The sequence below is a fragment of the Aegilops tauschii genome, chromosome 2, assembly GCF_002575655.3.
Source record: "Aegilops tauschii subsp. strangulata cultivar AL8/78 chromosome 2, Aet v6.0, whole genome shotgun sequence".
Classification (NCBI taxonomy): Eukaryota; Viridiplantae; Streptophyta; class Magnoliopsida; order Poales; family Poaceae; genus Aegilops; species Aegilops tauschii.
The window spans coordinates 166,614,474-166,686,562 of NC_053036.3; the positions used below are offsets into that span (position 1 = coordinate 166,614,474).

The 72,089-nt window shown below is 44.0% G+C and overlaps 2 protein-coding genes across 2 annotated transcripts; one reads left to right on the forward strand and one right to left on the reverse strand.

The window, feature by feature from the left end:
- Positions 1-18,492: 18,492 nt before the first annotated feature.
- Positions 18,493-21,646, forward strand: LOC109771569 (zinc finger CCCH domain-containing protein 50). Its single transcript, XM_020330266.4, has 2 exons — positions 18,493-18,711; positions 18,990-21,646. Exon 2 carries the CDS (start codon positions 19,034-19,036, stop codon positions 21,041-21,043), a length of 2,010 nt encoding a protein of 669 aa, XP_020185855.1. The 5' UTR covers positions 18,493-18,711; positions 18,990-19,033; the 3' UTR covers positions 21,044-21,646.
- Positions 21,647-22,814: 1,168 nt separating this feature from the next.
- On the reverse strand, positions 22,815-28,617 carry LOC109771570 (HVA22-like protein k). The gene is made up of 8 exons (XM_020330268.4): positions 28,364-28,617; positions 27,433-27,491; positions 26,834-26,931; positions 26,401-26,452; positions 25,051-25,114; positions 23,815-23,910; positions 23,659-23,731; positions 22,815-23,172 (listed from the first exon to the last, which is right to left on the reverse strand). Exons 1-8 carry the CDS (start codon positions 28,397-28,399, stop codon positions 23,063-23,065), a joined length of 588 nt encoding a protein of 195 aa, XP_020185857.1. The 5' UTR covers positions 28,400-28,617; the 3' UTR covers positions 22,815-23,062.
- Positions 28,618-72,089: the final 43,472 nt, after the last annotated feature.

The window sequence follows — 72,089 nt, forward strand, 5'->3', positions numbered from 1 at the left end:
ACGGGTCTGAACCTTTCAGATCCGTGTGTGCTTTACGAATATCTATGTCATCTTGTGGATGCTACCACGCGCTATTTGGAGCCATTTCAAATAACTGCTCTACTATACGAATCCGGTTTACTACTCAGAGTCATCCGGATTAGTGTCAAAGTTCGCATCGACGTAACCCTTTACGACGAACTCCTTTTCACCTCCATAATTGAGAAAATTCCTTAGTCCACTAGATACTAAGGATTAGTTCGACCGCTGTCATGTGATCCATTCCCGGATCACTATTGTACCCCTTGACCAACTCATGGCAAGGCACACTTCATGTGCGGTACACAGCATAGCATACTGTAGAGCCTACGTCTAAAGCATAGGGGACGACCTTCGTCCTTTCTCTCTCTTCTGCTATGGTCAGGTCTTGAGTCTTACTCAATACTCACACCTTGCAACACAGCCAAGAACTCCTTCTTTGCTGATCTATTTTGAACTCTTTCAAAATCATGTCAAGGTGTGCGTTCTTTGAAAGTATCATCAGGCGTCTTGATCTATCTCTATAGATCTTGATGCCCAATATGTAAGCAGCTTTATCCAGGTCTTCCTTTGAAAAACTCCTTTCAAACAACCCTTTATGCTTTCCAGAAATTTTACATCATTTCGGATCAACAATATGTCATTCACATATACTTATCAGAAATGTTGTAGCGCTCCCACTCACTTTATTGTAAATACAAGTTTCTAACAAACTTTGTATAAACCCAAAAACTTTGATCACTCCATCAAAGCATATATTCTGACTCCGAGATGCTTGCTCTAATCCATGGAAGGATCGCTGGAGCTAGCATACCTTTTAGCATCCTTAGGATCGACAAAACCTTTCTGATTGTATCACATACAACCTGTCCTTACGAAAACTGGTAAGGAAACTTGTTTTGACATCCATCTGCCAGATTTCATAAATGCAGCTAATGCTAACATGATTCCGACGGACTTAAGCATCGCTACGGATGAGAAACTCTCATCGTAGTCAACTCCTTGAACTTGTGGAAATACTCTTTGCCAAAAGTCGAGCTTCATAGACGGTAACCTTACCGTCCACGTTCGTCTTCTTCTTAAAGATCCATTTATCTCGGATTTCATGGCTTCTAACCATTTGTCGGAATATGGGCCCACCATCGCTTCTCCATAGCTCATAGGTTCATCGTTGTCCAACAACATGACTTCCAAGACAGGATCACATACCACTCTGAAGTAGTACGCATCCTCGTCGTCCTACGAGGTTTGGTAGTGACTTGATCCGAAGTTTCATGATCACTATCATGAGCTTCCACTTCAATTGGTGTAGGTGCCACAGGAACAACTTCCTGTGCCCTGCTACACACTAGTTGAAGTGACGGTTCAATAACCTTATCAAGTCTCCACCATCCTCCCACTCAATTCTTTTGAGAGAAACTTTTCCTCGAGAAAGGACTCGTTTCTAGAAGCAATTACTTTTGCTTCCAGATCTGAAATAGGAGGTATACCCAACTGTTTTGGGTTTTCTATGAAGATGCATTTATCCGCTTTGGGTTCGAGCTTATCAGCCTGAAACTTTTTCACATAAGCATCGCAGCCCCAAACTTTTAAGAAACGACAACTTAGGTTTCTCTAAACGGTATCGTCTCAACGGAATTGCGTGGTGCCCTATTTAAAGTGAATGTGGTTGCCTCTAATGCCTAACCCATAAACGATAGTGGTAATTCGATAAGAAACATCATGGTATGCACCATATCCAATAGGGTGCAGCTATGATGTCCGGACACACCATCACACTATGGTGTTCCAGGCGGTATTAATTGTGAAACACTTTCCACAATGTCTTAATTGTGTGCCAAACTCGTAACTCAGATACTCATCTCTATGATTATATCACAGACATTTTATCCTCTTGTCATGACGATCTTCAACTTCACTCTGAAATTACTTGAACCTTTCAACAATTCAGACTTGTGTTTCATCAAGTAAATACACTCAGCATCTACTCAAATCATCTGTGAAGTAAGAACATAACGATACCACTGCATGCCTCAGCACTCATTGGACTGCATACATCAAAATGTATTACTTCCAATAAGTTGCTCTCTTGTTCCATCTTACTGAAAACGAGGCCTTTCAGTCATCTTGCCCATGTGGTAAGATTTGCATGTCTCAAGTGATTCAAAATCAAGTGAGTCCAAACGATCCATCTGCATGGAGTTTCTTCATGCATATATACCAATAGACATGGTTCGCATGTCTCAATCTTTTCAAAAACGAGTGAGTCCAAAGATCCATCTACATGGAGCTTCTTCATGCGTTCTATACCAATATGACTCAAATGGCAGTGCCACAAGTATGTGGAACTATCATTACTATTTTATATCTTTTGGCACGAACATGTGTATCACTGCGATCGAGATTCATTTTAGGTGCAAGACCATTGAAGGTATTATTCAAATAAAAGAGTAACCATTATTCTCCTTAAATGAATAACCGTATTGCGATAAACATAATCCAATCATGCTCAACGCAAACACCAAATCTCGATGGTAGAGGGAGCATGCGATGCTTGATCACATCAACCTTGGAAACACTTCCAACACATATCGTCATCTCGCCTTTAGCTAGTCTCCGTTTATTCCACAGCTTTTATTTCGAGTTACTAACACTTAGCAACCGAACCGGTATCTAATACCCTGGTGCTGCTAGGAGTACTAGTAAAGTACACATTCATATAATGTATATCCAATATACTTCTGTCGACCTTGCATGCCTTCTCATCTACCAAGTATCTAGGGTAGTTCCGCTTCAGTGACCGTTCCCCTCATTACAGAAGCACTTAGTCTCGGGTTTGGGTTCAACCTTGGGATTCTTCACTAGAGCAGCAAATGACTTGCTGTTTCATGAAGTATCCCTGCCCTTGCCCTTCTAGAAACTAGTGGTTTTACTAACCATCAACAATTGATGCTCCTTCTTGATTTCTACTTTCGCGGTGTCAAACATCGCGAATAGCTCAAGGATCATCATATCTATCCCTGATATGTTATAGTTCATCACGAAGCTCTAATAGCTTGGTGGTAGTGACTATGGAGAACCATCACTATCTCATCTGGAAGATTAACTCCCACTCGATTCAAGCGATTGTGGCACTCAGACAATCTGAGCACATGCTCAACGATTGAGCTTTTCTCCCTTAGTCTGCAGGCTTAAGAAACTTGTCAGAGGTCTCATACCCCTTGACGTGGGCACTAGTCTGAAATCCTAATTTCAGTCTTCGGAACATCTCATATGTTCTGCGACGTTTCAAAACCGTCTTTGGTGCCACAATTCTAAACCGTTAGCATTACTTACTGAACTATCACGTAGTCATCAAAACGTGTATGTCAGATGTTTCGCAACATCTACAAACGACGCTGAGGTTCAGCACACCGAACGGTGCATTAAGGACATAAGCCTTCTGTGCAGCAATGAGGACAATCCTCAGTTTACGGACCCAGTCCGCATAATTGCTACTACCAACTTTCAACTAAATTTTCTCTAGGAACATATCTTAAACAGTAGAACTAAAGCGTATGACATAATTTGCAAAGACCTTTTTGACTATGTTCATGATAATGAAGTTCATCTGATTATGAACTCCCACTCAGATAGACATCCCTCTAGTCATCTAAGTGATACATGATCCGAGTCAAACTAGGCCGTGTCCGATCATCACGTGAGACAAACTAGTCATCATCGGTGAACATCTCCATGTTGATCGTATCTGCTATACGACTCATGTTCGACCTTTCGGTCTCTTGTGTTCCGAGGCCATGTCTGTACATGCTAGGCTCATCAAGTCAACCTAAGTGTTTTGCATGTGTTCCGAGGCCATGTCTGTACATGCTAGGCTCGTCAACACCCGTTGTATTCGAACGTTAGAATCTATCACACCCGATCATCACATGGTGCTTCGAAACAACGAACCTTCGCAACGGTGCACAGTTAGGGGGAACACGTCTCTTGAAATTTTGGTGAGGGATCATCTTACTTACTACCGTCGTTCTAAGCAAATAAGATGCATAACATGATAAACATCACATGCAATCAAATAGTGACATGATATGGCCAATATCATTTTGCTCCTTTGATCTGCATCTTCGGGGCACCATGATCATCTTTGTCACCGGCATGACACCATGATCTCCATCATCATGATCTCCATCATTGTGTCTTCATGAAGTTGTCACGCCAACGATTACTTCTACTTCTATGGCTAACGCGCTTAGCAATAAAGTAAAGTAATTTACATGGCGTTATTTAATGACACGCAGGTCATACAATAAATTAAGACAACTCCTATGGCTCCTGCCGGTTGTCATACTCATCGACATGCAAGTCGTGATTCCTATTACAAGAACATGATCAATCTCATACATCACATATATCATTCATCACATCCTTTTGGCCATATCACATCACATAGCATACCCTGCAAAAACAAGTTAGACGTCCTCTAATTGTTGTTGCAAGTTTTTACGTGGCTTGTATAGGTTTCTAGCAAGAACGTTTCTTACCTACGTAAAACCACAACGTGATATGCCAATTTCTATTTACCCTTCATAAGGACCCTTTTCATCGAATCCGTTCTGACTAAAGTGGGAGAGACAGACACCCGCTAGCCACCTTATGCAACTAGTGCATGTCAGTCGGTGGAACCTGTCTCACGTAAGCGTACGTGCAAGGTCGGTCCGGGCCGCTTCATCCCACAATGCCGCCGAAACAAGATAAGACTAGTAGCGGCAAGAAGAATTGGCAACATCTACGCCCACAACTACTTTGTGTTCTACTCGTGCATAGAAACTACGCATAGACCTAGCTCTGATACCACTGTTGGGGAACGTAGCAGAAATTCAAAATTTTCTACGCATCACCAAGATCAATCTATGGAGTAATCTAGCAACGAGGGGAAGGGGAGTGCATCTACATACCCTTGTAGATCGCGATGCGGAAGCGTTGCAAGAACGCGGATGAGGGAGTCGTACTCGTAGCGATTCAGATCGCGGTTGATTCCGATCTAAGCGCCGAACCACGGCGCCTCCGCGTTCAACACACGTGCAGCCCGGTGACGTCTCCCACGCCTTGATCCAGCAAGGTGAGAGGGAGAGGTTGGGGAAGACTCCATCCAGCAGTAGCACGACGGCGTGGTGGTGATGGAGGAGCGTGGCAATCCCGCAGGGCTTCGCCAAGCACCGCGGGAGAGGAGGAGGAGGGAGAGGGGTAGGGCTGCGCCGAAAGAGAGACGTTCTCATGTGTCTTGGGCAGCCCAAACCTCAACTATATATAGGGGGGAGGGGGCTGCGCCCCCCTCTAGGGTTTCCACCCCAAGGGCTGGCGGCCAGCCCTAGATCTCATCAAGAGGGGCGGCCAAGGGGAGGAGAGGGGGGCGCCCCACTAGATGGGCCCTAAGGCCCATCTGGACCTAGGGTTTGCCCCCTCCCACTCTCCCATGCGCCTTGGGCCTTGGTGGGGGGGCGCACCAGCCCACCTGGGGCTGGTCCCCTCCCACACTTGGCCCACGCAGCCTTCTGGGGCTGGTGGCCCCACTTGGTGGACCCCCGGGACCCTCCCGGTGGTCCCGGTACATTACCGATAACACCCGAAACTTTTCCGGTGACCAAAACAGGACTTCCCATATATAAATCTTTACCTCCGGACCATTCCGGAACTCCTCGTGACGTCTGGGATCTCATCCGGGACTCCGAACAACATTCGGTAACCACGTACATACTTTCCCTATAACCCTAGCGTCATCGAACCTTAAGTGTGTAGACCCTACGGGTTCGGGAACCATGCAGACATGACCGAGACGTTCTCCGGTCAATAACCAACAGCAGGATCTGGATACCCATGTTGGATCCCACATGTTCCACGATGATCTCATCGGATGAACCACGATGTCAGGGATTCAATCAATCCCATATACAATTCCCTTTGTCTATCGGTATGTTACTTGCCCGAGATTCGATCGTCGGTATCCCTATACCTTGTTCAATCTCGTTACCGGCAAGTCTCTTTACTCGTTCTGTAACTCACATCATCCCGTGATCAACTCCTTGGTCACATTGTGCACATTATGATGATTTCCTACCGAGTGGGCCCAGAGATACCTCTCCGTTTACACGGAGTGACAAATCCCAGTCTCGATTCGTGCCAACCCAACAGACACTTTCGGAGATACCCGTAGTGCACCTTTATAGTCACCCAGTTACGTTGTGACGTTTGGCACACCCAAAGCATTCCTACGGTATCCGGGAGTTGCACAATCTCATGGTCTAAGGAAATGATACTTGACATTAGAAAAGCTCTTAGCAAACGAACTACACGATCTTGTGCTAGGCTTAGGATTGGGTCTTGTCCATCACATCATTCTCCTAATGATGTGATCCCGTTATCAACGACATCCAATGTCCATGGTCAGGAAACCGTAACCATCTATTGATCAACGAGCTAGTCAACTAGAGGCTTACTAGGGACATGGTGTTGTCTATGTATCCACACATGTATCTGAGTTTCCTATCAATACAATTCTAGCATGGATAATAAACATTTATCATGAACAAGGAAATATAATAATAACCAATTTATTAGTGCCTCTAGGGCATATTTCCAACATCCGGCTCGGTGACAGAACATATACTTTCCTTAATGTACAAGTTAACATATGGCGGTTTACGCCCGTGGGTCTCAAGTCGCCTTTGGGTCTTGGGCCTTTAATAAGCCTGCTTCGTGAATCATCATCTATAACATCTTCATAGGCCTTGTCATTATGAACCGCCAATGGTATGACCCGGCCCCTCCTGGGCGGGTCACATCCAATAGTCATATCCCCAACAGTCGGGATTAGTATTAGACCTGAATAATTGTTATTTGGTGCCAGCGTTAAGCATGAACATTATATCTGGATCTTGTTTGATGCGAGACGGTTATTCATTTAAATCATAGAATAATGGTTGTTCTATTTATATGAGTAATATCTTTTATGGTCATGCACCCTTGATGAGTGGTCTATTTTTATTAAATCTCGATTGTAGTGATACACATATTCATAATATTGAAGCCAAAAGATGCAAGGTTAATAATGATAGTGCAACTTATTTGTGGCACTGCCGTTTAGGTCATATTGGTGTAAAGAGCATGAAGAAACTCCATGCTGATGGGCTTTTGGAATCACTTGATGCTTGCGAACCATGCCTCACGGGCAAGATGACTAAGACTCCGTTCTTCGAAACGATGGAGCGAGCAACTGACTTGTTGGAAATAATACATATTGATGTATGCGGTCCGATGAGTGTTGAGGCTGGCGGCGGGTATCGTTATTTTCTGACCTTCACAGATGATTTGGGCAGATATGGGTATATCTACTTGATGAAACATAAGTCTGAAACATTTGAAAAGTTCTAACAAGAAAATAAAATTTCTACGATCTGATCATGGAGGTGAATTTTTGAGTTATGAGTTTGGTCTTCATTTGAAACAATGTGGAATAGTTTCGCAACTCACGCCACCTGGAACACCACAGCCTAATGGTGTGTCCAAACATCCTAACCGTACTTTATTAGATATGGTGCGATCTATGATGTCTCTTACCGATTTACCACTATCGTTTTGGGGTTATGCTTTAGAGACGGCTGTATTCACGTTAAATAAGGCACCATCTAAATCCGTTGAGACGACACCATATGAACTGTGGTTTGGCAAGAAACCTAAGTTGTCGTTTCTTAAAGTTTGGGGCTGCGATGCTTATGTGAAAAAACTTCAACCTGATAAGCTCGAACCCAAATCAGATAAATGTGTCTTCATAGGATACCCAAAGGAGACTGTTGGGTACACCTTCTATCACAGATTCGGAGGCAAAATATTCGTTGCTAAGAATGGATCCTTTTTAGAGAAGGAGTTTCTCTTGAAAGAAGTGAGTGGGAGGAAAGTAGAACTTGATGAGGTAATTGTACCTACTCTTGAATTGGAAAGCAGTTCTTCACAGAAATCAGTTCCAGTGATTCCTACACCAATTAGTGAGGAAGCTAATGATGATGATCATGAAACTCCAGATCAAGTTACTACCGAACCTCGTAGGTCAACCAGAGTAAGGTCCGCACCAGAGTGGCACGGAAATCCTGTTCTGGAGGTCATGTTACTTGACCATGACGAACCTACGAACTATGAGGAAGCGATGATGAGCCCAGATTCCGCAAAATGTCTAGAGGCCATGAAATCTGAGATGGGATCCATGTATGAGAACAAAGTATGGACTTTGGTTTACTTTCCCGATGATCGGCAAGCCATGGAGAATAAATGGATCTTCAAGAAGAAGACTGACACTGACGGTAATGTTACTGTCTACAAAGCTCGACTTGTTGCGAAAGATTTTCGACAAGTTCAAGGAGTTGACTACGATGAGACCTTCTCACCCGTAGCGATGCTTAAGTCTGTCCGAATCATGTTAGCAATTGCCGGATTTTATGATTATGAAATTTGACAAATGGATGTCAAAACTGCATTCCTTGATGGATATCTTAAAGAAGAGTTGTATATGATGCAATAATAAGGTTTTGTCGATCATAAAGGTGCTAACAAAGTGTGCAAGCTCCAGTGATCCATTTATGGACTGGTGCAAGCCTCTCGGAGTTGGAATATACGCTTTGATAGTGTGATCAAAGCATATGGTTTTATACAGACTTTTGGAGAAGCATGTATTTACAAGAAAGTGAGTGGGAGCTCTGTAACATTTCTGATATTATATGTGGATGACATATTGTTGATCGAAAATGATACGGAATTCCTGAATAGCACAAAAGGATACTTGAATAAGAATTTTTCAATGAAAGACCTCGGTGAAGCTGCTTATATATTGGCATCAAGATCTATAGAGATAGATCAAGACGCTTAATTGGACTTTCACACAGCACATACCTTGATAAAGTTTTGAAGAAGTTCAAAATGGATCAAGCAAAGAAAGGGTTCTTGCCTGTGTTACAAGGTGTTAAGTTGAGTAAGACTCAATGCCCGACCACTGCAGAAGATAGAGAGCAAACGAAAGTCATTCCCTATGCTTCAGCCATAGGTTCTATCATGTATGCAATGCTGTGTACCAGACCTGATGTGTGCCTTGCTATTAGTTTAGCAGGGAGGTACCAAAGTAATCCAGGAGTGGATCATTGGACAGCGGTCAAGAACATCCTGAAATACCTTAAAAGGACTAAGGATATGTTTCTCGTTTATGGAGGTGACAAAGAGCTCGTCGTAAATGGTTACGTCGATGCAAGCTTTGACACTGATCCAGATGACTCTAAGTCACAAACCGGATATGTATTTATATTGAATGGTGGAGCTGTCAGTTGGTGCAGTTCCAAGCAAAGAGTCGTGGCGGTATCTACGTGTGAAGCGGAGTACATAGCTGCTTCGGAAGCAGCAAATGAAGGAGTCTGGATGAAGGAGTTCATATCCGATCTAGGTGTCATACCTAGTGCATCAGGTCTAATGAAAATCTTTTGTGACAATACTGGAGCAATAGCCTTGGCGAAGGAATCCAGATTTCACAAGAGAACCAAACACATCAAAAGACGCTTCAATTCCATCCGCGATCAAGTCAAGGAGGGAGACATAGAGATTTGCAAAATACATACGGATCTGAATGTTGCAGACCCGTTGACTAAGCCTCTCTCACGAGCAAAACATGATCAGCACCAAGACTCCATGGGTGTTAGAATCATTACTATGTAATCTAGATTATTGACTCTAGTGCAAGTGGGAGACTGAAGGAAATATGCCCTACAGACAATAATAAAGTTGTTATTTATATTTCCTTATATCATGATAAATGTTTATTATTCATGCTAGAATTTTATTAACCGTAAACTTGATACATGTGTGAATACATAGACAAAATTGTGTCCCTAGTATGCCTCTACTTGACTAGCTCGTTAATCAAAGATGGTTAAGTTTCCTAACCATAGACATGTGTTATCATTTGATGAACGGGATCACATCATTAGGAGAATGATGTGATGGACAAGACCCATTTGTTAGCTTAAGCATAATGATCGTTAAGTTTTATTGTTGTTGCTTTCTTCATGACTTATACATATTCCTTTGACTATGAGATTATGCAACTCCCGAATATCGGAGGAACACCTTGTGTGCTATCAAATGTCACAACGTAACTGGGTGATTATAAAGATGCTCTACAGGTGTATCCGAAGGTGTTTGTTAGGTTGGCATAGATCGAGATTAGGATTTGTCACTCCGAGTATCGGAGAGGTATCCCTGGGCCCTCACGGTAATGCACATCACTATAAGCCTTGCAAGCAATGTGACTAATGAGTTAGTTGCGGGATGATGCATTACGGAACGAGTAAAGAGACTTGCTGGTAACGAGATTGAACTAGGTATGATGATACCGAATCTCAGGCAAGTAACATACCGATGACAAAGGGAATGACGTATGTTGTTATGCGGTTTGACCGATAAAGATCTTCATAGAATATTTAGGAACCAATATGAGCATCCAGGTTCTGCTATTGGTTATTGACCGGAGATGTGTCTCGGTCATGTCTACATAGTTCTCGAACCCGTAGGGCCCGCACGCTTAACGTTCGATGACGATTTGTGTTATGAGTTATGTGATTTGATGACTGAAGTTTTGTTCGGAGTTCCGGATGAGATCGCAGACATGATGAGGAGTCTCAAAATGGTCGAGAGGTAAAGATTCATATATTGGAAGGTTATATTCGGACACCGGAATGGTTTCGGGAAGTATCGGATAAGTTTCGGAGTATCGGGAGGTTACCGGAACCCCCCGGGGAAGTATTGGGCCTTAATGGGCTTTAGTGGAAAGGAGAGAAGGGCCACAAGGGGAGGCAGTGCCCCCCCCATGGCAAGTATGAATTGGACTAGGGAGGGGGCGGCGCCCCCCTCTTTCCTTCTCCCTCTCTTCCTCCTTCCCTCTCTCCCTCTCTTGGAAAGGAAGGGGACTCCAACTAGGATTGGGAATCCTAGTTGGACTCCCCTGTGGCGCGCGCCCCCTTGGGCCGGCCACCTCTCCTCCCCCCTTTATATACGTGGGAGGGGGCACCCCAAAGACACATCAAGTCTTCTCTTAGCCGTGTGCGGTGCCCCCCTCCACAGTTACACACCTCAGTCATATCGTCGTAGTGCTTAGGCGAAGCCCTGCGCCGGTAAATTCATCATCACCGTCGCCACGCCATTGTGCTGACGGAACTCTCCCTCGTCCTCAACTGGATCAAGACTTCGACGGACGTCATTGAGCTGAACGTGTGCTGAACACGGAGGTGCCGTACGTTCGGTACTTGGATCGGTTGGATCGTGAAGACGTTCGACTACATCAACCGCGTTACTAAACGCTTCCGCTTTCGGTCTACGAGGGTACATGGACACACTCTCCCCGCTCGTTGCTATGCTTCTCCTAGATAGATCTTGTGTGATCGTAGGAATTTTTTTGAAATACTATGTTCCCCAACAGGGAGCATGAGGGGAGCTGCTATGGGAGCACTGAGGGGAGCTGCAGCCCAGCGCCAGCCACATCTCCAGCGTCGGCCAATGGACATCTCCAATGACGGCCACATTGCTGCCGGGGAATTCTCCTCGCACGGTGAGCCAATGACCCCACAACCCTTTTTGATGTAGTTTTTGCTGCATACTAATCATGCGCAAGCATTTTCATCCCAAATCTTACTGTTCTAGCATTTTTCATTATCATGGCAAATTTGGTATGTGATTGAACATGATGTGACAGTGGTGACATGGTATTTTTGTTGGAATACAAATTCTTAAACCATGGCATAATTATGAACCATGGCAATCTAGGCGCCCTTGGTAAATGGTTTTTGCCATGACAATTTATGTTTTCATGCCATAACAACTTTATGACCTTCTCTATTTTTTGTATGTCACCTTGCGGTTGAAATTGTCTAGTTGCATGCCAATATAATTTGTCTTAGCAGCCACATCACGAGGCACATCACGTTGAAACTGCCACATCTAGAAAAAAAATTCCTTCTTACTGTCTCCTAGTAATGTCTTTTTTATCTACCAACTCACTTTTTTTGCACAACAATATCTCTTCATGAGATTTGTGGAGCAACATGCTAACTACTCCAGTGCATTGTGTTTGCAAATTCTTGATCAAGTAGCTTCTTAGCTAGCAAATTGTGTGTTGCACTTAGTTCAGTCAATGTGATTTGCGAATACAAATCGAGGTGGCAATTATGTTGATCATGTTTGAATGGCGGTTTTTAGGTGTACATGGATGGCAAATTCCAGTACCTACTTTTTACATTGTGCTTTGTTCACCACTCATCGCAATTGTATTTTTAGTTTAGACCAATTCTATTTTATGTGTCCCCATTGCAATTTAACATGTGTGCCCATGGAAAATTATATTGTAGAAACCATGATAATTGTACTGTATATACCATGGCAAATCCTGGTTGTTACATATCATGGGAATTTCTGGGGTAGGGGGAGGTGGAGGATGAAATGCATGGCAACTTTTTTATATATAGCATCCCAAATTAGCACATAGGCTGCCAAGTGTTCTTTACAACCCATTGACTAATTCCTAATTTTTTTCATCTTTCTCAAAGAACAAAATCCCTTTTTTTCTAAATCTTCCATGTCATATGGCATTTTTGCTACATTTTTTGCCTTGTTTGTATGTTAAAGAACAAATCTAACAAATTTTCCATGACCACATTTTTCATAAAACTTGCCATGTTTCGTAGTTATAGTCCATGGCAAAAATAAGAGAAAGTGCCCTGAAAACCATTGCAGTTTTTGTTTTTGCATGGCATTTTTTCATAAAAATTTTGTGTACTCAAAACATGGCAAAAGTTTGATATTGTTTTTCGCCATGTTTTATATACAATCTTTTTTGCTAATTTATTGACGTGTGTATCCCTCAATTTCATACAAGTTTTGCCATGTCATTTTCCTTGCTTTTTAGCTATAAACTATAGATGGTAAACATTCTGATGCTTTTGCCATGGCATTTTTATTATAAGAGCATGACATTTTTTATTATTATAAGAGAATGGCAATTTTTCATTTATAGAATGGGAAATCTATTTTCTTATTGGCGTGTCATTTTTTATTTTCAAAATAGAGAGCATGTCAATTTTAGTAGTTACATCATGACATTTTTATTTTTAATGTCATGGCATTTTTATTATCGATCATGGCAATTTGTTTTTCTGTATAAATTTTCATGTATGATTTTATATGATGGCATTTTAGTTAAACTTAAAATGCCGTTTTGTTCACTACGGCAACTAGCAATTTTTGTTGATATACATAATTTCTTTTATAGATGTGGCAGTTCATATAAACTTTCTAGATACTGCAATTTATATTTATTTTTTCTTGATGTGGCTCTACATATATTTTTCTAGACGTGGCAATTTCTTTTTGTGTGATTTTTGTTTTATAGAAAGAAAATATAGAGCATGGCAATTTTAATACTTGTACCATTGCATCTTTATTTTTATTGTTTGGCATCTTTATTATCTCGATCATTGCATTTTTCCTTTTTTGTGCACTTTTAAATTTTATCATGTACTCCCACCGTCTACTAATATAAGATGTTAGTAACTTTTTTCAGAATTGGATGTATATAGACATGTTTTAGTGTGTTTATTCACTCATTTCAGTCGGTGTATCTCTGTATTGACATATCTGAACATATTATAATAGTCAACGGAGGGTGTATGATTTTATACAATGTTTACTAGTTAAAATATTGTTTCTTGTTCAATTGTCAACTAACAGTTTTTGCTATACATATTTTTTTTGTAGATGTGGTAGTTTATATATTGTTTTTCTAAAAAATGTAGATTATTCAAATTTAATTTTTATCTTTTTCTATAATTTGTGTTTTCTGGTATATAAGGCCTGGTACTTTTTTATAGGCGCCCTAACTTGCAAAATTTGCCAATGGTGCACATTCACCTTGGTGCTGTTTAAAAAAACATTTTCTGCAAAGCAAATTATTTTTTAAAACACACACACACTACGTACAACAAAAACCTACATGAAATTTTAATTTAGTAGTGGCTTACAAAAAAGACAAATATGTATTTTCAAATGGGTCGCTTTTGGTTTGTTTTTGCCAGAATTTCCTTTTTTGTACAGTTTACAAATTACATTTTTCCAAAACAAAAATTCATGGATCCATAGTGAACACATAAAGTTTTCACATAAATTGCTTCTTATTTTTTTACGCTTCTAAATATGGTATTTGAATATATTTTTTCCAAAGAGAAACAAGCACCATAACTTTGCTCTCCTCTTACCTGGGTCTTTTAGGCCCATTTGTTTGCTCCTACATGTGACGTTGATTAGCGATAGCTAATTGCGAATGCTATATCTCGCTTCTAGAATCCGTGCGCGCATTATCGTAGCTCGCTCGTGTCGCTGTAGTTCGCTTTGCTCTGGTTTTATTCCGAAATCACTAATTAAAGAGTACTTGTTGTAAAGAATACTTCACTTTCTCAGCTCGTGACAAATGGCGCATATGCAACGCGTCACTTGTCGCAACCTGGGAGTTTTTTCTTTTTTCGTAGATTCGTTTATTCAAAACGTTTTATCTCTTAAACCGTGCGTCCAAATCTCGAACTGTTTTCACTATTGGATTCCTCGCGTCGAGATCTTCAAAACTAGATCCCATGTTGATAGGTTTTGACGAAATTTTTTTTCACGAAAAAACCGGGCGAAAAAACCGAACCGGGAGCACGGTTTTTTCCCTTTCTGAAAGAGGCACGTCCGTGCCTCTCGCGAAATCACAACCGTGCCTCTCGTGGAAGCAAAACCATGACTCTCGTGGAAGGGAAAAAACCGAAAACGCGTTTTTTTTTCGTTTCCGAGAGGCACGGCCGTGACTCTCGTCGAAAGCACAACCGTGCCTCTCGCGGAAACAAAACCGTGACTCTCGCGAAAGAAAAAAAAAACAGAAAACGCGTATTTTTTTTCCTTTTCAAGAGGCACGGCCGTGACTTTCGCGAAAGCACAACCGTGCCTCTCGCGGAAGCAAAACCGTGACTCTCATGAAAGAAAAAAACAGAAAACGCGTTTTGTTTTTCCCTTTCCGAGAGACACGGCCGTGACTCTCGCGAAAACACAACCGTGCCTCTCGCGGAAGCAAAACCGTGACTCTCGCGAAAGAAAAAAACAGAAAACGCGTTTTTTTTCTTTTCCGAAAGGCACGGCCGTGACTCTCGCTAAAGCACAATCGTGCCTCTCGCGGAAGAAAAACCATGACTTCCGTGAAAGGAAAAAAAAGAAAACGCGTTTTTTTCACGCAAAAAAAAATTGATTTTTTATCGAAAAGCTAAGAAAGACCGGGCGAAAACCAAAACGTCGAAAAAACCCAGAAAAAAACCGTTTAAAAAGCCGAAAACGCGTGCGGAAAAATAAAAAACAAAATCCGAAGGGAGCGTCCAGAGCGCGACACGTGGCGAATGGCTGAAAGCGCGCCAAATGACGCTGATCGTTGCGAGGCTCCCGAAGGAGCGCTCGTTAACTAGTTGCTCCCGTTTTATTCGTTCTTTTTCTTTTTCTTTTGTTTTTTACTTTGGGGCTTTATCACAGGTTTTCTTTGTTTTTCTTTTTTCTTCGTTATACATTGTTTCCTCGCTGTTTTTATTTTTATTTCTTTGTTACATTTTCCCTGTTTATTTCTTCATTTCTTTGATTTTGTTCTTTTTTTTTCCTTTATCGGGTTTTATTGGCTTTCTGTTTTTAATTTTTACTTTTTTGTCAGTACAATGTACATTTTTAGTGCACATGTGAAACATTGTTTCATACACAGTAAACATTTTCAAAATACATGATGTATATTTTAAAAAATATTTTTTTTGAATACATGTTAACACTTTGCAAATACACGTTGTACATTTTTATAGTAGATAATAAAGAAAATTCTAACACTACCCTAATATCTTATAACATTGTATAAAAAATTGTTGTTTGATCCTTTTTTTAGACACGTTGAATATATTTTTAATGGTAATAAAAAAATTCGGTTTGTATAGACATTGTTTTGTAAATGTCACAAACAGTTTTTTTTTGAAACACGGAACATTTCTCAGAAATGTTACGTACATCTTTTTAAGAGTATGAAACATTTTTTATTTGTGTACACTTTTTAAAAAAAAGTTTCACATACATTCTTTTGAAATGCAAGAACATCTTCTCATTGTCATGATTTTTTTTCTTTGAAAGCTATATTTTTTGTTAATTGCAAACTTTTTTTGTTAATCTCTTCTATTCTAAAATTACTTTTGGTCATCAAAATTTACATCATCTGTCGGAGATGCTCCCTCCGTTTTTGTTAGTCTGCATATAGATTTTTTCCCAAGTTAAATTTCATAATAGTTTGACCAACTTTATTATACTAGGAAAATATCAACATTAATAATATAAAAACAATATTATTAGATGCATTATGAAGTTATCCATACTATATAACTTCGAAAAGTGTAACGCCCACACGTGTGGGCGTTAGCCAACTCACCCACACGTCTCCATCACCGTCTAATAACTTCTGAACGAATTTTGGTACAAATTAGCTGATTTTGTATGCCATGTAGGACAACTCGCGTGTGTGGTGCGTGAGAGAGGTCGCCCACACATCCGTTTTACCACACGGAGGGGCCGGTGTGTGGGCGTTTAGCAGTTCGCCCACACACCAGTTTTCAGTCACGCACAAAGGCTGGTGTGTGGGCGTTTGCCATCTCGACCACACGCCCGCCTCCTCTCCCACACCCAAGCTGCCAGTTGCCATGCGTTTGCAGTGTACATGGCAACTGCCCTAGTGTGATTGCAAGCAGATGGCAACTCTTTTTTTTTACCCGAACATGTCAGTTGCCATATGTTTTGCATGGTACATGGCAAACTGCCCTAGCGTGCACGTAAGCAGATGACAACTCTTTCTTTTTAAATGGCAACTGCCCTAGCGTGCTTGTGAGCACATGACAACTCTTTTTTTTACCGGAACATGTTTTTTGCCATGCCTTTTTTTGTGGCGCTACATGGCAACTGCCTAGTGTTAGTAGGTGGCAACTCCTAAAGTTTTAAAATCATGGCAACTGCAGTAGACCAGACCACACATGGCAACAGCTGTAGTTGTCCAAAAAATGGCAATCTGGAACTGTGACCTGAGATGGCAACTGCAGTTGAGCAAACATGGCAACTATAGTTGTCCGACATGGCAACCGTAGTTCATCGACATGGTAACTGCACTTAAACGAACATGGACGAGGGTCCGGCCCATGGCAACTGCGGGGCGCGCGGTAAAGTGTCACGTGGGGCATACGGGACCACGAGGTACGAGGCCTGACATACCGGGTGTGTGGGCGTTACCTATTTCGCCCACACGCACGCGTGTAAGAGGGACCGGGAGGGAAAAAAAGAAGCGTGTGGGCGCTAGTTGTTTTGCCCACACACAGACGTGTGGGTTGGTCCTCTTAGGCACCACACAGAACGTGTGGGCAGATTCCTTAACGCCCACACGTGTGACAGTTATCGGTGTCCTATAACTTTAGCATTATAGATGTTGATAAGTACATAATTTTTAATATAAATTTGATCAAACTTAGCATAGCTTAACTTCAAAGAAATATTATATGTATAGTTTGACTCGACCCGATAAACACGCACGGACCGGAAAAAGTGCAACGAACTGAAGCGGACGGACAGAGAAACGTACGCCGCCATGCCGCGCGTACGTGACGACGGTTCCTTCCGCCGACGGGCGTGGCCCGCGTCCGGGCACACGAACTTTGACAGCCGCCCGCTCCCCGCGGACTTCACCGGCCCATCCCCCCAACTCCAATCCACCTCCGCGGTCCCCTCGGCGCGTCCGCCCGCCGCGCGCACCATCCCTCCCCACTGGACCGAGCCCACCGCCCAGGCCGCCAGCCCCACGTTTGCCACGCTCGGACGGGGCGCCGGTGAGGGCGGTCCACCATGCACCGGGAGCACGTGGGAGTGGGCCACCGACGACCTTTCTTTCACCCCGAGCGAAACCGACCTTCGGTACGGCCCGACGGAGATACAACCGAGGCTTTCGGCGCCGAATCTCACGTCCGCCACCTGCCCCGCGCGATCCGGGCCCCCGCCGACCGACGGCCGGATGCTTGCCCGCGTGTCCGGGCGCGGAGCGGGCAGCGGCCGCCCCGACCCCACCGCGACGCGAGCGGTCAGCACCACCCGCCTGTTTGAAATCCCGCGCGGGGCCCACCACGCAGTGAATTCCCATTTACAAACCCCGCACCGCGCGGATCTCTACCCTGCCCAGACATCTCACTGACAGCATGGCCCGTCGCACCAACGGGACCACACGTCGGTAGCGGTGGAGGGCCGAGGGCTAGATCTCCGTGGGGTCGCGGGCCGCTGCGCCCGAGGAATGAGACAATTTAACTCCTCGGCACCATCACCACCACCAGTAAACTGTGAGTCCTCCCTCCCCGCTGTCCCTCTCCCTCTCTCTCTAGACCACTAGGCTCTGCTCCGTCCCCCAAGGCAGTTTTGGTTTCGCCTCTCCGGCGAAGGTAGCCGCCGCCGGCCGGGAGGAGGAGGAGGAGGAGCTCCTCCGATCCAGCTCGACCGGATTGGGTTGGGATTGGATAGGGGTGGATCATCCCGCGCCGGGAGGTAAATTGATACTGCTCATTTATTAGTTTCCTAATAATCCTCCCCTTCCTCCCGTCGATTCCGGTGTTCGGATCGGCGTCCGCTCCCTCCTGGTGCTAGCATCCTGATTGGGTTGGGCTGATTGGTTCCCTGCCATACGAGGCGGAGCTCCGATTCGCCGGCCCCAATCTTTCCTTTTCCTCGCCTTCCTTGTTGGACGATATCTGATCCCGATTCCGGGGCCATCTCCTCCAGCTGCTGAATCTATATAACCCCTCCTGGTATTGCCTCTTCCGCAGATGTGTTGAGCTTGTTGTATCGTCCTTGTACGCTAGTCCAAGCAATGGGAGACCTTCCCGATCTCGACCGCGCTCAGGCTGCCGGCGCGGGCCGGCGGGACAGGCTCGCGGCGCTGCTCGAGCTCGCCGCGGCGGACGACGTTGATGGGATGAGGGCGGCGCTCGAGGGAGCTGGCGAGGAGGCGGCGGAGCTGGCCGATGACGTCGGGCTCTGGTATGGCCGGAGCAAGGCGTACGAGCCGCGCACGCCGCTCATGGTGGCGGCCACGTACGGCAGCGCGCGAGTCGTCTCGCTGCTGCTCGGCCGCGCCGGCTGGGTCGATGTAGCCCGTCGGCCTGGCGGCGACGGCTTCACCCCGCTCCACTGTGCCGCCTCCGGCGGCTCCTGCAACGCCGTCCAGGTCGTCAAGATGCTGCTGGACGCTGGCGCGGACCCAGCTACTGCCGACTCCACCGGCCGCCTCCCGGCTGACGTCGTCCGGGCTCCTCCGGCTTCGGCAGACGCCCTGGGCGATCTCGAGATACTTCTTGGACGCCGCCGGGCCCTCGCCGTCGCTACCTCGGCGGCCTCTGGCGCGTCGTCCCCGCCGCTTTCGTCCTCGCCAGACGACGAGGGCAACAGGTCGCCGTCGTCGCGCTCGTCGTCGCTGTCTCCCATCACCGTGGATCGCGCCAAGAAGGAGTACCCGGTGGATCCGACGCTGCCGGACATCAAGAGCAGCGTCTATGCCTCGGACGAGTTCCGCATGTTTGCCTTCAAGGTGCGTCCGTGCTCCCGTGCTTACTCGCATGACTGGACCGAGTGCCCCTTCGTGCACCCCGGCGAAAACGCGCGCCGCCGTGACCCCCGCAAGCACCCGTACACTGCGGTGCCTTGCCCCAACTTCCGGCGCCCTGGTGGCTGCCCCAGTGGCGACAACTGTGAGTTCTCCCATGGCGTGTTCGAGAGCTGGCTGCACCCCACACAGTACCGCACCAGGCTCTGCAAGGAGGGAGCTGCTTGCGCCCGCCGCATCTGCTTCTTCGCGCACGATGAAGATGAGCTCCGCCATGTCCCTCACAACAGTGGGGCTGGTCTGCTATCACCCCGTGCAACTTCATCAATTGACATGACTGCCGCTGCTGCACTTGGGCTTCTTCCTGGATCTCCTAGGCACTTTGTGCCGCCTCCGGGATCACCATCTGCCGTGAACAATGGCGGAGCTGCTTCTGCGCATTGGCTTCAAGGTAGCAGGCTGCGTTCTTCTTTCAATGCAAGAGATGCGTCAGTTGAAGACCTTGGCTTGCTCCTCGACTGGGAGTCACAGTACCTTGGGGCACTCTGCCTCCCTCCCAGCAGCCGTCCCCAGCCCCGTCTTTCTACCGGCCTTAGCATCAGGCCTACAGCAATTGCCCCCACCAGTCTTGAAGATATGTATGCTTCAGAGATGGCAATGTCACCGAGGTTCACCAATGATCAAGGTCACTCAGCCTACTCACCAGCCCACAAATCAGCCATCCTTAACAAGCTTCATCAGCAGAAGGGTCTCCTCTCGCCTGTCAACACCAACAGAATGTACTCACCAAGGGCTCTTGATCCGGCAGCGCTCGTCCATTCTCCAATTGGCGGCATGTCTCCTAGATCCCCTCGGCTCATGGAGCCAACATCGCCCATGAGTGCCCGTTTCGGAGCCACTGTCACGCAGCGTGAGATGTATGAGCAGTTCTCTTCCCTGAACAAGCACCAGCTGCCCTCCGTGGGCTCGCCACGGAATTCTAATGCTGCTTCATGGGGCAACGTGGGTTCTTCCCCAATGGGTAAGGTTGACTGGGGTGTTGATGGTGAGGAGCTGGATCGGTTGAGATGCCCTGATCAACCAGGGTTTGCAGAGAAGGAGCCAGATGCGCCATGGGGGCGGTCACTGAACAGCAACAGGGGTGAAATGCCGCTGGGCATGTCGGGAGGCATGGCTTCTGGATCGGCAAACAGGCCTGACTGGAACAACCAGGCTGATTTATTGGATCAGATGGCCATTGGTGCTTGGCTTGAGCAGCTGCAGACGGATCAGAAGTGACTGAAGGAGGCGGCGAAGTCCACAGTTGATGAAACCATCATTTTGCAAGGTGGTTATTTACCAAAGAATAGTTGCTGGTCCTAGTAAATAATAATTATTCATTTTTATTCTTGAATTTTTGGTGGCAAAGTCAGAGATGGTGGTGTTGAAACAAACAAAGCATCCGGTCACAGATTGGTAGCTGAAAGCAGTTAAGGATATTCAGTAAACAAACCTCTTCAGTGTCCTAACTAGTATTCTTTTGGTTAGTTCAGGCGGGTCTTGAATACAAGATTCCTCCAAAGAGACTAGAATTGTCAATTCTTCATCAAAATGAATGATTATTTTGTGATAACATTGTCGATTCCCGTCTGTTTTCGCTCTGTTTTTTTCTTTTAATTTCCTTTCTGTTCTGCTGCTGATCCTATGATGTGTATGGTCCTCTTGCGTTTTGCCGCTCTGGGGTTTTAGTAAAACAATGGAAAGCAGTATTGTTATTAGACAGTCTGTATGCTTCAAAACGTGTACTGGTTCAGATAAATGTAATTATCTGCTCTACAGATGATGTTTATCTTTGTCAGACCTGCATTTGACACGGGAACTGAAATATGAATGATTTTGTATAATGCCTGTCTATTTTCTGTATCAAATGTTTGTGGAACTGTGGACCCAATAATTACGATTCGAACTTTTAGCTGTGAAGTGAGGAAGCGTAAATCATTTGTCACGGGCCCTTTGTTAGGGGTAGCAGTATCTGTATGTAGTTGCACCCTTGCACTATCTTACATATCGGGCAAGATTTTTACTTTGTACTCCCATCATTTTTTATACAAGGCCATAAACCCATATTACAGGTATCAAAATAGAAATTAATGCTTACTTAAGCCAATATTGCAAGATAATCTTTTCTCCTCGCTTGACGTGTTAATTAATTTGTATTTTTCTCTTCAACGCACAGTAAGACAATCCTCTCACTCCTCGTTGGTTGATTAATATGGCGCATGCAAACAAACCTTCTCACACCCGCATGCATGTAAGGGGTATTAATGTCCTCGGTTGTTAGTATCAGACAAACTTTATCAATTTTATCTCGATTGATGTTAGTGGCCTTGTATAGCTGTAACTTATAATTTCGATAGTGGCCTCGCATAAAAAATGGAGGGAGGATATCAATTGTCGTGAGATGAAACGTTCGCGAGGTAAAAATGTAGTTTTACGCGGAACATGCCTCTACACATCATCGCCCAACGCACCTCGTAAGCTCAGATCACATTGTTAGGATGCCTACTCCTTCCGTTGTTGACTCTTCTCTTGTTAATAAGAGGTTCAGAGACTGAATAAAGAACGTTGGTTCAAAGTTGAATATTCACTCACTTGGCGGCATTTTGTACTAAGGACGTACCGTAGTTGCTCCACATGTGTCTCTTGGTGTTCAGCCACCACCCTGGTCAGAGATGACGAATAAAGCAGCCGCCTCCCAAGAAGAAAATGCGTGGGCGGTTCGGTCATAAGCGTTGAACGAACAGTTCTAGCCAAAGCGAGTTTCAACTACCATGACATGGCATCGTTCAGCAAATCTAGACTTTGAACCGCATCTGCTAGCGTGAGGTATACGATCATCCGCAGCAGGCAGTGTACTTTATTTGCACAGAATATTTGGATAAATTTCTTGTACAGTGGTAATTGGCGAACTATGAAATACACAAAAATGCTTGGACAAATTTCCTGTGCAGTGGTAATTAGCGAACTATGCAATAGCTGTGATAATGAGAGTATTGACAATCCAACAACGTACGAAACTGCAAGTATATTGTAAGACTCCAGTCGATTTCAAACAGTCACCCACAAACCTGTGCTGCAACTTTTGTAGCATCATAATACGAGTACTACTCTGATACAAGTGGACAGTATCCACTCCTACTGCTTGAAACGTAATCCGACTTGTTCAGAAACACATATTCACAGTTCTAAAGGATCATTTCTGCAGCACCAGACACATCTGGAGGGGAGACTGGCAAGTGTGGCAACCAGGCTCAAGTTTCAACTCCTAGGTGTGTCTGGCTCTTCTGTCGGAGTTGGATTTGGGTCTTCAGTCACGCTAACTTCTTCTGATTGTCCAGGTTGGTCAAGCCCATTTACGATGTAATTTGCTGTTCCACACACAAGCAACGCAAATTATTTTACCTCAAACTGTTAACTTCTTATATAATGTAAAAGATATGAAGCAGCATGGTGCAATTGCGGGTACGAGGCTAGGAATGTAAACTTGTGGACATAACTCTAAGAAGCAAGATAGCACATAAAAGGCATTGCAGTACACAGTATTAAGCTGATGAAAAGATTGTCTGTAGTTCAAAATATTAAGAAAGCATGGTGAAAATGATGAAGGATTTAGCAAGATGGAAACAATAAAACATGACTGAAATTATACTGATTGAGGGAAATTGGCCCGATAGAGATCAATCTCCATGGCCGTGCAAGCATAATACCATGACCAAAATCAATGATTAGGTACAAGTTAGGGCCCAATTTACGATCAGATATTTAAGTTGTCATGTATGCCCAATATTAAGCATTGTCTGCACAAGCATTCTGTTTTTTTGTCAATCGTAGAGGATCTAATTCTCGTTCTGTACCTGTTGTAGCACCCCTGATGGCCATGTTCTCTACAAAACGAATTTCATCTTCATGGTTGCTCACAAACTTCGTCTGGTTTTGTTGAGAATTTGATGTCCATTAGTAATATATTCATTAAAACATGTATACATACATACATATCAAAACACACTCACAAGTTCCTTGGACAAGATATTCAGGATTCTATCAATTTTTGCTTGATGCTTCTGGAAAAACGGGCGCAGGTATCTTCTGTACACATGCTTTGATCCCTGAAAGGACAAAAAAGGACACCTCTATTAGTAATGACTAAGGACAATAATTATACCAGATCATTTAGATTTAACTTCTACTCCCTCCATCCCATAATATAAGACGTTTTTTGACATTACACTAGTGTCAAAAAACATCTTACATTATGGGACGGAGGTAGTCAACAATATGTCATCTGGTTGAAAAGCAGCAGAAAATTTGTAACACAGGCATGAACATGATGCTTAAAGCTCTATACAAAAATTCAAATCACAAGCTTTTGGCTACATAATCAATTAATCATAGCACGACTCTATCTTAAGGAAAAGAATACTGGGTCAAGGAATCCACTGAGAACAGATGACTCACAAATTCAGTTAGTGCCGAATATGCCACAAGAAAAATGCCCTCTTCCAAATATAACACTCAGATTTTGACCAAGTCCCAAATATTCAACTTTCACTAGTCGACTGTTAACAGACAATTGAAATGATTTTTTTTGCCCCTTTATGCCATTTTTGTACATGTGGTGTAATAAATGTGTACATCATATTCCAATTAGTTGGTAAAATTTGGAAGTGATATAATTAGGACTTGGTGAAATTCTGAATAGTACTTTGGAAGAGGAATTTTGATGGAATATCTGTAACCGGCAAAATTCTGGGTGGCATATATGGAATTATGTTTGGTTTCAGATTGTATAGCCAAGAATCAAATGCTACCGGCTACATAATCCTATGAGAAATATAAACCTTGCAAATTGTCAGCTTCCACTACGAGTGCACTCTTTAGTGTCACAATCATATCAATCGACTAACCATCCGAATTCTCAACTGACCAAGTCAAGTGAGTTTGCAGTTTTATATTTCTTGATTCTGATAACCTTGGTGTAGACAAAGTTTGACATATACCTCTGTCCAACATTGATATTCATATAAAACATGTATTATTTTCAAAAACTAGTTCGTTACATGTTAAGTTAACAACAAACATCATGTAAAAAAAAACATGTTTTGTTTAATTTACTTCTCTATGGATCATTTAAACAATAAAAAAACTATTATAGTGCACAGCTTTCAGTTGTACATATAGATGTAGGAATATAAAAGAAGAAATATTAACATTTTTGAAAAAATAGTTGGTATACAACGGTTACTTACACCATTTGAAGGAAACTGGAGCCATATAAGGATAGCAAATTTCGCATGGTAATACAGAGGAACACTGCAAAACAATAACAGAGTACAGAGTGATCAAAAATAATTTCTAGGAGAGGTAGAAAATAACTCGCTTACAATGGTTATAACATAATTAGATGCATCATACAAGACATTCACTAGAGAAGAAATAAGAGACGTGGCCATTGCCCATGTTGACAAAATAACTTAATATCAAACTGAAGCGTTCCAATATTACTCTGGGTGTTTTTTTACTCAAATTATTCTCAGTGCTTACTAGGTTTTTTCAGTCTTAAACCGTTTCTAGCAATTGCCTACTGGTTGCAAGTTCCAGTACAATTTTTATGTCCAATCATGATCAGGAATGGGTTACACCTGTATGGGTTTGTTATTCTACTGTAAACCAGACAATCTATGGCCCCCAAACCAGTCTGGCTTGATAAACTAGTTTTGAATTTTAAAATTTTCAAGATCTGATTCAGGGAAGTAATGAGTCACACTTTAATAAGTAATAGTATATAGAACAACAAGAACCCGGCCACTCCTGTCCCCTTTGGTATTTGGAACTTTATTACTCACTGAAGTAAAGCAGGCACTACAGTCCATGCCAGTATGCTAACTTACTAGGAGCAATCATCAAGGGCTGCGGTGCAGAGGTTCAGTTGAAAGATAACATACACAAATTTAATAAATCATCACGGGACAGCACACCTGAGACAGCTATTTACATTTTTACTGCAGTTTTATACCAGTAATAACAGGATGAGGGCCAGAAATAATCACAATCCACAAATACAGGATACATCCAACAAACTGATGCTACTTAAATACTTATGGAAGGTGAATAAAAGCATTCTGTGGTACTCCCTCCGTTCCTAAATATTTGTCTTTTTAGAGATTTCAAATGGACTACCACATACGGATGTATATAGACATATTTTAGAGTGTAGATTCACTCATTTTGCTCCGTATGTAGTCACTTGTTGAAATCTCTAGAAAGACAAATATTTAGGAACGGAGGGAGTACTTTTCATGGGCAATTCACAAATACATTTTGTGGTACTATAATAGTTTGTACAATTTGAAATCATTTGGTTGTATATCAATTGTGTCCTAAAACTATAAGGACGTACTACTTCCATATATAGGACATATTCAGTATTCAGTATGCATATTTGCATTTAGAGATGCCTACATGGAATCTGATACCAAAATGCAAGGGGCAGCTACAAAAGGATACAAAGACGCCCACATTGCAGTGTCATTACAATTCATATCAATGCTACAAATAATGAGAAAGTACTCTTCGACCTTGACAAATACTGTTCATACCTTGAAACAAGCTTATCAGCAAAGGATTCCACAATGCTAAAAGATCCATATGCTGCAAAATAATTGGATATTAAATGTTACAAGCAACAACAGATCTACAAAATCTTGGGGATGAAATTAAACAAAAATAGAGTGAAGATACATGTGCTTTTGGAATTGTCCATTTGTGTCCACGTAAAGTGAATTTTATCGTTCTTTTCCTATTGTTTAGAAATGTACATACAAATCTCGTAATATAATTACACCATTGAAGCCACTGTGCCAAGATGTTTTTATTTGAAGAGTATAGATACCCATATGGAAAATTTAGAAAGGTAATTTCACTTTCATTTAGCATAACTAAATACATCAATATGCCTCAAAAAATGTCCATTGAAAGAAGTTGCTTCACAGTAGAAATGAAAATTTTACTACAAATTCATTTATTATATACCTGCCCAATAAAGGAGCAGCCGTTCTTTCTCATCTTGATCTTTCTTTTCTATAGCCCTGTAAGTGGAGTATACAGGCAGACCAATGCCCACCGCACAACTGTACCAGCACAGAGTGAGGATCATATGATGAATTTCTTCCACAACAAAAACAATAGCTCATCTATTGATAGGGTTACTACAATAAGTATAAGTGGCATCCTGCTAGACAATTATCTAACTACACATTAGCATCTTGCCACTTTGATAATAAAGATTATGCTTTTCTCATGTAGCTAAAATTTAGGAGATGAGCATATGCATATGAGATGTGACACTTGCTTTCAGCATAGACCAAATAATTAGCTGTTGCTAATATGAACAAAATACTTATTGATGATGACAACAACTTGACAGTGTGTAGCAAGATAAAAAAACTAAAAAAGTGATAATCTCCAAATGATAGTACAATTATTCACTAACACGCTCAATGCGCCTAAAAAGCACAATAAGCAAACACCTTAACAAAACAAACTAGCCAAAGAAACAATCAACTTACAAGAAGCACGACATGAAACCAGATGAAAACCATGCCAATTAATTTACAACGTTTCGAGTATACCTGGCTGTGCGTATGACAATATTTGAGCTTAGTGGTGCCAGTAAAAGCCGCAAACCGACCTATGAGATGAAATGCAGTCTCAGGATTTCAGCACGAAGCATAACTTTCACTTGCAAGTAACGATTGTATCCAAGAAGAAGTGAGAATCCATCCAGGATGCTTGCGAGTTTAGACAAGTTATCAGACAATAACACAAGACACAATTACAATCAATGGCTCAGCCAGAAGTCAGTGTTATCAGCATGACTATCTGAAACTCGAAAATCTAAATGCAACACTTAGAGCCATTGTAAACACTACCACTCTATGTTTCAATTCAACTACTTGGATTGCCAGAAACGAACCACAAGAACACCAAACTACACCAAACAAGATCAAACCCTGTCACACCGACATACTTTGATTTGGTCAATAGTGACTATGCACTAGAACAGAACGGTTATTTTAAGCTGAACACAGTCATAATCTAGAAAATCCATCAAATCCAAATCAAATTTGACCATGTTGCAAATAGCAGGGTAATAATTATAATGTCTGCAGAGAAGCACTTCTCGCCTAACCTTAGACAATCTTCAATGGAGATATAACGATGTACTTCATCCGCAAAGAAATATAAGGTGTTTAATACTTTTAGCATACAACGACTAGGATTGGCAATAGCAAAACTATGATCATCGAGCAAAAGTGACTGAAACAATTCACCGCCCCACACGCCCTCCTAGTAATCAATGCATGATTCGGCGCGAACCCATCACCCAATCGTCTCCCCAACCGAACCGACCGGGCGAAACTCCAACACGAACAAGGTGCACCCGCGCCAACAGCAACACCCCACAGCCTCCTTATACAAGACAAACGGAGCGAGATTCCACGGGCGACTCGTGCGAATTAGGGTTTCCGTACGAGGCAGGGTGGGGTCGGAGGCGCGTACCTCGCCGGAGATGGCGGGCGCCAGAAGAGCAGCCATCGGTCGCCGCGGAGGAGGAGCCGGGATCCCTAGACGGCGCGCGGACCCAGGGGGGAGGCCGCTGCGTGGAGGGCAAGGGATCCGCGGCGATCTGAGCTCCGGGCGCGAGAGGAGGAGGGCACGCACACAAACCTGCGGGAGAAGCGACGCCGGCCGCAACGAGAAAGCCGGGAGCAAAAAGAAGTAGGAGATGATTTAGCGCACTATAGGCCTTTTCCGATTTAGGCGCCGTCTTCTCCGAGATTTATATGAGAGCCCCTGCTATTTCTGTTAGTAATATCTTAACGTATCATTTTGCTCCGAGCATTTTGGGTTATTTTCTCCAAGATTTATCGGTAATCCACTTCTGATCCCAGGCTCAGCTGCACCCGTCCTTACGAGAAAAAACAAAATAAATACTAAAAAAATTCAAAAAATTCTAATTTTTTTGTGTGTAGTAGATAATTTGATGCGTGAGGTACACTCCAATTTTTAAATCATTTGGCCATCTGAGCAGCTCTCGGCAAAAAAAAAACAAATTCGGGGTCTCTAAAAATGTTTACTATTCATGCACTGTTCTGACCCGATTTGTCTTTTTTGCCGAGAGCTTCTCACAAGATCAAATGATCTAAAATTTGGAGCGGACCTAGTGATAAATTGTCTACCATGCAAACAAAGATTGGAATTTTTTTTAATTTTTTTTGAATTTTTTGTGATTTTTTCGTGGACGGGTGCAGATGAGTCTGGGCACCGAAACGCCGCACTCATATCTCTACTACTAATCTCTACAAATATAAGACAAGTAATACAGATCGGAGGAAGTACAAAATCTTTACTTCTAATGTCTTAGTTGGTAGTCTCGCCTCACTCTGGTTAATTCTTCCCCACCATTTTTTTGTCCCACCAACATATTTAAACCGGATTTACCCACGATCTATATTTAAACCGATCCAATAAGACCAATTTTTGGTATATTTGGTAGCTTTTAAATGGAAAGGAACAAACCAGATCGATCTTTTAATCATATCAATCTTTTATTTGGGAATGATAACTCCCCATCGGCTTACCCATTTTTCTGTATTTCTAATTCAGCCCACCCACACGAGCCGCTCCTCCTATCAGTAAACAGGAATGTCTGAGTACTGCACGCCTCTCATGGGGCGGCTTCATACCACATCTATAGGTTACATGACTTGACCATCAAGAGAGATCAAGAGTATCCCTAACCGAATCAATACATATCGGCAGGAGATCATATGCCTATACAAGGTAAACTATACAAAAGGAATACTTCAACATCCCTCCTCAGTTTGTGCGTCGTATGGCAAGGGACACAAACTGGACCGAAACTCGGAGAACAGCTGCGACGAGAGTCCTTTTGTCATTATGTCAGCATACTGATGAGAAGATGGCACATGAAGAACCCGCACCTCGCCAACAGACACCTTCTCACGAACAAAGTGAATGTCGATCTCAATGTGTTTCGTACGGCGATGCTGAACCGGGATGGAAGCCATGTAGACAGTACTGACATTATCATAGAAGACAACTGTGGCAGTCGAGAGAGGATGATGAAGCTCACCGAGAAGCTGCCGGATCCAACAACATCCGGCAGCAACATGACCAACGACACGATACTCTGCCTTGGCACTAGAGCGAGAAATCGTGGTCTGGTGTTTGGACGACCAAGAGACCAGGTTATCACCGAGATAAACGCAGAATCCAGATATCGAGCGTCTGGTGTCAGGGCAGCCGGCCCAACCAGCGTCAGAAGCACCGTGCCGCTATTGGATACACCCTTGATGATCTTAAGGGCATTAGTCACACTCTATGTCAGCACAAAATTAAATTGGAACAGGATGCTAAACCAGTTGTTGATCACCAACGACGGTTAAATCCTGAGATGAAAGAAGTGGTAAGAAATGAAATACCAAATCTTCTGGAGGCAGGTATAATTTATCCTATTGCTGATAGTAAATGGGTAAGTCCTGTTCACTGTGTCCCTAAGAAGGGAGATATTACTGTTGTTCCTAATGATAAGAATAAATTAATTCCACAAAGAATTGTTACAGGTTATAGAATAGTAATTGATTTTCACAAATTGAATAAAGCTACTAGAAAATATCATTACCCTTTACCTTTTATTTATCAAATACTAGAAAGATTATCCAAACATACACATTTTTGCTTTCTAGATGGTTATTCTGTTTTTTCTCAAATACCTGTGTCAAAAGATGATCAGGAGAAGACCACTTTTACTTGCCCTTTCGGTACCTTTGCTTATAGACGTATGCCTTTTGGTTTATGCAATGCATCTGCTAACTTTCATAGATGCATGACTCCTATATTCTCTGATTTTTGTGAAAAGATTGTTGAGGTTTTCATGGATGATTTCTCCGTTTACGGAACTTCTTTTGATGATTGCTTAAGCAACCTTGATCGAGTTTTGTAGAGATGTGAAGAAACAAATCTTGTCTTGAATTGGGAGAAGTGTCACTTTATGGTTAATGAAGGTATTGTCTTGGGGCATAAAAATTCTGAAAGAGGTATTGAAGTTGATAAAGCTAAAGTAGATGATATTGAAAAGATGTCGTGTCCTAAAGATATCAAAGGTATAAGAAGTTTCCTTGGTCATGCTGGTTTCTATAGGAGGTTTATTAAAGACTTCTCTAAAATTTCTAGCCCTCTCGCTAATCTCTTGCAAAAAGATGTTCCTTTTGTTTTTGATGATGATTGTGTAGAAGCATTTGAAATACTTAAGAAAGCCTTGATTTCTACACCTATTGTTCAGCCACCTGATTGGAATTTACCCTTTAAAATTATGTGTGACGCTAGTGATTATGCTGTTGGTGCTATTCTAGGGCAAAGAGTTGATAAGAAATTAAATGTTATTCATTATGCTAGTAAAACTCTAGACAATGCCCAGAGAAATTATGCTACTACTGAAAAAGATTTTTTAGCAGTTGTATTTGCATGTGAGAAGTTCAGATCTTATACTGTTGATTCCAAAGTAACTGTTCACACTGATCATGCTGCTATTAAATATCTTATGGAAAAAAGATGCTAAACCTAGACTTATTAGATGGGTTCTCTTGCTACAAGAATTTGATTTGCATATTATTGATAGAAAGGGAGCTGAGAACCCCGTTGCAGACAACTTGTCTAGGTTAGAGACTGTTCTTGATGACCCACTGCCTATTGATGATAGCTTTCCTGATGAACAATTAGCTATCATAAATGCTTCTCGTAATACTCCATGGTATGCTGATTATGCTAATTACATTGTTGCTAAATTTATACCACCTAGTTTCACATACCAGTAAAAGAAAAAGTTTTTCTATGATTTAAGGCATTACTTTGGGATGATCCACACCTGTATAAAAGAAGGAGTAGATGGTGTTATTAGACGTTGTGTACCTGAGCATGAACAGGGACAGATCCTACGCAAGTGCCACTCCGAGTCTTACAGAGGACGCCACGCTAGAGATAGAACTACACATAAGATATTGCAATCTGGTTTTTATTGGCCTACTCTCTTCAAGGATGCTCGTAAGTTTGTCTTGTCTTGTGATGAATGCCAAAGAATTGGTATTATTAGTAGACGTCAGGAAATGCATATGAATTATTCACTTGTTATTGAACCATTTGATGTTTGGGGCTTTGATTATATGGGACATTTTCCTTCCTCTAATGGGTATACACATATTTTAAGTTGTTGTTGATTACATTACTAAGTGGGTAGAAGCTATTCCAACTAGTAGTGCTGATCATAACACTTCTATTAAAATGGTTAAAGAAGTTAATTTTTCTGAGGTTTGGAGTCCCTAGATATTTAATGAATGATGGTGGTTCACATTTTATTCATGGTGCTTTCCGTAAAATGCTTTCTAAGTATGATGTTAATCATAGAATTGCATCTCCATATCATCCTCGGTCTAGTGGTCAAGTAGAATTGAGCAATAGAGAGATTAAATTGATTTTGCAAAAGACTGTTAATAGATCTAGAAAGAATTGATCTAAGAAACTCGATGATGCATTATGGGCTTATAGAACTACTTATAAGAATCCTATGGGTATGTCTCCGTATAAAATGGTTTATGGAAAGGCTTGTCACTTACCTCTTGAACTAGAACATAAGGCATATTGGACTATTAAAGAGCTCAACTATGACTTCAAACTTGCCGGTGAGAAGAGGTTATTTGACATTAGCTCACTTGATGAATGGAGAACCCAAGCCTATGAGAATGCCAAGATGTCTAAAGAAAAAGTTAAAAGATGGCATGGCATGACAAGAGGATACAAAAGCGTGAGTTTAATGTAGGTGATCATGTTTTGCTATACAACTCTCGTTTAAGATTGTTTGCAGGAAAACTTCTCTCTAAACGGTAAGGTCCTTACATTATCGAGGAGGTCTATCGTTCTGGTGCCATAAAAATCAACAAAGCCAAAGGCTCAAATCCGAAAGTGGTAAACGGTCAAATAATCAAACATTATATCTCAGGTACTCCCACAAATGTTGAAACCAATATAATTGTCACTGTAACACCGGATAAGTACATAAGGGACACATTCCAGAATGTTTCAGACTCCAGAAAGGAATAGGTATGTGGTACAGTAAGTAAACCGACTCCAAAACGTTTCCAATAGAAAATTTTCTCTGTTCTGGAATATTTAAAAAATCAGAAAACTAAAAGTAGTCGGTGGAGGGCGCGCCCCCCATCCTTGTGGCCACCTCGTGTGCCCTCCGGACTCCATTTTCTTGCACAATACTTCTTTTGGTCGGTAAAAATTCATTGTATATTCTCCCGAAGGTTTTGACCACCGTACCACGACAATATCTCATGTTCTCGTTTCGAGCTGTTTTTCTGACAGATCTAGATCACCATGATGTCTCCAAGCGCCCCCAAGGACAAGTTTTTTGAGAAGGTCATCAAACCTTACCTCGCGAAGGTGCTGCGACACCCTCACACCATTGAGATGCGTGAGGGGGTGCTGCACATCCGCGATGTTGAGGGGCCGAAGAAGACCGGAAGCATGGAGACAAGACTCGAAGCAATGGAGCAACAAGTTTTCAAGTGCCAAGGGATGGTGAAACATGGACTCGACATCAATCACATGATGATCGCGGAATTCGCCAACAATCACAAGCTGGACGCCAAGACCATTGGGAAGGCCGTCTTCAAGCTTCATGAGAAAATCGAGCATCTCCAAGCCCAGATCTATGACCTGCAAAACCAAAACTGTGAGTATGAATACAGATTTAAGAGGATGAGTTTGGCTGCAGATTCAAGGATCCCGGAGACTCGTTCATCTTTCTATGATGGTGAGCCTATGCCTTGGAAGATGGATGACAATGTTGGGGAATGTAGTAATTCAAAAAAAATCCTACGATCACGCAAGATCTATCTAGGAGATGCATAGAAATGAGACGGGAGAGTGTGTCCATGTACCCTCGTAGACCGAAAGCGGAAGCATTTAGTAACGCGGTTGATGTAGTCGAACGTCTTCACGATCCAACCGATCTAAGTACCGAATGTACGGCACCTCCGTGTTCAACACATGTTCAGCACGATGACGTCCCTCGAGCTCTTGATCCAGTAGAGGGTCGAGGGAGAGTTCTGTCAGCACGACGGTGTGGTGACAGTGATGATGAAGTTACCGGTGCAGGGCTTCGCCTAAGCACTACGACGATATGACCGAGGTGTTAAACTGTGGAGGGGGGCACCGCACACGGCTAAGAGTTTGTCTGTTGTGCTTCGGGCTGCCCCTGGCCACGTATATAAAAGGAGGGGGAGAGAGGCCGGCGGTAGCAGGGGCACGCCATGGGGGAGTCCTACTTGGACTCCTAGTCCAAGTAGGTTTCGCCCCCCCTTTCCTTTCTTCCACCGGAGGGAATAGGAAGGAGAGGGAAAGGGAAGGGGGCGCTGCCCCCTCCTCCTTGTCCTATTTGGACTCCCAAGGAGGAGGGTGCGTGGCCACCTCCCGTGGGCTTCCATCTCTCTCCCTTAGGCCCATGTTGGCCCAACACTTCACCGGGGGGGGGGGGGGTCCGGTAACCCCTCGGTACTCCGGAAAAATACCCGGATCACTTGGAACCATTCCGATGTCCGAATATAACCTTCCAATATATGAATCTTTACCTCTCGACCATTTCGAGACTCCTCGTCATGTCCGTGATCTCATCTGGGACTCCTAACAAACTTCGGTCATCAAATCACATAACTCATAATACAAATCGTCATCGAACGTTAAGTGTGCGGACCCTACGGGTTCGAGAACTATGTAGACATGACCGAGACACATCTCCGGTCAATAACCAATAGCGGAACCTGGATGCTCATATTGGATCCTACATATTCTACGAAGATCTTTATCGATCAAACCGCATAACAACAAACGTCATTCCCTTTGTCATCGGTATGTTACTTGCCCGAGATTCGATCATCAGTATCATCATACCTAGTTCAATCTCGTTACCGGCAAGTCTCTTTACTCGTTCCGTAATGCATCATCCCGCAACTAACTCATTAGTCACATTGCTTGCAAGGCTTATAGTGATGTGCATTACTGAGAGGGCCCAGAGATACCTCTCCGATACTCGGAGTGACAAATCCTAATCTCGATCTATGTCAACCTGACAAACACCTTCGGAGACACCTGTAGAGCATCTTTATAATCACTTGGTTACGTTGTGACGTTTGATAGTACACAAGGTGTTCCTCCGATATTCGGGAGTTGCATAATCTCATAGTCAGAGGAATATGTATAAGTCATGAAGAAAGCAATAGCAATAAAACTTAACGATCATTATGCTGAAGCTAACGGATGGGTCTTGTCCATCACATCATTCTCCTAATGATGTGATCCCGTTCATCAAATGACAACACATGTCTATGGTTAGGAAACTTAACCATCTTTGATTAACGAGCTAGTCAAGTAGAGGCATACTAGGGACACTTTGTTTTGTCTATGTATTCACACATGTATCAAGTTTACGGTTAGTACAATTCTAGCATGAATAATAAACATTTATCATGATATAAGGAAATATAAAATAACAACATTATTATTGCCTCTAGGGCATATTTCCTTCAGTCTCCCACTTGCACTAGAGTCAATAATCTAGTTCACATCGCCATGTGATTTAACACCAATAGTTCACATCACCATGTGATTAACACCCAAAGGGTTTACTAGAGTCGGCAATCTAGTTCACATCGCCATGTGATTAACACCCAAAGAGTAATAAGGTGTGATCATGTTTTTCTTGTGAGAGAAGTTTAGTCAACGGGTCTGCCACATTCAGAGCCATATGTTTTTTGCAAATTTTCTATGTCTACAATGCTCTGCATGGAGCTACTCTAGCTAATTGCTCCCACTTTCAATATGTATCCAGATTGAGACTTAGAGTCCTCTAGATTGATATAAAAGCTTGCATCGACGCAACTCTTTACGACGAACTCTTTATCACCTCCATAACCGAGAAATATTTCCTTAGTCCTCTTAGATAACTAAGGATAACTTTGACCGCTATCCAGTAATCCACTCATGGATTACTATTGTACCCCATTGCCAAACTCATGGAAAGGTACACAATAGGTCTGGTACACAGCATAACATACTTCATAGAACCTATGACTGAGGCATAGGGAATGACTTTCATTCTCTTTCTATTTTCTGTCGTGGTCGGGTTTTGAGTCTTACTCAACTTCACACCTTGCAACATAGGCAAGAACTCCTTGTTTGACTGTTCCATTTTGAACTACTTCAAAATCTTGTCAAGGTATATACTCATTGAAAAATCTTATCAAGCATCTTGATCTATCTCTATAGATCTTGATGCCCAATATGTAAGCAGCTTCACCGATGTCTTTCTTTGAAAAACTCCTTTCAAACACTCCTTTATGCTTTCCAGAAAATTCTACATCATTTCCGATCAACAATATGTCATTCACATATACTTATCAGAAAGGGTGTAGTGCTCCCACTCACTTTCTTGTAAATACACGCTTCACCGCAAGTCTGTATAAAACTATATGCTTTGATCAACTCATCAAAACGTATATTCCAACTCCGAGATGCTTGCACCAGTCCATAGATGGATCGTTGGAGCTTGCAAATTTTGTTAGCACCTTTAGGATCGACAAAAAACCTTCTGGTTGCATCATATACATTCTTCTTTAATAAATCCATTAAGGAATTCAGTTTTGACATCCATTTGCCAGATTTCATAAAACACGGCAATTGCTAACATGATTCGGACAGACTTAAGCATCGCTACGAGTGAGATAATCTCATCGTAGTCAACACCTTGAACTTGTTGAAAACATTTTGCGACAAGTCGAGCTTTGTAGATAGTAACACTACCATCAGTGTCTGTCTTCCTCTTGAAGATCCATTTATTCTCAATGGCTTGCCAATCATCGGGCAAGTCCACCAAAGTCCATACTTTGTTCTCATACATGGATTCTATCTCAGATTTCATGGCCTCAAGCCATTTATCAGAATCTGGGCTCATCATCGCTTCCTCATAGTTTGTAGGTTCGTCATGGTCTAGTAACATGACTTCCAGAACGGGATTACCGTACCACTTAGGTGCAGAACGTGCTCTGGTTGACCTACGAGGTTCAGTAGTAACTTGATCTGAAGTTTCATGATCATCATCATTAGCTTCCTCTCTAGTTGGTGTAGGCATCACTGGAACTGATTTCTGTGATAAGCTACTTTCTAATTCGAGAGAAGGTACAATTACCTCATCAAGTTCTACCTTCCTCCCACTCACTTCTTTTGAGAGAAACTCCTTCTCTAGAAAGGATCCATTCTTAGCAACGAAGATCTTGCCTTCAGATCTGTGATAGAAGGTGTACCCAACAGTCTCTTTTTAAAAGGATCGAGAAGAGGTGTCTAGAGGGGGGGGGGGTGAATAGACTCTAATCAAGAAAAGTTACAGTTTTTAATTTCTCTTAAGTTGATGTGGAGTTTTATCACAAGTTTAAACATTCACAATACATATCTAGCAAACATGCAAGGATACAAGAGTATATGAGCAGCGGAAAGTAAAGCATGCAAGTTGCAAGAATGTAAAGAGAAGGGATTGGAGTTTGCAAACGCAATTTGGAGACACAGAGATTTTTTATTCGTGGTTCCGATAGGTGGTGCTATCGTACATCCACGTTGATGGAGACTTCAACCCACGAAGGGTAACGGTTGCGCGAGTCCACGGAGGGCTCCACCCACGAAGGGTCCACGAAGAAGCAACCTTGTTTATCCCACCATGGCTGTCGCCCACGAAGGACTTGCCTCACTAGGGTAGATCTTCACGAAGTAGGCGATCTCCTTGCCCTTACAAACTCCTTGGTTCAACTCCACAATCTTGACGGAGGCTCCCAAGTGACACCTAGCCAATCTAGGAGACACCACTCTCCAAGAAGTAACAAATGGTGTGTTGATGATGAACTCCTTGCTCTTGTGCTTCAAATGATAGTCTCCCCAACACTCAACTCTCTCTCATAGGATTGGATTTGGTGGAAAGAAGATTTGAGTGGAAAGCAACTTGGGGAAGGCTAGAGATCAAGATTTATGTGGTTGGAATGGAATATCTTGACCTCAACACAAGTGTAGGTGGTTCTCTCTCAGAAAATATGTATTGGAAGTGTAGGCATGTTCTGATGGCTCTCTCCACGAATGAAGAGTGGGTGGAGGGGTATATATAGCCTCCACACAAAATCTAACCGTTACACACAAATCACCAAACTCGGTGGGACCGATTCAGAGAACTCGGTCAGACCGACTTGGTTCATAATGTGACCGTTAGGTGTTTCGGTGGGACCGACTGGATCAACTCGGTGGGACCGATATGCTAGGGTTAGGGTAAATCCAAAACTCGGTTTGACCGATTACTCAGACTCGGTGAGACCGATTTGGGTAATAAGCGAAACAGAGTGTTGGCCAAGCAAACTCGGTGGGGCCGGTTGCAAATTTCGGTGGGACCGAAATTATTGCAACAGACAACAGAGAGTTTGCAAGCCCATCTCGGTGAGACCGAGATCCCATCGGTGAGACCGAACTGATTAGGGTTTCTGGCAGTGGCTATGTCAAGATAACTCGGTGGCGCCGGATAGAAAGAATCGATGGGTCCGAGTTTGACTTTTAGGTTTGGGACATATAGGGATATGAGAAAGTGGTTGAGGGCTTTGGAGCATATCACTAAGCACTTTGAGCAAGCAAGCCATTAAGCAACACCTCATCCCCTCTTAATAGTATTGGCATTCCTATGGACTCAATGTGATCTTGGACCACTAAAATAGAAATGTAGAGTCCTGAGCTTTGAGCTTGAGCCAATCCTTTGTCCTCAACATCTTGAAGGGGTTCCACATCCTCTAGTCCATGCCACTCCATTGTTGAACTCATCTGAAACATACTAGATAGAAGCATTAGTCCAACAAGAGATATGTTGACATTAATTACCAAAATCACCCAGGGAGCACTTGTGCTTTCAATCTCCCCCTTTTTGGTAATTGATGACATCATACATCAAAGCTTTAGATAAAGATATAGAGAACAACAAGTAAAGCTTTGGAAAGACATGTAACATGCATAGGCTCCCCCTATATGTATGCACTCATGTAAATATGGAAAATAGGAGCATGTGAATGCATAAGCATGCCAGAGTAGTCCATGTGTTACATGTATCTTGGCTATATGCATCAGAGCAACTGATTTGAATATAGGAAATGTAACTTCATGCTCATGAGTCCTTCTTGCAAACAGTATGTACAACAGCAAGAGATCCTCATACACATGATTGTGATGCATATACTTACCTTGTGGTCTTGAGTTGGCTTAGAAGAGAATGAACCTGAGTAAACAAGGTTAGATGACACAAATACATCTACTAGCCGGAGCAAACAAAAGAACCACAAAAGTACCAAGACTGGGATGACATGTATAAAGTGAGTACTGAGTACTCTGTTGATATAGACATGTCCCCAAAAGTAAAGATGTGCAATAAAATCAGAGATTTCCTTCCCTTAGATGTCTTGCTCCCCTTGAATCTTGCATGGGATATTGGGAGAAGATAGGGAACAGAAAATCAGAGCAAAAGAAAAGAAACAGAGCTAATGCAAGCAATCAAATATGAACATGTCTTTCCCCTCTTAAAGACATGTAACTTCTCTCCTCTTGAACACCAAGCATCTGGGGTTTCTTACACTCTCCCCCTGAGTATTCTCTCCCCCTATAGGAATGATTTAGCTTAAGCTTTGATGTAATCTCTCTCTCCCCCTTTGACATCAATTTCCAAGAAGGGCTCTGGATTTTTATTTCAAAAAGGGTTTGGTCCTTGAGGCTCAAAGCAAAGCAGCAAGTCGAATATGATGCTGGTAGAGGACAAGAGTCATTGAGTGGAGCTGGAGCAAAAAAGTATGCAGGAACAAGTGGCAAGCTGTCTTTCCTGTAGTGAAATCGGTAGCACCGAGTTGTGTGCTTCGGTGGCACCGAGAGAATTCGGTTGAACCGAAAGAAACAAACCGGTGTGACCGAGTCCATCACAGAGAAAACACTTGTCACCTCAGCTCACTAGGCACTTAAGATCTCACAAGGATTTGCAAGGAATTTGATGCAGAAAATGCAGAACAGGAAGAAATAAAAAGATCTAGATGAAGTTTTTTTTGAAAGGGGAAACAAATATGCATGAGACAAATGCAAGAACACGGAGAAACACAAGAGAACTTCATCTAGAATTGGGCGGTGACAAAGTCACCTATGTTAGAGTATACTGACATAGGAGTCAAGTGAGGGCACTTGATCATAGGTCATACTCATCGTTTAAGCTCAAAATGGGGTTACCATTTTTTGTTTAAGCAACTTGATGTATTCTCATCTTGTTGAGTTGATTTGCCCCATGATTTGGAGTAAAGCTTCTCTAAGATGGATTAACGTACCTTGGGTGATGGTGTTGATCTTGATCATGTAGTTGAACTTGTGTGGGTTGCTCAAGGTTGATGTAGCTCATCGAGAGTTGGGAGCACCACTTGGAATTTGAGTTCATCTACCTACATGGGTTAGTTTTGCAAGGAAGAGCACTTGTGTATCCAAAATGACAATCATAAAATTTAATGTAGAATTTGTCAAAGGATATGTTTGAAGAGTTTTGTGTTTCCTTGTCTTCAACCACCATTGTGTAGAGACTTGATGATGTAGAGATCGCTCAAGATGTGAGTGAGTTGCAATCCCATGGATTTAGATTCATCCAGGCACCTACAAGGTTTAGATAGCATGCAAGGGTGCAAAAATATCCAAGACATATAGATGGCACCATGAAAGAAGTATCAAGGATTAGTCAAAGGCTCATGCCTTGCATGTATCCAAATGGATTTCATACTCCAAGTTTGAAGCATCAATGATGTGCAATTCACCTCTCAAACGGCAAAAGACTTTCTCATCAAGCGGTTTGGTAAATATATCCGCTAATTGCTTATCGGTGCGAACATGCTTAAGATCAATGTCCCCTTTGGCAACATGATCTCGAATGAAATGATTACGAACTTCAATATGCTTAGTTCGAGAATGTTGCACGGGATTGTGAGCAATTTTAATAGCGCTTTCATTGTCACAAAGCAATGGAACATGTTTCACATATATCCCATAATCTTTAAGAGTTTGGGTCATCCAAAGTAATTGGGCACAACATGATCCAGCGGCAATGTATTCCGCTTCGGCAGTGGATAAGGATACTGAGTTTTGTTTCTTGGAGGACCAAGACACAAGAAATCTACCAAGAAATTGACAAGTACCCGAAGTAGACTTTCTATCAACCTTGTCTCCGGCATAGTCTGAATTGGAGTAACCAACAAGATCGAAATAAGACCTCTTAGGATACCAAATGCCAAAATTTGGTGTGTATATTAAGTATCTCACTATCCTTTTCACAGCCTTAAGATGACACTCTTTAGGGGCCGCTTGATATCGTGCACACATGCACACACTTAGCATAATGTCAGGACGGGAGGCACATAGATATAACAATGAACCAATCATAGAGCGGTAAACCTTTTGATCAACCGGTTCACCATCTTTAGTCAAGTCAAGGTGTCCACTAGTAGGCATGGGTGTAGACATACCTTTGCATTCTTGCATATTGAACTTTTTGAATAAGTCCTTGGTGTACTTTGTTTGAGAAACAAAGGTACCTTCCTTAGTTTGCTTAATTTGCAAACCGAGAAAGAATTTGAGTTCACTCATCATAGACATCTCAAACTTCTCCGACATTAGCTTTCCAAACTTCTCACTAAAATGAGGGTTAGTTGAACAAAATATAATATCATCAACATAAATTTGGCACACAAATAGTTCTCCATTAACCCTTTTAGTAAAAAGAGTAGAATCAATTTTTCCAATTTCAAAGCCTTTTTCAATAAGGAACTTGGTCAAGCATTTATACCACGCTCTAGGAGCTTGTTTAAGACCATAAAGGGCTTTGTGAAGTTTGTAAACATGATTAGGTTTCTTAGGATTGACAAAGCCGGGAGGTTGCTTAACATAAACTTCCTCCTCAATTTCACCATTTAGAAAAGCACTTTTAATGTCCATTTGGTACAAGGTGATATCATGGTGATTAGCATAATCAAGTAAGATGCGAATGGACTCAAGTCTAGCAACAAGAGCATATGTCTCACCATAGTCCATACCTTCGACTTGAGTGTAGCCTTGGGCGACTAGGCGTGCTTTGTTGCGGACGACTTGACCATCTTCATCTTGCTTCTTTCAAAACACCCATTTGGTACCAATGATGTTGTGGTTGTTGTCGGGATTCTCGACCAATGTCCACACTTGGTTTCTCTCAAAGTTGTGTAGCTCTTCATGCATAACGTTTATCCAATCCGGATCTTCCAATGCTTCTTCAACCTTCATAGGTTCAATGCTAGAGATGAATGAGTAATGTTCACAAAAATTAGCCAAACGAGTTTTAGAGCGAGTGATTCTCCCGGTTTGGATATCATTGTAGATTTGCTCGACGGGATGATCTTTAGCGATTCTTGCTCGAACTCGTGGGAGCTTTGGCTTGGCTCGGGGTGGAACATCTTCTTCATCTTGTTCTTCTTCTTGGTCTTTTCATTGTTGACATTGTCATTCTCTTGTCGTGGTGGAGAAGGAGATTGTTGATGTTCATCTTGGTGTGCTTCCTCGTTTTCTTCGTCTTGGTGTGTCCCACTTGTGGATGCTTCCGTATCAATTCTTGGTTCACCTTGTCGTGAGGTAGAAGCTTCCACTTGGACGGACGAGGTACTCTCCTTCACCTCCGTTGGACGAATCTTGCCAATAGACAAGTCTTGAATTGCTTCCGAAGGGTCTTTGTCTCCTACATCAATTGGCAATTGCTCTACTTGCGAGCCGTTAGATTCATCAAACTTCACATCTATCGTCTCTTCGACCTTTTGGGTGAAATTGTTGTAGACACGATAAGTGTGAGAGTTTGAGCCATAACCAAGTAGGAAACCTTCATGAGATTTAGGAGCAAATTTAGTACGACGATGCTTATCAATAATGTAGCACTTTGAGCCAAATACTCAAAAGTATCCAACTTGGGGTTTGTTGCCGGTGAGGAGCTCGTATGCCGTCTTGCCGAGTAGCTTGTGAAGATACAAGCGATTTGTTGCATGACAAGCTGTCTCAACCGCTTCCGCCCAAAAGTGTTTTGGAGTCTTGTACTCATCAAGCATCGTTCTTGCCATCTCAATAAGAGTCCGGTTCTTTCTCTCAACAACTCCATTTTGTTGAGGTGTGTACGTAGCCGAGAACTCGTGTGAAATCCCCTCTTCATCAAGAAAGGTATCCACATTTGCGTTCTTGAACTCCGTTCCGTTGTCGCTCCGAACCTTTTTGATCTTCACGTCAAATTGATTTTGGGCCTTCCTAGCGAAGTTTTTGAAGATCTTTTGGACCTGCGATTTGTCATCAAGAAAGAACACCCACGTAAATCTTGAAAAATCATCAACTATGACTAGACCAAATGAGTTACCACCGAGACTCTTGTAGGCATTTGGACCAAAGAGATCCATGTGAAGTAGCTCGAGTGGTCTTCTCGTGGTCATGATGTTCTTCGCGCGGTGACTTCCTCCAACCTGTTTCCCTTCCTGACAAGCACTACAAAGTCTATCCTTGTCAAATATGACATCTTTTACTCCAAGGATATGATCACCTTTAATAAGCTTATCAAGATTTCGCATGCCCACATGACCTAGCCTTCTATGCCACAACCAGCCTTTAGAAGACTTAGCAATTAAGCAAGTTCTAGGTTGAGCCTTTTTAGTGAAACCAACAATGTAAAGATCACCTCTACGTATACCGGTAAAGACCATTTTACGATTGTCTCTACGAAACACTTGGCAATCTACCTCAGTAAATAGGACATTGAAACCGAAATCAACAAGTCTAGATACTGAAAGTAAATTGTACCCAAGAGATTCAACGAGCATGACATTTTGTATGGAGCTATCATGTGAGATGGCCACCTTACCTAGGCCAACCACCTTACCCTTTGAGTTATCACCAAAAGTGACATACTTTCGAGGGCCGTCGTTTTCAGCAAGCTCACGGAACATATCTTTATCTCCGGTCATATGATCAGTACATCCACTATCAAGGACCCATTCCTTTCCTCCGGCCATGTAGCCGCGAAGATTTGCCATAAGACCAAAGTGTCTCATCGCATCATCAAGATCATAGTCACTATCATCATCCTCATCATAGTATCCATGTGCAACATCATCTTGTGATTGATCAACTCCTAGAGAGGGTAATTCATTAGATAAATGATAATTTCTATGGTTATCTTTATGAATTCTAATGGCTTCGAAAATGATATTGCTAATGATTCCAACATCTCCTATGGCACGCATGAGATTGGTAAGCTCAAATAAACAATCACCAAAGCTAGGATCACTATAATTCATCTTACTCAAGGCAATAGACTTATGGAGAATTTCGTCTAAATTTTTGAAGGAATAATTTGGAAATCGTTCCTCAAGAAATCTCCATATAGTATAGGCACAATCAAGAGTAGGCAAACTAGCAATCAAATTTTTGGGTAATCCTCTTATGATAAGATTGATAGTTCTAAGATTGCGAATCATGTCAAGATCCTCTTCGGGTGTGGGATGCAAAGGATCAATATGAGGTGCACAAGGGCTAGTAATGTACTTGTTCAAGTGATATTCATTGAAAATCTCAAGCATTTCATTTTTCCACTCATAGAAAAACTCTCCATCGAGAATAGGCACTCTACGTCTAAGACTCCCCAAAGTAGACACATCCATCTTCCTCCAAAGGTGTTTAAACCAAGGCAATGGAGACCAAGGCTCTGATACCAATTGAAAGGATCGAGAAGAGGTGTGTAGAGGGGGGGGGGTGAATAGACTCTAATCAATAAAAGTTACAGTTTTTAATTTCTCTTAAGTTGATGTGGAGTTTTAGCACAAGTTTAAACATTCACAATACATATCTAGCAAACATGCAAGGATACAAGAGTATATGAGCAGCGGAAAGTAAAGCATGCAAGTTGCAAGAATGTAAAGAGAAGGGATTGGAGTTTGCAAACGCAATTTGGAGACACGAAGATTTTTTATTCGTGGTTCCGATAGGTGGTGCTATCGTACATCCACGTTGATGGAGACTTCAACCCACGAAGGGTAACGGTTGCGCGAGTCCACGGAGGGCTCCACCCACTAAGGGTCCACGAAGAAGCAACCTTGTCTATCCCACCATGGCCGTCACCCATGAAGGACTTGCCTCACTAGGGTAGATCTGCACGAAGTAGGCGATCTCCTTGCCCTTACAAACTCCTTGGTTCAACTCCACAATCTTGACGGAGGCTCCCAAGTGACACCTAGCCAATCTAGGAGACACCACTCTCCAAGAAGTAACAAATGGTGTGTTGATGATGAACTCCTTGCTCTTGTGCTTCAAATGATAGTCTCCCCAACACTCAACTCTCTCTCATAGGATTGGATTTGGTGGAAAGAAGATTTGAGTGGAAAGCAACTTGGGGAAGGCTAGAGATCAAGATTTATGTGGTTGGAATGGAATATCTTGACCTCAACACAAGTGTAGGTGGTTCTCTCTCAGAAAATATGTATTGGAAGTGTAGGCATGTTCTGATGGCTCTCTCCACGAATGAAGAGTGGGTGGAGGGGTATATATAGCCTCCACACAAAATCTAACCATTACACACAAATCACCAAACTCGGTGGGACCGATTCAGAGAACTCGGTCAGACCGACTTGGTTCATAATGTGACCGTTAGGTGTTTCGGTGGGACCGACTGGATCAACTCGGTGGGACCGATATGCTAGGGTTAGGGTAAATCCAAAACTCGGTTTGACCGATTACTCAGACTCGGTGAGACCGATTTGGGTAATAAGCGAAACAGAGTGTTGGCCAAGCAAACTCGGTGGGGCCGGTTGCAAATTTCGGTGGGACCGAAATTATTGCAACAGACAACAGAGAGTTTGCAAGCCCATCTCGGTGAGACCGAGATCCCATCGGTGAGACCGAACTGATTAGGGTTTCTGGCAGTGGCTATGTCAAGATAACTCGGTGGCGCCGGATAGAAAGAATCGATGGGTCCGAGTTTGACTTTTAGGTTTGGGACATATAGGGATATGAGAAAGTGGTTGAGGGCTTTGGAGCATATCACTAAGCACTTTGAGCAAGCAAGCCATTAAGCAACACCTCATCCCCTCTTAATAGTATTGGCATTCCTATGGACTCAATGTGATCTTGGACCACTAAAATAGAAATGTAGAGTCCTGAGCTTTGAGCTTGAGCCAATCCTTTGTCCTCAACATCTTGAAGGGGTTCCACATCCTCTAGTCCATGCCACTCCATTGTTGAACTCATCTGAAACATACTAGATAGAAGCATTAGTCCAACAAGAGATATGTTGACATTAATTACCAAAATCACCCAGGGAGCACTTGTGCTTTCACTTTTGGGTATCCTATGAAGACACATTTCTCCGATTTGGGTTCGAGCTTATCAGGTTGAAGCTTTTTCACATAAGCATCGCAACCCCAAACTTTAAGAAACAACAACTTGGGTTTCTTGCCAAACCACAGGTCATATGGTGTCGTCTCAACGGATTTAGATGGTGCCCTATTTAACGTGAATGCAGCCGTCTCTAAAGCATAACCCCAAAACGATAGCAGTAAATTAGTAAGAGACATCATAGATCGCACCATATCTAATAAACTACGGTTACGACATTTGGACACACCATTACGCTGCGGTGTTCCAGGTGGCGTGAGTTGTGAAACTATTCCACATTGTTTCAAATGAAGACCAAACTCATGACTCAAATATTCACCTCCACGATCAGATCGTAGAAACTATATTTTCTTGTTATGATGATTTTCCACTTCAGTCTGAAATTCTTTGAACTTTTCAAATGTTTCAGACTTATGTTTCATCAAGTAGATATACCCATATCTGCTCAAATCATCTGTGAAGGTCAGAAAACAACGACACCCGCCGCGAGCCTCAACACTCATCGGACCGCATACATCAGTATGTATTATTTCCAATAAGTCAGTTGCTTGCTCCATTGTTCCGGAGAACAGAGTCTTAGTCATCTTGCCCATGAGGCATGGTTCGCAAGCATCAAGTGATTCATAATCAAGTGATTCCAAAAGCCCATCAGCATGGAGTTTCTTCATGCGCTTTACACCAATATGACCTAAACGGCAGTACCACGAATAAGTTGCACATCATTATTAACCTTGCATCTTTTGGCTTCAATATTATGAATATGTGTATCACTACAATCGAGATTCAACAAAAATAGACCACTCATCAAGGGTGCATGACCATAAAAGATATTACTCATATAAATAGAACAACCATTATTCTCGGATTTAAACGAATAACCGTCTCGCATCAAACAAGATCCAGATATAATGTTCATGCTCAACGCTGGCACCAAATAACAATTATTTAGGTCTAAAACTAATCTCGACGGTAGATGTAGAGGTAGCGTGCTGACGGCGATCACATCGACTTTGGAACCATTTCCCACGCGCATCGTCACCTCGTCCTTAGCCAATCTTCGTTTAATCTGTAGCCCCTATTTCGAGTTGCAAATATGAGCAACAGAACCAGTATCAAATACCTAGGCGCTACTATGAGCATCAGTAAGGTACACATCAATAACATGTATATCGCATATACCTTTGTTCACCTTGCCATCCTTCTTATCCGCCAAATACTTGGGGCAGTTCCGCTTCCAGTGACCAGTCCCTTTGCAGTAGAAGCACTCAGTTTTATGCTTAGGTCCTGACTTGGGCTTCTTCACTTGAGCAGCGACTTGCTTGCCATTCTTCTTGAAGTTCCCCTTCTTCCCTTTGCCTTCTTTCTTGAAACTAGTGGTCTTGTTAACCATCAACACTTGATGCTCCTTCTTGATTTCTACCTCCGCAGCGTTTAGCATTGCGAAGAGCTCGGGAATTGTCTTATCCATCCTGTTGGGGATATAACTATTGGGTATAAACCGCCCAGGAGGGGCCAGGTTATACCACTGATGGCTTACCAATGAAGATGGCGGATCATACGAGCCGGATGACGGCCCAAGGCCCAGAGGTGATTTAAGGCCCAGGAGGATGAACCGCCATGTATGTATAACTTGTATTGTAAGGCAAGTGTAATTAGTCACCGAGCCGGACACGTTGTGTATGAGCTGGCCGGGACTCTATGAGCCGCTAGGCGTCTACCTGTGTATATAAAGGGACGACCCGGCGGCGGTTTAGGGCAAGAAACAAGAGATCGAAAGCTAGGTCAAGTGTATTCGCTCCGTGGTAATCGAAACCTAAGCAATACCACCTCAAACTTGATTAGGCCTTTACCTTCACCGCAAGGGGCCAAACCAGTATAAACTCTTTGTGTCATTTGTCCCTTTTAACCCTTTATGCTAACCTAGTTGCGATGGCTCCATGACTAAGTCCTTCTGCTAGGACATCTGCTGTGACAATTCCATGACAGTTGGCGCCCACCGTGGGGCCAGCGCATGGTGGTTTCGAGTTCTTGAAGGGCAGCTTCAAAGGGATCAAGGGATACGCTGTGGGCCAGATGACCAAGAGTCGTAGAGGCAAGCTCTACATTGACAATGCAGGCTGGGGCCCCGAGGCCGGCTCAATTGAGTACGGGTACCGGGTCCCCTTCGGCGGAATCCACGTCTTCATCGGCAAGATCGGCGAACCGAGCCCTGAGCCGGACACCTGCACCGACATCATCGAGACGGCTCAGCATGCACGACCCGCCCAGGTTCAACCCGCCGTGAAGCACACCTTTGTTGGATTTAGCCATGGGGTGGAAATTGAAGATGGATCTGTGTCTGGCGGTGAGACGGCCATCTATTCTGATGGTGAGTCGTCCACGGGCAAGACCAATTCATTGTATCAACTGCAAGACGGCCGGCTTGGGGGCTATTCCGATGGTGACAGTATTCCGGACCCCTACGAGCCGCCGAACAGGGTTGCGATCTTCATGGCTGGCACACAACCGGCACTTAGTTCAATAACTGCCATGGCTATGACCTCCAGTTTGATGGCTGCGGCGGCGGCTGGTGCTAGCGGCTCAGCGCGCCCGCCGGCTCAAGTTCTCACCGAATTGTTAGAGGCTCTGGAGACTCTGATGGGGGTGGAAGTAACCTCGGAAAACCAGGAACAACACAAGGTGAATGTGGCTAAGCTGCGAGATGAGATAGCTCAAGCAAAGGAAGAGCTGGCGGCTGAGAACGCTAGGATGGCTGCAGAATGGGTTGTTTTGGATGCTCAGGCACAACGGATCCAAGCGGATTCCTTCCGGCTCACGTTTGATCAGAATGCTTCAAACGAGGTTATGAGGAGGAGACACCAGAGCCATCTACCCCCGGTTTATGAGCCGAGGAACCTCTTCAACACGCCTGGAGCAGGGACCAGTGACCCATCGGTGCTAAACTGGACGGTTGAAGCGCCTGGGGCTGGAGCGCTGGTTCAGCCACGCACGATGGGCTCTCCACGTGTGAATAATACCCTGCCTCAGCATGTTTTGACGCCACCGGGTCATTACTCTAACCCTTTGGACAATATGATTGCTGCGGCATCGTGATTGGCGGCTCTACCAGTTGAAGGCGAGTCTCCAACGGCGGTAGAGACATGGCGGGCCAGGGAGCTTCTTCAGACAGCCGTGGCTCAGCAGGTGGCTTATTCTTATAGTCATGGACGAATTCACTCAACCCCTCGTCCAAGCCGGAGTTACAGCAGGCACATTGACTCACCGGCGGTTTCAAGCAGTGAGCAGCGCCGTAACCAGCCTAGTGGACATGACCCGACGCGCAGTGGTGCCAATGCTCAGACTCTGGTGGATCAGGCAGAGCACGTCGGGAGGCCTAGCTGGCGGCTCAGCAAGCGGCTCATCAACATTCTCCAGCGTATCCGACAACTTCGGTGGAGGCAGGCGTGACCTCTAGAACCTTGGGTGTGCCATGTTTAGTGCCGGCTCTGCGTAACGAGCGTTTGCCCAAGGATTTCAAGGGTCCTCGTAAGGTGCCTAACTACACAGCAGATCAACCCCCTGAAGCTTGGGTCGAAAGTTACGAGATGACAATGGAGCTGCTGGATGTTGGCGATGCTGCATGTGCTAAATATTTCACTATGATGTTGGATGGGACGGCCCGTACTTGGTTGAAAGGGCTGCCTGCCAATTCCATTGGATCATGGGCCGAGTTAAAAGCCCGATTTATCCAGAACTTTAAAGACACGTGCAAGCATCCTATGTCTATCATGGATTTGGACTCCCGTGTCCAAGAAGAGGGCGAATCAACAACCCATTGGGTGCGCCGGGTCTCGGCCATCCTGCACTCATCGGATCATATCAATGCCGGTTCAGCAGTTCTAATGTTGGAGAAGAATTGTCGTTTCATGCCCCTTAAGCATGAATTAGGACGGCTCAAACGCCACTGCAGTGACATGGGGGATCTAATGGCGGCTCTGGTCAAGTATGCTGACTCTGATAGTACCAAGGACCCCAACTTGGATGATGAAAGGCCGGGTAAGGGAAAGAAGAGTAGCAACACCAAAGGGCAGCAGCATAACCCAGCGAATCAGGGGGGCAATGGTAAGCGCAAAGCTGATAGTAGTTTGGATTTTGTGGCTAACACCAATACACAGAATAATGGTCAGCGTCGTAAGGGAAAGCCACCTCCTCGATTTGGAGGTTCAATCTTGAGGAGATGATGAATCAGCCCTGCCCAAAGCATGGTACACGGGAAAAGCCGGACGCTCACCTCTGGAAGGATTGCTTCATTATGAGGGAGTACAGAAATTCAATTTTTTTCCAGAACAATCATGGGCTGGACGGCGGCTCAGGACCCGGCTCTCATGATCCGGGTTATGGTGGTGGCGGTTCTAATTCCGGTTTCCAGAGCCAAGGCAATCAGGGTGGCTTTAATCAACAGTCTGGTCAAGGGAATTAGCAACAACAATCTGGTTATCGGAGTAATCCAAAGCAGTTGAATAGTGGGGAGTATCATGTCTTCACCACGAGTATGTGTAAGCGGGATCAAAAGCTCCATAAAAGGGTAATAAACGCGGTTGAGCCGGCAATCCCCCGTTACTTGCGATGGTCTGAACACCCTATTCTCTGGAGCCGTGAGGATCACCCGCCCCGGGTTGATAACCCGGGTCACTTGGCTTTGGTGGTGGCAACTCAGGTTGGAGGATACAAATTCACTAAAGTGCTCATGGATGGAGGCAGTAGCATCAATATCCTCTATTATGACACCTTCCGTCGCATGGGGTTAACTGATAAAAATCTTAAGCCGCCGAACACTATTTTTCACGGTGTGGTGCCTGGTAAGTCGGCATATCCAGTGGACAATATATCTTTGGAGGTTGCGTTTGATATGAGTATGATTCTAGATCTGAGACGTTGACTTTCGAAGTGGTTTAAATCAAGAGCCCTTATCATGCTCTGTTTGGGCGGCCGACTTATGCTAAGTTCATGGCAAGGCCTTGTTATGTTTATTTGAAGCTTAAGATGCCGGGTCACAAGGGCACTATCACAGTGCATGGAAGTCGCAAGATAGCCTTGGAGTGTGAAGAAGGCGATGCTGCTTACGCTGAGCCTGTTTGTGCAACAGAGGAATTGAAAATTTACAAAGATAATGTTGACCCGGCGGATATGACGTCCTTGAAGAAGCCAACCACAGAGCACGACCCCTTGTTGAATTTTAAGTCGGCCGATGACACTAAGCTAGTTGACTTCGTTCCTAGCGATTCATCCAAGCAGTTCAACATCAGTGCTAATCTGGATCCAAAACAGGAAAGCGCGCTCATCGGGTTCATCCGTGAGAACCAGGACATCTTTGCATGGAAGCCTTCAGACATGCCAGGTGTACCGAGGGAACTCGCTGAGCACACTCTCAATATTGATCCAAAGTTTAAGCCGGTCAAGCAATTCCTTCGCCGTTTCAATGAAGAGAGGCGCAAGGCTATTGGTGAAGAAGTGGCCCGGCTCTTGGCGGCTGGGTTTATCGTTGAAGTGTTTCATCCCGAGTGGTTGGCTAACCCGGTGCTGGTACTTAAGAAAAATGGCACCTGGCGTATGTGTGTGGATTACATGAACTTAAACAAAGCCTGTCCGGCTGATCCCTTTGCTCTCCCCCGTATTGATCAGATTATTGATGCAACGGCGGGTTGTGAGCGTTTGAGTTTTTTGGATGCTTATTCTGGTTATCATCAGATCAAGATGGCAGTTAAGGACCAGGAGAAGACAACTTTATCACCCCCTTTGGAGCCTAATGTTATGTGTCTATGCCTTTTGGCCTCAAGAGTGCCCAGGCGACTTACCAGCAGTGTGTGCAGAATTGCCTTCATAATCAAATCGGGCGTAATGTTCATGCTTATGTGGATGATATTGTGGTGAATTCCAGGAAGAAGGAGACCCTGATAGATGATTTGAAGGAGACCTTCGACAATCTCCAGGTTTACAAGATGATGCTTAACCCGGCCAAGTGTGTCTTTGGTGTGCCAGCAGGCAAGCTCTTGGGTTTTCTGGTTTTAGAACGGGGTATTGAAGCTAACCCGGAGAAAATAAAGGCTATCATCTCTCTGGCTAAACCAGCGTGTATCAATGATGTTCAGCGTTTGGCAGGTCGTATTGCGGCCTTAAGCTGGTTCATAAGCCGGTTGGGTGAGAAGGCTATCCCTCTGTACCAGATGATGAAGAAGACATATCACCTTGTCTGGAGTGATGCTGTTGATCAGGCATTTGAGGCCTTGAAGAAACAATTGGCTGAGCCGCCGGTTCTTGCTGCTCCCATTGATAAAGAGCCTTTGTTGTTATATGTGGCTACCAATAGCTGAGCTGTTAGCGTAGCCATTGTGGTGGAAAGGAAGGAATCATGCAAGGAGCATCCGGTTCAGCGGCCGGTTTACTACATCAGTGAGGTGCTTATTGAGTCCAAGCAGAGGTATCCGCATTGGCAGAAGCTTGTATATGGGGTGTTCATGGCTAGTCGAAAGCTCAAGCAATATTTTCCGGGTCATCCCATCACTGTGGTTAGTTCTGCTCCTTTAGGGGATATTATTCAAAACAGAGAAGCCGCAGGTCGGATAGCCAAGTGGGCCATTGAGCTTGGACCTCATGGTTTGAAGTATATGCCTCGAACAGCCATCAAGTCTCAAGCACTTGTGGATTTCATAAAGATTGGACAAAGCTGCAGATGCCTGAGGAGAAGCCGGATAACACATATTGGACTATTCACTTTGATGGATCCAGGCAGTTGGAGGGCTCGGGGGCTGGAGTTGTTTTGACTTCCCCACGAGGTGATAATTTTTCTTACGTTCTCCGGTTGATGTTCCCTTGTACTAATAATGCAGCTGAGTATGAGGCCTTGCTCCATGGTCTTCGGATGGCTAAGGAGATGAACTTAAGCCGGGTGAGGTGTTTCGGCGACTCGGATCTGGTAGCTCAGCAAGTTTCTGGCACTTGGGATTCCAAGGATCCACTCATGGCGGCTTATCGCCGAGAGGTTGATGCTATCGCTGGTCACTTCAAAGGTTATCAAGTTGAACATGTTGATCGTAGGAAAAATGAGGCGGCTGATGCTTTGAGCCGGTTAGGGTCCCAGCGTAAGCCGGTGCCACCTAACACTTTCCTGGATATTTTGCATAACCGTTCAGTAAAATTGCCTACAAAGGAAGATCTAGCTATTCCTGACCCAGAAGCACAATTGGTGGCAACTCTTCATGTTATTCCCGTGTAACATCCCAAATTTTCAATTTGGAATGTTTTACAATTATTTGCTAAGCATCTATGCATTTTGTTTGAATTGAGTGGCATTTGAAATTTTTCAGAGGCATTTGAGTTTTGTTTGAATTGGATTCAACTTGGCATTTGGACATTTACTTCAAATATCCCTGACAAATACTTGATCAAAAGTATGAGAGGAGCTAACATGACACTCCAAAATGTCAGAAGAAATTAATGCCAAAAGGTTTGAATTCAAATTTGAATTTTATTTGGAATTTACATAAATTTTTTTAGTTTCTGTTTTGCCTCTGGAAAAATGTTCACGTTGTAGGATTTATTTTTCTGCGTTTATTAGTATATATATGTCCTATATAAAAATATTATAGTTTTCTCTTATTTTAGTTTTCTCTCTCAGTCGTAATTCAAAAAAAAGGAAAAGACCCAGGCGCGAGCCAGGCCAACCGGCCCAGCCGACGCCCGAGCCGCAGCCCACCAGCGCCGAGCCGGCCTGCTCCCGCCGCACCGCGCCGACCCCCGTTCCGATCGGCCGCCCGATCGCTCTCCCTCTCTCTCGATCTCCCTCTCCCTCACTGACCCGTCGGCCCCACCCTATCCCTAACCCCTCGCCCACGACACCGCGCCAGAGCGCGTTCGACGCCGCCGCCGCGTCCGAGTTCCACGGGATCACGATCCCGAGTCGACCCCTCGCCCACGCTTATGCCCTATATAAACCCCTCGGCCTCCTCTCTCGATCCCCCTAAAACCCTAAGCTCAACTCCGCCCGTAGCTCGCGCCCTCGCCAAATGCATCTCGCCGCCGCCGCCTCGGTTCGCCGCCGCTTCTACCACCGGTGAGCATCCCCCTTGCTTCCAAGCTACACCACCCGAACCGCCTGTTCGTTCCGCACCTCTTTGACATCCTATCGTCACCTAGGAACCGCTGAAGCCGTCGCCCCGAGCTCGACCGCCGCCCGCCGGAGCAGGAGCTCACCCGAGCACGTCTCCATCGCCTCCGTCGTCTCCGAGCTCCAGCGACCCCGCCCCCGACTTCCCCAAGCTCCGCCGCATCGCCCTGACGCCACCTCCTTCCTCCCCGACGACCGGAGCCGCCGCACCGCTATCGCCCGAGTCGCCGCCGTCGTCTCCGTCCGTCGCCGCCGTCCGCTGTAAGCCCGAGCCCACTTCACCGTTAGATCGTTAATCTAGGGCCTAGATTAGACTAGCGAAGGGTTAGGTTTATTTGTACTGGATCGGTTTTGTACAGTTTAGTTTACGGCTTATTTCTGGTTTAGTTACGGTTTAGTGTAGACCGTCCCGATCGGTTTTTCTTAATATTAACCCGTACGCGTACTAGCCTATTCAACGCATGTGCGCTGTTTAGTTTTAGAACGCTCACTATTTCGGCCCGTTAGCGCCTTAGTTGTTTTTTTTGTTTAATTTTCGTTTCTGTTTTTAACAGAATAGTTCCAATTTTGTAAAATCTATATCTCTTAGGTTATTTAATGTTTTTAGTTGATTCTTTTTTTGTTAGTTTAAAAATTTCCTATAGTTTCTGTAGAAAATTGTTTCGGCCATGTTTAAGTTTATAAAAGTAGTTTTATATTAGTTTTAGTCAGATTAGTATTTCTGCTATAAATTGAGTTAGAATTATTATTTTTAGGCGTTTCTTTTTGTCACTGTTTTTGTTTTGACCTTGCCTAGCAGTAGGATTTTATTTGGGTGTTTTTAGTCTTTATTAAAAATAGTTTTTATGCGAAAACAAGCTTTTCTAGTTTTTTTAGCTTACTGCTGTTTTCTGTTGTTCTAGTTAATTTAAGATTTTAATTTTACCTCTGTTATAATTTATTTTAGATTAGTTTCTGTAGTTACAGAGGGTGAACTTTTATTTACAGAAAAGAAAATGTTTATTTTATTTTCTTGCTAGTTGTTGGCTTGGAGTTCTTGGAGTTTTCTTTGGTTTTGGTTTGATTGCTTTTGTGTGATTTATGTTAGCTTGCTGTTATGTTAATGCGATTGCATGTTTGTATGCTTATATGATTATTGGTTGCTTCGATAGAATTTCCGAAGTGCGAAGCCTGCTATTACGAGTCGCTAGCTTTCGAAGACCGTCAACCAGGCAAGTCATTTGATCATGTTTTACAATACCTATGATTTTGTTGCATTAGAATTATCCTTCCCCACCATGCATGCAATATGAGAATTTTAAGTTATGTTCTTGAGTAGTATCATGAGGTAGCATAAACCCAATTCCCCTTGTTAGCATTGCCCGGGACGATGTAGTTCATTTTGCTATGCTCGTAGACGGGGTTGGTTGAGAGATTCATAAGGGAGATGTGAGAGTCAAGATGATGACAACCCCATGACTTCAAGCTCAAGATGGACTTCAAATTCACTACTGGGTGGAGGACGGTTGACGGGCACCCTGGAGAAACCAGCGGATGGCCGGGATGCATGGAGAAGCGCCATGACATCTTGCGGAAAGCTTCACCCAGCCACGAAGAGACGGATGGATACACCTTGACCGGAAGCTTACCTGTGCAGCCGCAAGCCATTATGGGCTCTGGCTGGGTTGACCTTAGGCGTGACTCTGGACGAACGGTGCCAGCAGATGTAGAAGAACAGTAGGACATGGATGGGCACCGGCAGTGCCCAGAGAAACTCTACGGAAGACCCTGTTTCGTTCGTCCCGTCTTCAAACACCAGGCAGTGCGAAGACATAAAGGGGGGAACGATTCTTGCGGGTAAAGTGCACAAGACTCTGCAGAGTAACAACCTAATCGATTAGCCGTGTCCCCGGTTACGGACAAATGAGCCTCTGGAATTGGAGTATTTCGGAAATCTCAACACCGAACTTAATAAACTAATTGAGGGGTTATTTAATAATTGGGAATGAGACATTGGTTGGCGGAACCATCTCAATAACAACCAACATTTTGTAGTAATTGCAAGCAAGTCCTTTGTTGTAGGGAAAAACTGGCTTTTTCGCAAAAACATAAAACTTAGAGCCCCACAACCAAATTGCATATAGCATTAGCATTGTTATTATTGTCTTTCTCTGTGACTTGCCGGCATATTCAAAATGCTGACCTACACGGCTGCAACGTCTTATGTTGCAGAGGAGTTTTCCGACCAAGAGTGAGGCTACGATCCACGCTTGGCGATTGCCCTATGGAGTCGGATGGACTCGCTATTCGTCTACGCTTCCGCAGCTTTATTTAGTTTATTTCTCATGAGTTGGCCTTCGGCCGAATTTATTATGATGTAATAAAGACTCGATATGAGAATCGTGTAATAAATTCAGGTGTGATTGAACTTTGAATCTTTTCATCAATGTACTGTGTGTGCCAGCATGATCTTGGGATGGTACAGCTACACAGAGACTTGACCGATTTTGGGTCGGGTCGCTCCAGAGATGGTATTCAGAGCGCACGCTCACCGTAGGACGTAACCCCTAGGATCGGAAAGCCATAGGAAGAGACTATTTTATTTTATACCCTTATCATTCCGTAATTCTCCCCTGTTCATTTCTGACTTCTCTTCGATTTTCAACATTCTAGATGGCCGCCGAGTTCACCCCAGTTCTGCTACCGGAGTTTTGCGAGCCAGATGAGACGATGCTTCTCGGCAAGAAGCTGGTTCAGATCGTGAAGAAGCTGAAGATTGCTCTGCCCTCAATCACCGGGAAGCCTACCAATGCACTTCCGACGGATACCCGCTACAGGATTAAGGTGCACATTCCAGGGAGGACCTTCGGAGGACATTCAGAGCCCATTGACTTTGAGTTTACCGATTTCACTTGGATCCTCGGAAGAGACATGGCGATTTATCGTGCACTTGGACATCTCTGAGAAGAGTACAGGGCCGAGCTCGACCCATCAGACCTCGCCATGATTTCTCGCAGAGCTAGGAATGGAGATATCATCCGTACCGTAGAGGACGAATCCATTCTTTCATATGTCCAAGACTTGGAGAGTCTCATCAGGAACCGGGAAATCCAGACGTGCCGAAACTCGAAGGTACACAGGAGGCTGTTGTTCCGTGAACTGGAACTGGAGTAGAAGGCACGCGCGGACTTCCTTGAACATGAAGAAGAAGTCAAGGATTTTATGGATAGAATCGAGGACCGGGATAAATATATTGCCACACTGGAGGAGAAGATGGACCTGGGAGAAGACCTTTTTCCAAGTGGAGATGATGGACCCCTCGTGAGCAATGACCAGGATTATGAAGAGAGCTCCACCGAAGGAAGCCGCAAGAGGAGACGCCGCACCAGAGGACGATGCACCAGAGGACGCCGCACCGGAGGACGCAAGGATAATTAATGAAGACATTTAGTCGACCGCCATGTTATATTATTTTCTTTTCGTCGATCAGTTAGGCCGTTATTTTCGATTAGTCGCGAGATTTTGTAATCCGAGATGGAACTTTGTTTGAGATGAATGAATAAATGATTGGTGTGATTATGATTGTGCATTCATATGGGTAGTGCTATTTTCTCATTAGACCCTTGTTCTATTCTAATTTCTCATCCACTCCAAAACACCAGATGCCTCTGAGACGTGACCCTGGTTTCAACTTTCCGCCGGAGCTCACCCAACTGATCCAGCAGCAGAATGCCCTGATGCAGATGCTCATCCAGAACCAGAACAACAACAACAACAACAATCCACCGCCACCACCCCCTGTTGACAACTTGACCCGCTTCCTAAGGCTGAATCCGCCAGTGTTCTCTAGCAGCACTGAGCCGATTGTGGCCGATGATTGGCTCCGCAAGGTCGGAAGGGAGTTAGCCACTGCTGGGTGCACAGATGCAGAGAAGGTGCACTTTGTCGCACATCAGCTTGATGGACCTGCAGCCTCTTGGTGGGAGAACTACACCGCCACTTATCAGGTCGCCACCATGACATGGGATCAGTTCCAGTAGGCTTTCCGCACCGCTCATGTCTCAACTGGAGCCATGAGTCTAAAGAAGCGTGAGTTCTGCAACTTACGCCAGGGGAACCGTACTGTGGGGCAGTACGTGGATGAGTTCAGCAAATTATCTCGCTATGCCCCAGATGATGTGGCCACAGATGCCACAAAACAAGAGAAGTTTCCCGAGAGACTCAATGATGAGCTAGGAATGCAGCTAATGGTGGCTACCTTCAACAACTACCAGGATCTGGTAGACAAGGCCACCATACTTGAAGGCAAGCAGCAGCAGATTGATAGCCGCAAGCGGAAATTTGGCCAGGGAAAGTACAACTCCGGAGCTCAGCAAAAGCCCCGCTATGCCCCATACTCGGGAGGACATACCCATCACACCCATGGAGGACATAATCATAGAGGACATAACCATGGAGGGAATGGGAACAATCGCAACCACGACAACAACTCCAAGTCAGGCAATGGAGGCAATGGCAACCAGCACCGTCCTGTTCCGGCTCAGAAGGATCTGAGTCATATCACCTGTTTCAAGTGCCAGAAGACAGGACACTATGCCACCGATTGTCCGGAGGCCAAGCAGAGGAATGGAAACGACAACGGCAATGGAAGCTCAGCAAAGAAGCCCAACCCTTTTCCTCGTGCTCAGGTGAATCACCTTGACGTGGAGGACGTCTATGATCAGCCAGACACTGTGGTTGGTAAGTTTTTATTAAATTCACATCCAGTATTGGTACTCTTTGATTCCGGTGCAACACATTCATTCATATCAAGGGTAGTTGTGGAAAAGTACGGGTTGCCCACTAGAACCCTTAGAACCCCACTTCAGGTCACTTCCCCAGGAGGAGAGATGACGACAGGCTTAGGCTGTCATTCGACCCTCAGCATTGGAAATCATGATTTTCCCGCAGACCTCATAGTATTGGAATCCCAGGGATTGGACATAATCCTAGGCATGGATTGGTTGACCAAGTTTGAAGGAAACATCGACTGTGCCCGCAAGACGATTTTGCTCACCACCCCGGAGCAGAAGAGGATCAAGTATGTATCCAGACGCACACCGATGAAGAATCGGGTGAATTCCCTCATGGGTGTTGTTCAGGAGGAAGTGCCCGTAGTGCAAGATTTTCCCGATGTGTTTCCAGAGGAATTACCAGGAATGCCACCGGACAGAGACATTGAGTTTTTGATTGAGTTATTGCTTGGCACAGCCCCAATATCCAAGAGACCCTATCGGATGCCCCCGAATGATTTGGAAGAGATCAAGAAGCAAATTAAGGAGCTATTGGAGAAGGGATATATTTGGCCAAGCTCGTCACCTTGGGGAGCCCCAGTTCTTTTGGTAGAGAAGAAGGATGGAACCCTGAGAATGGTTGTGGATTATCGTTCATTGAACGATGTGACCATCAAGAACAAGTACCCTCTGCTGATGATTAATGATTTATTTGATCAGCTAGTTGGAGCCAAGGTATTCTCTAAGATCGATCTTCAATCAGGGTATCATCAGTTGAAGATTCATGAACAGGATATACCCAAAACAACTTTCACCACCAGGTATGGTTTATATGAGTATACCGTCATGTCATTCGGATTGACTAATGCCCCTGCGTATTTCATGAGCTTGATGAACAAGGTATTTATGGAATATCTGGACAAGTTTGTCGTGGTGTTCATCGATGACATATTGGTTTTCTCCAAGAGCGAGGAAGAGCATAAGGAACATCTGCGTCTAGTTCTGGAGAAACTCCGAGAACATCAGTTATATGCCAAGTTCAGCAAATGTGAATTTTGGCTGAAGGAAGTCGGATTCCTCGGACATGTTATTTCAGGAGAAGGAATAGCAGTCGAACCCACCAAGGTCGAATCGGTCACCAACTGGCAGTCCCCCACCTCAGTCAAGGAGATCCGCAGTTTTCTCGGACTCGCAGGATATTATCGGAGGTTTATTGAGAATTTCTCCAAGATTGCCAAGCCCATGACTGAGCTGTTGAAGAAGGAAGCCAAGTACATTTGGACCGAGGATTGTGAAGCCAGTTTTCAGGAGCTGAAGAAACGTCTGGTTACAGCCCCAGTGCTCATTTTGCCGGACATACACAAGGATTACCAGGTATATTGTGATGCTTCTCGTCAAGGACTCGGAGGAGTGCTCATGCAGGAAGGAAAAGTTGTAGCTTATACCTCCAGACAGCTACGACCTCACGAGATGAATTATGCCACACACGATTTGGAGTTAGCAGCCGTAGTGCACGCACTTAAGACCTGGAGACATTTCCTTGTCGGAAACAGTTGTGATGTTTACACGGATCATAAGAGCCTGAAGTATATTTTCACGCAGAAGGAATTGAACCTCAGGCAGAGGAGATGGCTTGAATTGATCAAGGACTATGACATGAGATTGCATTATCACCCAGGGAAGGCAAATGTTGTAGCAGATGCCTTGAGCCGTAAAAGTTATGTGAACACCCTCATAGCTGGAGGATTACCTCAGGAATTAGCCGACGATCTCAGAGAGCTCCGACTGGAGATAGTACCGAGAGGATTTGTCGCCACCTTGGATATACAGTCCACTCTGACCGAAAGAATCCGTGAAGCCCAGAAGACAGACAAGGAAATTGCAAAGATAAAGGAAAAAGATGAGTAACGGAAAGGCTAAAGGTTTTCGTGAAGATGAGCACGGAACTTTATGGTTTGAGGATCGCATCTATGTGCCTAATGACCCAGAGGTCAGGAGGTTAATTCTTCAGGAGGCCCATGATTCACCGTACTCGATTCACCCAGGCAACACCAAGATGTATATGGATTTGAGGTAAAGTTTCTAGTGGACAGGTATGAAGAAGGATATTGCCGAGTACGTAGAAGTATGCGATGTTTGTCAACGAGTAAAGGTGGAACATCAGAAGCCGACAGGGTTACTTCAACCTTTGCCGATACCAGAGTGGAAATGGGAAAAACTTGGAATGGATTTTATCACAGGATTACCGAGGACCCGCTCAGGTTATGATTCTATCTGGGTAGTGGTTGATCGCTTGACCAAGGTAGCTCATTTCATTCCCGTGAAGACCACATATACCAGCGCTAAGTTAGCCAAGATATACATGACCAGGATCGTATGTCTGCATGGAGTTCCGAGGAGTATCGTGTCAGATAGAGGAACGCAATTTACCTCAAAGTTTTGGAATCAGTTGCATGAAACCTTGGGTACGAGGCTGGAGTTCAGTACAGCTTTTCATCTGCAGACAGATGGACAGACCGAGAGAGTCAATCAGATTCTGGAGGACATGTTGAGAGCTTGCACGCTAGACTATGGATCTAGCTGGGATGACAATCTGCCATACGCAGAGTTCTCATACAACAACAGCTATCAGACCAGTCTGAAGATGGCCCCTTTTGAAGCTCTATACGGAAGGAGGTGTAGAACACCATTGCTGTGGGATAGTGTTGGAGACCGAAAACTTTTTGGTCCCGATCTTATCAGAGACTCCGAAGAGAAGGTCAAGATGATTCAAGATAGACTCAAGATAGCCCAGTCGAGACAAAAGAGTTATGCTGACAGTAAACGCAAGGAGATAACGTATGAAGGTGGAGACCGAGCATATCTCCGTGTGTCCCCACTTCGAGGAATCAAGAGGTTCGGTGTTAAAGGAAAATTAGCACCCAGGTTCATTGGCCCCTACAAAATCCTCGAACGCAGAGGAGAAGTTGCATACAAGCTGGAATTGCCAGAAGGATTGTCAGGAGTTCACGATGTCTTTCACATATCCCAGCTGAAGAAATGCCATGCTGAGATGGCCGATATTCCTTTGAGAGACACAGTGCCCCTAGAGGCCATACAACTTGACAATGATCTGACTTATGAGGAGAAACCCGTCAGAATTCTCGAGACTGCGAACAGAGTTACCCGCAGCAAGATCATCAAGTTTTGCAAGGTTCTGTGGAGTCATCATTCCGAGGAGGAAGCCACCTGGGAGCGAGAAGAAGATCTCCGCCGAGACCACCCGCACCTATTTGCTAGCCAACCCGAATCTCGAGGGCGAGATTCATCTTAAGGTGGGTAGGTTTGTAACATCCCAAATTTTCAATTTGGAATGTTTTACAATTATTAGCTAAGCATCTATGCAATTTGTTTGAATTGAGTGGCATTTGAAATTTTTCAGAGGCATTTGAGTTTTGTTTGAATTGGATTCAACTTGGCATTTGAACATTTACTTCAAATATCCCTGACAAATACTTGATCAAAAGTATGAGAGGAGCTAACATGACACTCCAAAATGTCAGAAGAAATTAATGCCAAAAGGTTTGAATTCAGAATTTTATTTGGAATTTATAGAAAATATATTTTTTAGTTTCTGTTTTGCCTCTGGAAAAATGTTCACGTTGTAGGATTTATTTTTCTGCGTTTATTAGTATATATGTCCTATATAAAAATATTATAGTTTTCTCTTATTTTAGTTTTCTCTCTCTGTCGTAATTCAAAAAAAAGGAAAAGACCCAAGCACGAGCCAGGCCAACCGGCCCAGCCGACGCCCGAGCCGCAGCCCACCAGCGCCGAGCTGGCCTGCTCCCGCCGCACCGCGCCGACCCCTGTTCCGATCGGCCGCCCGATCGCTCTCCCTCTCTCTCGATCTCCCTCTCCCTCACTGACCCGTCGGCCCCACCCTATCCCTAACCCCTCGCCCATGACACCGCGTCAGAGCGCGTTTGACGCCGCCGCCGCGTCCGAGTTCCACGGGATCATGATCCCGAGTCGACCCCTCGCCCACGCTTATGCCCTATATAAACCCCTCGGCCTCCTTTCTCGATCCCCCTAAAACCCTAAGCTCAACTCCACCCGTAGCTCGCGCCCTCGCCAAACGCATCTCACCGCCACCGCCTCGGTTCGCCGCCGCTTCTACCACCGGTGAGCACCCCCCTTGCTTCCAAGCTACACCACCCGAACCGCCTGTTCGTTCCGCACCTCTTTGACATCCTATCGTCACCCAGGAACCGCCGAAGCCGTCGCCCCGAGCTCGACCGCCGCCCGCCGGAGCAGGAGCTCACCCAAGCACGTCTCCATCGCCTCCGTCGTCTCCGAGCTCCAGCGACCCCTCCCCCGACTTCCCTAAGCTCCGCCGCATCGCCCCGACGCCACCTTCTTCCTCCCCGACGACCGGAGCCGCCGCACCGCCATCGCCCGAGTCGCCGCCGTCGTCTCCGTCCGTCGCCGCCGTCCGCTGTAAGCCCGAGCCCCCTCCACCGTTAGATCGTTAATCTAGGGCCTAGATTAGACTAGCGAAGGGTTAGGTTTATTTGTACTAGATCGGTTTTGTACGGTTTAGTTTACGGCTTATTTCTGGTTTAGTTACAGTTTAGTGTAGACCGGCCCGATCGGTTTTCTTATTATTAACCCGTACGCGTACTAGCCTATTCAACGCATGTGCGCTGTTTAGTTTTAGAACGCTCACTGTTTCGGCCCGTTAGCGCCTTAGTTGTTTTTTTGTTTAATTTTCGTTTCTGTTTTTAACAGAATAGTTCCAATTTTGTAAAATCTATATCTCTTAGGTTATTTAATGTTTTTAGTTGATTCTTTTTTGTTAGTTTAAAAATTTCCTATAGTTTCTGTAGAAAATTGTTTCGGCCATGTTTAAGTTTATAAAAGTAGTTTTATATTAGTTTTAGTCAGATTAGTATTTCTACTATAAATTGAGTTAGAATTATTATTTTTAGGCGTTTCTTTTTGTCACTGTTTTTGTTTTGACCTTGCCTAGCAGTAGGATTTTATTTGGGTGTTTTTAGTCTTTATTGAAAATAGTTTTTATGCGAAAACAAGCTTTTCTTTTTTTTAGCTTACTGCTGTTTTCTGTTGTTCTAGTTAATTTAAGATTTTAGTTTTACCTATGTTATAATTTATTTTAGATTAGTTTCTGCAGTTATAGAGTGTGAACTTTTATTTACAGAAAAGAAAATGTTTATTTTATTTTCTTGCTAGTTGTTGGCTTGGAGTTCTTCGAGTTTTCTTTGGTTTTGGTTTGATTGCTTTTGTGTGATTTATGTTAGCTTGCTGTTATGTTAATGTGATTGCATGTTTGTATGCTTATATGATTATTGGTTGCTTCGATAGAATTTCCGGAGTGCGAAGCCTGCTATTACGAGTCGCTAGCTTTCGAAGACCGTCACCAGGCAAGTCATTTGATCATGTTTTACAATACCTATGATTTTGTTGCATTAGAATTATCCTTCCCCACCATGCATGCAATATGAGAATTTTAAGTTATGTTCTTGAGTAGTATCATGAGGTAGCATAAACCCAATTCCCCTTGTTAGCATTGCCCGGGACGATGTAGTTCATTTTGCTATGCTCGTAGACGGGGTTGGTTGAGAGATTCATAAGGGAGATGTGAGAGTCAAGATGATGACAACCCCATGACTTCAAGCTCAAGATGGACTTCAAATTCACTACTGGGTGGAGGACGGTTGACGGGCACCCTGGAGAAACCAGCGGATGGCCGGGATGCATGGAGAAGCGCCATGACATCTTGCGGAAAGCTTCACCCAGCCACGAAGAGACGGATGGATACACCTTGACCGGAAGCTTACCTGTGCAGCCGCAAGCCATTATGGGCTCTGGCTGGGTTGACCTTAGGCGTGACTCTGGACGAACGGTGCCAGCAGATGTAGAAGAACAGTAGGACATGGATGGGCACCGGCAGTGCCCAGAGAAACTCTACGGAAGACCCTGTTTCGTTCGTCCCGTCTTCAAACACCAGGCAGTGCGAAGACATAAAGGGGGGAACGATTCTTGCGGGTAAAGTGCACAAGACTCTGCAGAGTAACAACCTAATCGATTAGCCGTGTCCCCGGTTACGGACAAATGAGCCTCTGGAATTGGAGTATTTCGGAAATCTCAACACCGAACTTAATAAACTAATTGAGGGGTTATTTAATAATTGGGAATGAGACATTGGTTGGCGGAACCATCTCAATAACAACCAACATTTTGTAGTAATTGCAAGCAAGTCCTTTGTTGTAGGGAAAAACTGGCTTTTTCGCAAAAACATAAAACTTAGAGCCCCACAGCCAAATTGCATATAGCATTAGCATTGTTATTATTGTCTTTCTTTGTGACTTGCCGGCATATTCAAAATGCTTACCTACACGGCTGCAACGTCTTATGTTGCAGAGGAGTTTTCCGACCAAGAGTGAGGCTACGATCCATGCTTGACGATTGCCCTATGGAGTCGGATGGACTCGCTATTCGTCTACGCTTCCGCAGCTTTATTTAGTTTATTTCTCATGAGTTGGCCTTCGGCCGAATTTATTATGATGTAATAAAGACTCGATATGAGAATCGTGTAATAAATTCAGGTGTGATTGAACTTTGAATCTTTTCATCAATGTACTGTGTGTGCCAGCATGATCTTGGGATGGTACAACTACACAGAGACTTGACCGATTTTGGGTCGGGTCGCTCCATCCTGATTGGACAGTCCCATATTTGGCTTATATGACCCAGGGCGAGTTACTTGAGGATGAAACTTTGGCCAGGCAGATAACCCGGCGGTCTAAGTCAATGACTATTGTCAATGGAGAGTTGCATCATCGCAGTGTCACAGGGGCGTTTCAACGTTACGTTTCTCCTGAGGAACGCTGTGAGATTTTGCGAGAGATTCATGAAGGAGATTGTGGTCATCATGCCGGCTCTAATTCTCTCGTAGCCAAAGCTTTCCGTCAGGGATTTTATTGGCTGACGGCTCATGCTGATGTAGAAGATTTGGTCAGTAAATGTGATGGTTGTCAGAAATTTTCACGACGAGCTCATGTGCTGGCTCAGGAATTGAGGATGATTCCAATTGCTTGGCCGTTTGCAGTCTGGGCCTTGATATGGTTGGGCCTTTCAAAAGGTCCAAGGATAAAAAGACCCACCTTTTGGTGGCGGTTGACAAGTTTACAAAGTGGGTTGAAGCAGAGCCGGTTAGTAAGTGTGACGCGGCGACAGTGGTTCAATTCATCAAAAAGGTGATTTTCCGTTTTGGCTTTCCCCATAGCATTATAACTGATAATGGCACTAATCTGTCCAAGGGTGCTATGAAAGAGTTTTGTCAACGAGAGCATATTCGACTTGATGTATCATCATTGGCTCACCCCCAGTCCAATGGTCAAGCTGAGAGAGCCAATCAAGAGATTTTGAGAGGCATGAAGCCCCGGCTTATGGTTCCTTTGCAGAGGACGTCGGGTTGTTGGGTGGAAGAGTTGCCCTCAGTGTTATGGAGTACCAATACTACCCCCAACAGATCTACGGGTTACACGCCTTTCTTCATGCTTTACGGAGCAGAGGCGGTTCTCGCTAGTGACATCTGTCACGACTCGCCCCGTGTGGCGGCTTATGGTGAAGCTGATAATGAAAAAGCACATCAAGATGCACTTGACCTATTGGATGAAGAGTGTGACCTTGCGGCGGCTCGTTTGGCGATTTACCAGCAAGATCTGCGCTGTTATCACAGCCGCCGGGTTAAAACCAGAACCTTTCAAGAAGGCGACTTGGTGCTCCGGCTTATCTAGGATCAAACTGATATGCACAAACTATCCCCGCCTTGGGAAGGGCCCTTTGTGGTCAGCAAAAATATGAAAAATGGGTCATACTACCTTATCGATGTTCGAGGCCACAAGGACTAACGCACGTCGGAGGAGGAAACCACCGGCCGTGGAATATTGCTCATCTTCGGCCTTACTATACTTGAGCCACCGGCTCTTGTGATGTACATATTTTGACAATGTATATATTATGATGAATATAATAAAGCTGGCATCCCTGATAATTCAGGGCCTCTGTCGTTTCATTTTTGAGAATAATGAGTCTTTATTGTCACTTTATATGGTCACTTGGGGGCTTCCTGCTCCTTGAGCATAGCTATGATTACCCTTTTGATCAGGTTTGTACGCCATGATTGCAAAATACTTGGGGGCTTCCTGCTCATTGAGCATAGCTATGATTACCCTATTGATCTGGCTTGTACGCCTGGAATGAAATATTACTTGGGGGCTCTTTGTTCAACGAACAAGAGTTTTTATGACCCTGGTAATAGGTTTGGAAGCCAGGTGTATTCACCTAAAAACCTGGGTTATCCTGCCTTTTTAAGTCTGCCACTCTGCCCAGATTGACTGGAATGACTCGCCGTACTTTTGACAGTCAATCTTATACAGACCCTGAACTTGTCAAAGTTAAGACAACGACTGGTCATGTGAGGCCCGACTTATAAGGTTGCATGAAGGTTTAACTCAGCGGCTGTGCGACCCTTTGAAAGCACTTGACTTGAAGGTTTGGCAGCCCGTGAAAGCCTTGTTTTTTGTCTTTTGATTTATATTTGATTTGAGCGTTTCTTGAGGTTCATCTCTTTTGACATGTTAATACATGGTTGAAAACCAATGAGGGCTATGATGCCTTATGGTTCATATATGAATCTATCCGGAGTTTATTAACCCGGCCGAGCTTTGGACTATAAGTCGCCCGTGTATGATATTTTTTATACTTGGAAGCGTTGTGCTCTAAGTTTTGGGACAGTACCCCTTCCTGCATACGGCGTTGTAAGACAGCAGTATACATCAATTGAACAGGGCATTGTACGCTCAATCTTTATTACCCCTTACTGCACATGTATGATAAACCGGCAGTGTGAGCAAATGTCACGGGGCACTTGTGATTTGTTTGTGTGCAGGTAAAATAATAAATCTGGTATACATATTTGATGAAATCATGAGCATAAGTGGCAGATCTTCAATTGGCAGATCATCAGTGTTGTGTAAACAAAACATGCACGATGGCACGGCAGATCAAGGGTTTAACTAGCCTATTACAAGGCATCTAATGGCCCAACGAGAATAAGTGTTTTGGATATGTCAACACAGCAAAGTATTCTGCTTAATAAACCGGCTCATGACTGTTGGCGGGTTGAAGCATCCGGGTCATCCTGCACCTCTTCTTCATCTTCAGCTCCTTGCTTATCCATCAGATGGAAGTCAGGCGTAGCCCAGTTGATACCGGTCAACGCTCTAAACACAACTTCATCATCAATAAGGTTTGATGGATCAATGCCAGGACCGAAGGTATGCTTACAAATCGGCGGGATGAGGTCCGTTGGCTGGTGAACCGGTGCTTTCATTTTCTTGTTCTCAGCGTCATAAGCCGCCTGGTATGTGGCAAGATTGGTTTCATCAGCCAGCTTACCCGCTAAGGGGCGCATTGCTCTTGCTATTTCTGCAAAGTCATTAGCACTGAAGGAAGTTCCATCTTCTTTAACGCTAGGGCAGCCATTGGCCAAATCTTCAGGATCAAGATCCGCTTGCCATGCCTTTGCCCGGCTTAAGGCAGTCAAGGCGCCGGCTCTACCAACTCCCCATTTTAAGTCGTCAATCCTTCAGGGCAGCACGGATAACTGCTCCAGTGTGTCTTTGATGAGTGTCGAGGGAGATTTCTTGTGCAGCATAGCAGCAATGGTTCGTTGGGCGCCAGTATATAATTGTTCTACAAGAGTGTAGACAGCTTTAAGCCGGACACGCATATCTGAGCCCAACTTAGCGCTCCGAGAACCTATATCAGTAAAGTTATGGGTAAGCCAGCAGCCGTTTATAATATGATTATTAAGGTGCAAGGGAGACATATTCTTACCGAAGATGGCTGATGACATGATATTGATCTATTGCTTTAAGCCGGATAACTCCTCAGTCATCGGTTTAAGTGCGGCTTCAGCATCTTCCGCTCTCTTCAATAGAGCTGCTTGCTACCTCTTGAGCACTGCGTTGGTTTTCCCTTGAAGAGGAAAGGGTGATGCAGCAAAGTAGCGTAAGTATTTCCCTCAGTTTTTGAGAACCAAGGTATCAATCCAGTAGGAGGCTACGCGCGAGTCCCTCGCACCTACACAAACAAATAAATCCTCGCAACCAACGCGATAAGGGGTTGTCAATCCCTACACGGTCACTTACGAGAGTGAGATCTGATAGATATGATAAGATAGTATTTTTGGTATTTTTATGATAAAGATGCAAATTAAAGTAAAAGCAAAATAAAAGGCAACGGAAATAGCTAAGTGTTGGAAGATTAATATGATGGAAATTAGACTCGGGGGCCATAGGTTTCACTAGTGGCTTCTCTCAAGAGCATAAGTATTTTACGGTGGGTGAACAAATTACTGTTGAGCAATTGACAGAATTGAGCATAGTTATGAGAATATCTAGGTATGATCATGTATATAGGCATCACGTCCGAGACAAGTAGACCGACTCCTGCCTGCATCTACTACTATTACTCCACACATCGACCGCTATCCAACATGCATCTAGAGTATTAAGTTCATAAGAACAGAGTAACGCTTTAAGCAAGATGACATGATGTAGAGGGATAAATTCATGCAATATGATAAAAAACCCATCTTGTTATCCTCGATGGCAACAATACAATACGTGCCTTGCTGCCCCTACTGTCACTGGGAAAGGACACCGCAAGATTGAACCCAAAGCTAAGCACTTCTCCCATTGCAAGAAAGATCAATCTAGTAGGCCAAACCAAACTGATAATTCGAAGAGACTTGCAAAGATAACCAATCATACATAAAAGAATTCAGAAGATTCGAATATTGTTCATAGATAAACTTGATCATAAACCCACAATTCATCGGTCTCAACAAACACACCGCAAAACAAGATTACATCGAATAGGTCTCCACAAGAGAGGGGGAGAACATTGTATTGAGATCCAAAAAGAGAGAGGAAGCCATCTAGCTAATAACTATGGACCCGAAGGTCTGAGGTAAACTACTCACACTTCATCGGAGAGGCTATGGTGTTGATGTAGAAGCCCTCCATGATCGATGCCCCCTCCGGCGAAGCTCCAGAACAGGCCCCAAGATGGGATCTCGTGGGTACAGAAGGTTGCGGCGGTGGAATTAGGTTTTTGGCTCCGTATCTGATCGTCTGGGGGTACGTAGGTATATATAGGAGGAAGGAGTACGTCGGTGGAGCAACGTGGGGCCCACGAGGGTGGAGGGCGCGCCTCGGGGGGGGGGGGGGGGTAGGCGCGCCCCCTACCTTGTGGCTTCCTGGTAGCTTTCTTGACGTAGGGTCCAAGTCTCCTGGATCATGTTCGTTCTAAAAATCACGTTCCTGAATGTTTCATTCCGTTTGGACTCCGTTTGATATTCTTTTCTGCGAAACTCTGAAATAGGCAAAAAACAGCAATTCTGGGCTGGGCCTCCGGTTAATTGGTTAGTCCCAAAAATAATATAAAAGTGAATAATAAAGCCCAATAATGTCCAAAACAGAAGATAATATAGCATGGAGCAATCAAAAATTATAGATACGTTGGAGACGTATCAAGCATCCGCAAGCTTAATTCCTGCTCGTCCTCGAGTAGGTAAATGATAAAAACAGAATTTTTCATGTGGAATGCTACTTGGCATAATTTCAATGTAATTCTTCTTAATTGTGGTATGAATATTCAGATCCGAAAGATTCAAGACAAAAGTTTAATATTGACATAAAAATAATAATACTTCAAGCATACTAACTAAGCAATTATGTCTTCTCAAAATAACATGGCCAAAGAAAGTTATCCCTACAAAATCATATAGTCTGGCTATGCTCTATCTTCACCACACAAAATATTTAAATCATGCACAACCCCGATTACAAGCCAAGCAATTGTTTCATACTTTTGATGTTCTCAAACTTTTTCAATCTTCACGCAATACATGAGCGTGAGCCATGGACTTAGCACTATATGTGGAATAGAATGGTGGTTGTGGAGAAGACAAAAAGGAGAAGATAGTCTCACATCAACTAGGCGTATCAACGGGCTATGGAGATGCCCATCAATAGATATCAATGTGAGTGAGTAGGGATTGCCATGCAACGGATGCACTAGAGCTATAAGTATATGAAAGCTCAACAAAAGAAACTAAGTGGGTGTGCATCCAACTCTCTTGCTCACTAAGACCTAGGGCACTTTGAGGAAGCCCATCATTGGAATATACAAGCCAAGTTCTATAATGAAAAATTCCCACTAGTATATGAAAGTGATATCATAGGAGACTCTCTATCATGAAGATCATGGTGCTACTTTGAAGCACAAGTGTGGTAAAAGGATAGTAACATTGTCCCTTCTCTCTTTTTCTCTCATTCATTTTTTTATTTGGGCCTTTTCTCTCTTTTTTATGGCCTTTTTTTCGTCCGGAGTCTCATCCCGACTTGTGGGGGAATCATAGTCTCCATCATCCTTTCCTCACTTGGGACAATGCTCTAAAAATGATGGTCATCACACTTTTATTTACTTACAACTCAAAAATTACAACTCAATACTTAGAACAAAATATGACTCTATGTGAATGCCTCCGGCGGTGTACCGGGATATGCAATGAATCAAGAGTGACATGTATGAAAGAATTATGAACGGTGCTTTGCCACAAATACAATGTCAACTACATGATCATGCGAAGCAATATGATAATGATGGAGCGTGTCATAGTAAACGGAACGGTGGT

Bases quoted from the DNA above. Each gene is read 5' to 3' on its own strand.
- LOC109771569 (XM_020330266.4), top strand. From the start codon at position 19,034: ATGGGAGACCTTCCCGATCTCGACCGCGCTCAGGCTGCCGGCGCGGGC.
- LOC109771570 (XM_020330268.4), bottom strand. From the start codon at position 28,399: ATGGCTGCTCTTCTGGCGCCCGCCATCTCCGGCGAG. The intron at 25,115-26,400 runs GTATGAACAGTA...ATTGTTTTGCAG, and splicing joins GCTGATAAGCTTGTTTCAAG to TGTTCCTCTGTATTACCATG. The intron at 23,173-23,658 runs GTACAGAACGAG...TGTGTGGAACAG, and splicing joins CATCAGGGGTGCTACAACAG to CAAATTACATCGTAAATGGG.